Source organism: Diadema antillarum, unplaced genomic scaffold, assembly GCF_040938485.1.
Source record: "Diadema antillarum isolate AM-2024a unplaced genomic scaffold, OU_Dant_1.0 scf00000070, whole genome shotgun sequence".
Lineage (NCBI taxonomy): Eukaryota > Metazoa > Echinodermata > Echinoidea > Diadematoida > Diadematidae > Diadema > Diadema antillarum.
In genome coordinates, this window is record NW_027270959.1 from 3,661,483 (window position 1) to 3,715,691 (window position 54,209).

Sequence of the window (54,209 nt, forward strand, 5' to 3'; positions counted from 1 at the left end):
TTAATCTAATGTAAGAGCGGGCAGGAATACAAGTTAAATTGTAATTTTATATAACGTTACTAAATTTAGTAAGTACATGTAGAGTGTTACAGTAGTCAGCGATGCGAATATTATGTACCGGTACATGTACTGTAGTAACTGTTTCGTAACTGGGCCACAGAATACGAACTTTCACAAAACATCAAGCTTTAGTAATACAAGTACATGTATTAGTCATCACAACTTGCAATGAGATGGCATTATCAATTCTCGTTCTGATTTGCTAGGCTGCATACCTGCGTCAATGTACCATTTCATTTGTCTGATTTATTCTATCAGAACTGCCTGAAAACTCGTTGAGGAATTAGTGTGTCAGTGTGGGAGGAATGGAATGGAACTCAGAAGGGTAGGGCCAGTGCCGCATAAAAAGAGTCTGGCCAACTCATAAATTGAACGCCATGTCGTTGCCCAGCGTATTACGCGTTACAAAGTTAGCGTGTACGCTCAGACGTTAATAATGGAAACGAACCAAATAAGGGGTAGTGAACAATGGGCACTGCGTATGAGCGCACTTTGATAACGTCATGGCTCCGCAAAGATCACAGGACCACTTTTGACCAATCACAGGCTTCAAAACTCATAAGCCGAAAACCGAGTTGGCCAGACTCTCTTTATATACAGCACTGGGTAGGGCATGCTGTGACTAGCCTGGAATAGCTGGAACTAAGGAACTCATGTAGGGGAACATTTTTTTCTTTCTTATCATCATGGGTGGGATGGTAGTAAAAAGGGACAAGCCGTGACTAGCACGGCATAGCTGGACGTCCAAGGCTGATGTTGAACAAGCTTCTTCTTATTATGGGAGGTCTGATAGTACATGGGACGCATCGATATTTACGATGATGGCGGGATATCCAACGCTGTGACACGCAGAGATAACTACTATCTTGGACAGTGGGAGGGAGGGTAGTACAGTGGGACATGGCGAAAGAAGATCTTGCTCTGTTGCTAAAGCTGGTGTTGAGATGTGAAGTCGACTTAGGGGTAGTTTGAAGAGTAGGGTAGTACAGGATAAGAGTGGTCCATCGCTGGAGTCTGGTGGTGACTCTTCATCGTATTATCGGTTGAGAGGGGTTGGGGTGGTAGTACAGGGGGCAAAATGATAACTGCGTAAATTTGATGTCTTCTTTCAAAGCTGGTCGTTGGGCATGATGAACGTGGCTATACTCGCATCAGGTAGACTTCTTACACACTGGATTCATCCCCGATGCCAGTGCTTCTCTCCTCCTCAATGGCTCCTTTTCATCCAATGGCAGCTCTCCAAATGGATCATGTGACCAGGTCACACAGCACAATGTTGCCATTCGGCAAATGAGAGAGTAAACCTTTAGTCTCTTTCTGGGCTATTTTTTTTTTTTTTTTGTCTTCTCTTCTGTGAGAACTCATGGTAAGATGATTTATAGATGGAGCTTTGACAACCACATCTTTTGTAAGTCATTCTTTTTTTTCTCAATATCAGTTAAAATGTTGTTTTTCAGACATTGCTTGTTTCTTTTGATGATCTAGACATGGCAAAAAACAATCTCTTTTTTTTTTCAAAGATAAAAAGCACTGATCTTTTTTTCTAATTTTTCTATTCAAACTGTTCATTTTTTTTTCTCTAATTTTTGTATTCAAACTGTTCTTTTTTTCTCTCTTCTCTTTTGAATTTGAGTTCTCTTCTTGTTTTTTTTTCCATTCATTCAAAGTACAATATCATAAGATACACATTCAGAGAATGATACAAAACTTTTAGTACACACATCAGACACAATATGAGATCGTACATGTAAGATATTACAGGAAGTGAACCCTGAAATCCAAACCTATTAAGTAATATGATCCATATGGGATATTCATCATGCAATCCTCTGTGAACCTATCACCTATCACCAATTTAACTGGAACATGACATAAACAAGAAGCCTACAGCAATGAAGGCATTATAATCATAACCACAATCCTTGGTTACTATCTATGCAAGTGAACGGTTTATCAAATATCAATACATGTGCCCCCTTCTTTTACGTCATACAAATGTTTCTTCTATATTCTTTTCCTCTCCCTTTCAGATGAAGTTCTGTTTCAGGACACACAACTCTATCTTTCATCCATAATGGTAAAATAGAATCTTTAGACTCAAATCACCTAAACATTTCACATATTTCTTCAATTCTGGATGGGCATCGGGGTACTTGGGATATATTTTCTGTTTCCTTTAACCTACATTTTGAAATGCTCCAGAAAACGGGGCAAGGAAATTAAAAGAAACCTCTCTCTTTAATCAGCTGGGACCCTTCAATTAACTTATACTGTTTGGAAAAACATTCAAGGCATTTCTGAACATAAACATCCTTCATTGCTTTGAGAGAGGATCTCAAAAGTTCAACTCATTAAAAGAAAGAAAACAAAGGATATAGTATTTACAAAATTGAAGTAAATCTACAGTCAAGAAGATTACACAAATTTTACAATGTGCAGTCACTAAGTTGTCTGCATGTCTCCTGATCAAACTGCATTCCATCTACTTTAGTTGGCACTTTTCCCAAACACAGTACTTTCTTAAAACTCAAAAAGAATGGCTGAATTCTGCAGAACGTATTGCATGCATTGCTTATTTACAAGGTACACCTCAAGCCATCACTCTATAACATACATAATTGTCAAATTCTTTGCATCTTCTCGTGTTGACAGTGACTTGTTCTCATGGCTACTATCCCAATGTCATTTATCTTGCCTGGTTTGCCTTGCCACTTCCAACCTTTTTTCCATGTTGCCTGACAACACAGGAGAGCACCAATCCATTTTACAAAATGCAGACATTCTCAGGATCCCTTCTGAACGTGATTTACGCTAGACCCAAACTGCTCTTACATGGCATACTTCCGAAGAGAACACGGCATCTTCACAAAGACTACAATCATTTGATCATGGTCTCTGTGGCTAAATTTTCATAAAAAGTCAACATGCTGACACTTCAAGACAGGATTGTCAACAAAGAAGATGCATCAATACAATTCTACCACGAGTCATGCTTCTGCAAATATATCAAATTGCCATATGATAAGCAGGAAAAGAGATAACTAGGGCAAGCATCGCATTCGGATAATGTGCAAAAGACATGAAGAGGACGGGTTGTCCTACGTAATGTCAAACATACCCTTATCTCAAGGAAAAATCTCACAAAATCTCTTACGACACCCTGGTCATTACAGTATTGTAAATATTATCTGTGTAAGCCGACATTCAGCAATATGCAAAGGGAATGAGTGTAATGCACTCTACGAAGTATTACCAAGTAATTTTCATAAAAAGTTGCTCTCTTTCAAAATATCCTACTCAATATTCATCTACAGTCACCCTAACCTGTATATCCTTTCGAGGCACAAAACTCCAACGGACAGAAAAAAGAGATGTGTTCACTTTCGTCATCAAAAAATTTCAAGATATTGCAAGCCATTTTTGCATGTAACGCTATATAGACTTCTAGTGCTGGTAAGAAAATTGCTTCATTTCTTCTGCCCACCTATACACCAGAAAGTGAACATGGTAGCATCCAAACATGTTGACCCATTTCTTATTGATATAATCAGTATTACCATACTAAACTGTTTTGCATGTGAAAGACCTCCATACGGACAATATTGACGTGCTCTACTTCGGGTAAATGGCACCTAGGCAACATTAGAATCCGCCCCAGTACTCGATACATGCTGAAATCAACTGTATATGCAGTATACTAGTATTTTAGGGCACTTTTATTCCTACGAATTTTGAAAGTTAACCAACATTTCCAAACTGAACAACTGAAGAGCAAAAATTTTGCTTCCAGTGAGGCAACTGCTTTGCTTTCATCTCCGAGGTGGAGAAATTGCTAACTTTCCGTCTTAAAAAGGGAAAGTGCACCTTTCTCAGTTCATCAGTGTTTTTGACGACAACTTCAACCACTTGTGAACTGCCTTACAAATCCTAATTCACAAAATATCATTACTTGAAAAATATAATATATGGTGTATTCAGTACACTTTCATCTTCATGTTCACCCTCACTTTGTGGCGATAAAACATTACTCGCTTCATAAGCCCAGGAGTCACCAGCTCAAGAATGCAGATAACATCAGTGGCTATGCTAATTTCTCAACAAATGCCTAACATTTCAGCAACTACCCCTGTCCACACGACTGAACATAAGTGTTCATGACAATTAATGGGGAAATGCAGAATCATAATGATGTTTGCTATTTATTCTCAAACTTCACATATTTCCTTCTTGACACTGCAAGGTCACATCTTAATTTTTCCTGGCCAAGCTACCATGTGGTGAATATACCTAGTTTGTTGTGCATCAGACTCACTGTTTATCCTATCAATCAAAACTGAGAATATAATATTCCAGATAAACACATACTTTGGCCATGACAAAATCGAAATTAACAAATGATATTTTCAATGTGAAACATTACAATCATCAAAATGCTTAAGATATACATGTACATGTGATACTTCGCTCAAGTCATAAACATGTGATGCATATCCAGAGCTGCAAAGAATGCCATTAAATCAGCATGTAGCTTTGTTGCCGAGACTGAAGAAATCAACACCAAAATATATCTGATCTGAAAAGCACTGCATTAAATGGTTTCATTTTAAAATTAGAGTGTCATCACTCCTGTTTGTCATGCAGTTTTCTCAATTTTCAGGAAAATTTTCTAACAAGTCCTGGTGTCAGACAACGTCAAGGTCGATGTTTGAGGCAACATTGTCGAGCACTACATATGTATCACATGAGACTGAAGCCAAATGATTGCTGTCGGCGAGGGGCTTGCGTCATCGTTTCCACGATCTCCCCTCTTCCTCATCGTCATCGTCCTCATCATCACCCAGCAGGTCATTGTCGATGTCGTCCTCCACTTCATCCTCCAGCTCCTCTTCCTCCTAAGAGAGCGAGAGATCAGAAAAAGAAAGCAAAGAGCAACATCTTGTAAGAAATGCTGTTTATGACATTTTAAAAATTGTTTGCTATTACTCAATACATAAAATAGCACATCCAACAAGCCAGTTTGTAATTCCACTTTGTGCACGAGCATAAAAACAGTCATCTGATGTAACAAGCATTTTGGGATTTTAATTCTGCAGTGTTTTTCGAGCACACTTGCACATACTTAATGTACGGGGGGGGGGGGGGGGGACAAACTAAAAGACAGAGGGAAAAATGGATGAGCAAAAAAAGTCTAGAAAATACTCCTTGTATTCTAAATTCTATGCTTTTAGTCTTCACAGTCAAAGAGAAAAGGAACAATTTTGTCAGAAAACATCCAAAATGCAATACATGTTGAGCTGACCCTAAATGCTATTTTCAGCCCCACTGTAAAAGAAATCTATTCTAAGACTTTTTGTGGGCTCAGTGATGCGGGCTTACATACATGGGTATGAGAGTGACCTTTCAACTTGTGTGATATCATTCAAAAGAAACCAAGACCCAAAGAGAAATATGGATTAAGTGAAAGCAGGAGCATTAGTAGAACACATCAGTGAAAGTTTGAAGAAAATTGGACAATCGATGCAAAAGTTACAAATTCCTAAAGTTTTGGTGTTGGAACCACTGGATGAGGAGACTATCAAAGGTTATGGCATCATGTGTGGACAACAATATAAAGAAATTTAAGGGAATTCCACAAAAATTCACTTTTCTAGCATAATGAAAGAGCACTTGACTAACCGCTTTCAGAAAGCAGGGGGGAATAATTGCTACCCTTAACATATGTTAGTATCAAGTCCATGGATTGTGTAATTTTCATGAAAAATTAATTTTTGTGGAATTCCCTTAAATTTCTTTATATGGCTGTCCACACAGGACGTCATAACCTCTAGTGGTCTCCTCATCCAACCAAAACTTTACAAATTCATAACTTTTTCATCGATTGTCCTATTTTCCTCAAACTTACACTGATATGTTCTACTAATGTTGCTGCTTTTCACTCAATCCACATTTCTCTTTGGGTTTGTCTTGGTTTCCTTTAAATGACAGCAAGTAAGACAGTGAGCTAGGTGTCTCTCAAGTTTAAATTCCCCAGCCATACGACTTGCAACATACAGTCTGAATCAAAGACTAACCTCATTGTCGAGGAGGTCCCCATCAGGGTCAAGGCTGTCTTCTATGATGTCCACTGTCTGGTCAAGCTGTTTGTGCCAGGCCAGACTCAGCTGAACTCCCTTGAACAGGTTACCCTTGGCAACAGCCTGGAGAAAACGAAAACACGTCCAAAGTACGAAATACATTCCTGCACTTGCAGACAAGCAGCAAATATTGTATCTTAAAAAATAATCTTCCAACCAGATGTGATCTGAATCCGCCCTAAGTTTTGGAATCACCGTTGGGCTCCATTTAGTTTCCATGTTGGTGAAACAGAGCCCTGAGCTTGTAGAACTAACAGATAAACAATGAATTGTGACATACAAAATACCAATAAAACAGTGGACAGTACGGGGAGTTGGATATGTAATTTGTTTGAAAATCATCTACCACGTTTGACCTGGCCTCTCCAGAGACATAACCATTACCATAGCATAAAATCTACCATTTCTCCAAAAGATGAAGTAAACAGACTTCAAGTACAATGGACTGGTCATGAGAAAACTGTGCACAGTCACTGAATAAAATCATGTTCTTGAATTATGATTTCAATCATTGAATTAAAATTGTGCTGAGTGGCTGAAAAGGACATAATGAATGCTCTAAAGCAAGTAACCATATGACCGTTCAAGTCCCACCAAAGGACTAGGCAATGAAGATTGTGCTTTGCCAAAGGGCATTACCACTGCTGCCTGATACCACTCTCACTCTTACAGAGAAAAGAAAAGGAAAAAAACAAAAAACAAAACAAAACAGATGAGAAAGTTGAATTGAAAGTGAGACCATAGTCCTCAGTCTCTGCAGTTCCATAACATTGGCTCCTGTGACATCTGCTCCCAAGAAATATCTGCGTGCTATGCCAAACATGAATTCTACCCACAAACATAACCCTTACCCTAATCCTCAAATCAAACTAAACTGAAAACCCTATCACAGCCCTAACCTTAACCCTCAGTCCTCAGTGAATGTAAGACCAGCTGGCCGTTGCATAAAATTTACAATTATGGTAACTTCGCCATCCAATGGTAACTACCATGGTAACAATACTCAACAGCCAATCAAAATCAAGAATTCCACGGAAGTTACCATTGGATGGCAAAGTTACCATAGTTGTAACTTTTATGCAACGGGCCCCAGAGCAACTGTCACAGGAGCAAATGTCCTGTCACCATCTCCATATGACTCGACCTTAACCTGTTGAGGACAGTTTGATTTTGCTACAACATGCGTTTCCCATAGACGCTTGCCTGGGACGCTTGCTCGGGACTCGTCCTCAACGGGTTAAAGACAATTTCTCTCCCATCTACCTGTACTTTTCTCAACAACTAACTCCAACTTGCCATCATGATTGATAGCTGAACACAGAAGAACAAAGAGTACTGTTTCCACTTCCTTACCATCTCTGCCTCTTGTCGAGATTTGAAATCAAGGATGTAAGTTGCCGTGTCTTCATTGTACTCCACGCTGTCAAGGTCACCATAATTCTGAAACATCAGGGGAACCCAGAAAAAAAAAAGTTACTGAAGAGCAAAAACAGAATATACTAGAAATGTCGCTATGGCGACTGGTATGCCTCCGCCATAATGCATGATTTTCCTAATAGGTCTAGATAGTACATGTGGACAATGTGTGATTACATTTTCACAAAACTGGCAAAATATTGAAATGACAAGCTTGTCACAAATGTGTTGAATGTTCACCTTCCTTGACCTTGGTTTAATTGGATGAATAGGAGAGCATGTATTTGGGGATTTAAGGACTTTAACTTGACTTTGACCCATTCATACATTTATGCATTGAGTAATTTTCATGGTACCGGTATGGAGAAAAAGTGCAATTTCTGTACTGAATAGTAAATTGTTACCATGTTCATCTGGCCTTTGACCCTAAAATTCATAAGATACTAGTAATAACTTTCAGGTAGAACATGCATAAATATGCAGTAAGTTTCACGATAAATTGAGCCACTTCTGAGATATGGAGGAAAAGTTAGTTCAGCACTTTCACTTGATCTTTGACCTTTTGACCTTTGAGGCAAAAAAAAGAAAAAGAAAAAAAAAACTCTCCAGAGAATTTCTATTAGGTTACACATGCATACACCAAGTGTAAAAAAAAAAAATAATAATCCTGCTGGCATTGCATGAACATGAGGGAAATAGTAAAATTTTGAAGTGTTGCACTTGACCTTTGACCCCTGACCTTTGACCCCATGAACCCTACATTCTCTAGATAATCACTGCCAGTCAGATATACAATTTTCCAATTTACAGAGAGAAAAAAAAAAGTTTTAATACTTTTACTTGACCTTTTGACCTCCTGACCCAAACTTTCACCAGAGATTTGAAATTGGGTAATACATGTATACACTAAGTTTCAAGAAAATATCTTCTGGCATTGCATAGATATGGTGGAAATAGTGAAATTTTATGTATTTCACCTTGACCTTTTGACCTTTGACCTTGAGCATGTGCACCCAAAAGTTGATAGGCACAACTTCATCCCCTAATACACATACATGCCAAGTTTCATTAGGATACCTCAACAGGTTTTGATAGTTACCTTGTCCACAAAATTAATTACGGACGGACGGAAAGACGGACGGACGGACGGAAGGACGGACGGACGGACGGACGGACGGACAACCCGAAAACATAATGCCTCCGGCACCACTTTGTGGCGGAGGCATAAAAACAGCAAAACTCTGAATAAACTAATTTCTCCTCCTTGCATGAGACCTGATAGTGTGCAATACAGTAGACTCCTGTTATAACGAAGTCATCAGGACCGGCAATTTTCTTTCGTTATATCAACATTTCATTATAACCGAACAAATAAACAATAAAACTAGATATATCGCTACGGCTACTGATATGCCTCCGCCATAATGCATGGTTCTCCTAATAGGTCTATAGTACAATGTCTTGACAATGTGTGATGACAGTTTCACACAATTGGCAAAATATTAAAATGACAGGTTTGACACAAATGTGCTGAATGTTCACTTTCCTAGAACTAGGTTCAATTGGATGAATGATTAAAATGTCAGAGTGCAGGTATTTGGGGAACTGATGATTTTTACTTGACTTTTGACCCTTTTATAAGTTTATGCATTGAGTAATTTTAAAGGTATTGAGAAAAAGTATAATTTCATTATCAAATGGGAAAATAGCATTATCTAAACCTGGCCTTTGACCTTTGACCTCACAGTTCCAAAGAGAATCACTGTTAGGTTGAACATGCATAAATATGTAAGTTTCATGATGATACCTTGAGTTACTTTCGAGATATGGAGGAAAAAGTGCAATTTAGCACTTTCACTTGACCTTTTACCTTTTGACCTTTGACCTTTTGGCAAGAAACTTCCCCAAAAATATATATTGGGTAATACATGCCATACATCAAGTTTAAAAAAAAAACCTTCAGGCATATTGCATTTTAAGGAAAGTAGTGATATTTTGAGGAGTTGACCTTGACCTTTGACCCCCTGACCTTTGACCCATGACCCCCAACTTCCCTAGATAATCACTGCCCATCGGTACAAGCATATATACTAAGTTCCATGAAGATACCTTGAACCATTTGCGAGATATGGAGAAAAACATGAAATTTCAATTTTTTTCCACAAAATAACCTGTGACCTTTGACCTTTGACCCTGTGACCCTAAAATCCACACAAAGTATTATCCCCCAAGGATATACCCTCATACCAAGTTTGACGTAAAACCACCACACGGTTCTTGAGATATCGACAAAAACAAAACGGGACGGATGGACGTACGGACGGACGGACGGACGGACGACCCGAAAACATAATGCCTCCGGCCACTTCGTTGCGGAGGCATAAAAAAGCACAGAGTGAATAATGTTGCGGCCTGAATTTTTACTTCGTTGTAACTGGAATTTCGTTTTAACCATATTCGTTATAACAAGAGTACACTTTCGTTCTTTACACAATACATTGTATCATCACGGAATTTTACATTTTACTTCAATATAATAATCATGATATACAGCTGTATGTCAATGACTAACAATTACACCAGTTATTAATGATTCAGATCATCAAGAAACATAAATGCATTCTCTAATATATTACGATATTGCGGCTTTGAGATTTTTGCTCTCTCTGCTTTTACTGTGTACTCTTTATGTGGACGAGAAAATGGATAGCTAGGGTTGTACCTTTTAAAGGACAAGTCTGGACCAGTTAAAATTTACACTGAAAAGACAAGCAGAATTTTACAACAGTGAAAAGTTTGAACAAAATAGGATGGAAATTATCGAAAGTTATGAGACTGTGAAGTCTTGCTAATATTCACAAACAGTTCTTGAAAAGTTAATTAGGTAAATGAGCTGACGTCGTCTCACAATTTGCTGTATTTTGTATTTTTGTTCAAATACAATAATGCCCCAGTCTAAAATTATATCTGACTGACCATCGTTTTGAAGTTATCCAGCTATATGAATGACATTGTTATACTGGTACACTTTTACAGCAGAAGAAGATTTTTGGCGATTTTTGTCCATTATTGACGAAAAATTGCGGATTGATAACATGTCTACTCACAAAATTGCACACTCGTATCAACTGTTTGAGAACTGTTTTGCAAAATTAGCAAATTTTTAAAATTTGAAAACAGCTTTACATCTAAACCAATTTTGATAACATTTTCATTGTTATGCTTATTAATTGTTGCAAATTGTTCCAAAAAAACCAATCAAGTTAATGCTGGTCAAAAATATTCCTTTCATATATGTTGTGCTAAAGACAGGATCTTTGATGTGAATTCCTGAGAAACTTTCAAACTTACTGTGAAGTGAACAAGTACTTCATCTTTATCTTCTGGAGAAAACCCTCCCACAACGAGACCCTTGGGTCGGTTGTCCACGACGATGTTTGTGTTGGAGCTCCGCCTCCTGGCTGCCAGGAAGCCCCTCCCTCTGCCTCGGCCCCGCCCCCGTAGCGACCGGGGCTGGCCACGTCCTCTGCTGCCACTGGAGCTATCCAAAATTCCCAGCGACATCGCCTGCACACAGAAGAAAGGTTTTGAATACTTATTCACGTAATTCATACGAAGTACTAATTAAGCTGCTCTTTTAATCCAAGTCTTTGTCATCACTGGATGCGTATTTACTTTTCATGTAACCATGGACTACTGTAACTTTTGCAAATATCATTCTATGGCACTGTATTTCTTTTTTTTCTCTCTCTTTTGGTGTCTTGTGTGTATCATACATCACACCAATACACATGTATACACAATACGCATGAATATACTGGATATGTTCATGGATTCCTCACTTATTTTTCTTTAATACATCAATGAACACTCTATCAACACTTGTAACAATGCAAAAAGTATCAAAGCTGACATTTCATGAAGTTCTTAGATTTTAAATTACCTTTTGTCATTATCAAGCAAAAACAAGTAAGAAGTGTAACACATTGAGCAAACTCAACAAACTGATTTGCAATGTCAGATACAGTTATTCACTGATTGCACATAACACCCTACTTGACAGCTGTGTCCAAGTCAGTAGCTGTCAATCAAACACATAAATCTTACTATGCTCAAATGCAAGAGTATGATCAGGGCCCCGTTTCATAAAACTTGTTATCAATAACAAGTTACGTTAGTTGTTATTCTGAAATCCTTGCACCTGATTGGCTGAGAGCAAATTTGTCACAGAAATGTGGCAGTTGTTACCGATGACGTGCTTTATGAAGTGGGACCCAGGTGTGTATACATGCTGATTGCTGCAGTAAATATGAGGTCAAGCTAAGCTCAACCTTCTCAGTCTTATTTTGGAGGTCAAAATATCTATAGATCAGAAATGTTCATCTAGCATCATGCAAAGCTGAATTGGACAAGTATAGAACCTCACTGACCTAATATTACCAGAAAGTAAGAAGAAGAAAAAAACAAAAAACATACTTCGGAAAATTTAAGCACATGATCAAATTGCTTCACTCTAATGCTCTGCTTTGTTTCCCGATTTGCACAGATGACTGGAAACTACCTGTCAATGAATAAAGATTGCCTAACCTCCCTAATCCCTAATGTGTTCATTATGGCATTCCTGTTGGGCTGAGACACCATCCCTACACCCGAGTGGGCTTTCTCAATTTACAAGTAGATCAAGTTTGGATAGGTGACTGAATGCTCACGGGAAAGCTTCCCAAGTTCATCTATGAGCCCAGCCACACTCACACACGAAGGGTTGCATAAGACCAAAATTTACTCAACTAGCAAGGGAGCATGTTTCTAAACATATTGGCCTGACTTCACAAAGGTGGTTTAAATCTACCACAAAGGTTTATGCGAGTTTCTCCAGTGTAAATGCACACGACAGATTATGTACGCCGACAGATGTCCAACAACAATCGCGCCTTGATCAGTGCAAGTCATATGTACGCTTATTTCACGCTTTAATAGTCCATGGACAAAACTTAAACCATGGTCTAAATTTATACATCTTTAATGAATTCAGGCTTGTAAGAACAAGTTTTGTTTCTGATCTGAAAGGGCGCACTGATGCAGTCCAAAATGAAATGTGGAGTGGGTCACACCCTTACCTCTCTCCTGAGTTCAGCCACCCTCTTTCGGAGTTGTGTGGTGTCCCCGCCCTCAGACTGCTGATTGTACAAATCTAATTCAGTGTCCAACAGCTCCCTCTCAGTCTGTGTTGGGAAAAGATGCCAAAGGGGGTTGTTTCACATTAGTTAATATTCTATTTCACATATCACACCAATCTAACATAAACATTATCACATCATTATATCATCACAATCATCAGCTTCATCATTGCCATTTATCATCATTTTTATCATTATAATGGCTACAATATTGAGTAGTATTGTATCATGGTAGAATGATACTAAAATGCACAACTATTGTCAGTTTGTACTGCATAGTTTGCCATTTGGAGAAAGCAGTAGCCATGTTTCAAAAGACATATTAATGGTTTTAATTAGTTTCAGTACTTTTTATTACTCTCTGTTTTTATAGGTATGATCTTACTTTGACAAACACTCAATCCACATTTATATTTGGGGTTTGGACTTCTTTAAAGGGATGGTATAGAATTGGTGGAGATGAGGGTTTGGCTTTTAATTTTTTGTGAGATACCAAGAACCCACTTACAAAATAGTAAAGAGCATGCCATTCTAAAAGGAATTCAAAGTCTATTTGACGAAAATCGGTTTTGAAATAGCTGAGACATCCAAAAACAAAGTAAAGCAAAGCGATCGGTAATAAAAGGTGGGTCCCACCTCTTATTAGAATTGCTCTGTTTTGGATATTTCAGCCATTTCAAAACCAATTTTTATCAAATAAACCTTGAATTCCTCTTGGAATTACATCCTCTTTCATATTTCATAGGTTTCTAATTATCTCACCAAAAAATGCTAGAAACCAGAAGTTAGGTCTCAACTAAAACTATACCATCACTTTAAGAGCCAGTGTCTAGGTTGCAGTCCTTACCACCTGTCCTTTGGCCACACCCACCTGCTTCTTATCCTTGGAAACAGCCTTGACAACGAGCTCCTTCTTCGTCCTCTCAATACTCTCCGACAGCATCTTGATGGACTTCATGATTTCCGCCTTCTTCTCAGTCGTCAGGGTGGACTTGCCCTGCTCCAACTTGGAGATCAGGATCTGGGCAAGACATGACAAGGAAGCACTGTTGTATATCCATTTTTTTTTTTTCCTTCAAAAGCATGTTTCAAATTCTTGTCTGTAATTGTTTCATTCCCTTTTCTTTTTGTAAAATCACTTTAAGTATTCATGATCCTAGGATGAAAATTAGTAACAATTAGTACTTACAGAGATGATCAATTACATAGTTTGTTACGCTTGGAGCATAAAGAAAGGTTTGTTTTTATGATTTGACTAGATGAAGCAAATTACTCCTCGCATGTTAGGGTTATGGCAATAATCTTCAGTCTAACCACCAATAGGTCACAGTGCTTTGATAATTCATGGGGTGACCTACAAAAGACGGAATGAAATCAGCTTTATTAAGGACAAACAAACAAATATGATGCTACAGGTTGCCCATGCAACGCATTCCAATGAAATGGTTTTAATCACACGTACAGCTGTAAGTCTCTATGTGGTTAAAAGTAAGGGCTTTGCATGAATAACTATACCTGTGCATGAGTATCATTTCAAGGTATGGTAATGTCTGCATGACATATATGTCTCAGTGTGCACTAAACCCAGACTTTAGTCAAAGTTTACTACACACTAGTAAGTAAATAACTGTTTCAACCCCCTGTAAAATGAAGTTGAGATGTACAAAAGATCTTCATCCATTTGTTTGTCTTCTTTTCAGTTAAATTTAGTTTAAATTACCTGTATTTTACTAAAACAATTACTCAGCCCAGCATAAAGAAAAAAAAATGCTAAAAATAAGCATATAACTATGCCACATTTTATGGTTGTACACCAAGTAACACCTCTTCTCACCTTCTGCTGAGCAAGGAATTTGTCCATCAGGGCCTGCTTCTGTTTGCGAATCTCCTGCTGCTTCCTCGTCATCAGCCTTTTGGCCTCCTCCTGCTTCTTGCGCACCGCCTCCTGGGCGGCTGCCAGCTTCTTGGCCACGGTCAGCGAGTTCTGGGCGGCGGCCGCAGCCTGCTTGGCTGCCACGGCCGCCGGGGGCGCGGACCCAGGCCTGGAGTTCTGTACAGTGACAAGTCTTTCGTTTACACTCATGGCTTTCTGATTGTAGATGGTCTTGGTTAACGAGGTCTTGCCCGGGTTCGCTACCACCTGAGGCAGGGTTGCATGTTGGAGAAATGTGGAACCTTCAATCATGCATCTCCAAGAAAAATTCCCACATTTTCTTGCAAAGTTTTGCAATGCAAGAGTGAACACTTGAAAAGGCAAGTATCATTGTTACTGTCTTCATTATACTATATTTTTCACGGACTCAGTGAAGGATTGTGAGACTGTGACTTAACGAGAAAACTAAAAACACAAATGACATCTGGATAAATACCCTATCCTACAGATGAATAATTATGTTGCTGTTGCATGTAAACACTGTTAATACATTACGTACTTTCTTATCAACATTTAATATTGTGAGTGGCTTAAAATTTTGTGTGTTCTGAATATCTATACTATCAATTAGCATAATGCCAAAGTGCTGAAGTATTTATCAGGGAAATCACAAGATAACTGTCCAAAGCAGTACATGGCATGACTTGCTTTGCTGTGAGAGCGGTGAGGTAAATCTGTCCACCCCTACTTGGGGACAGACCCAGATTAAAACTGATATGACGACGATGATGATGATGCTTGCACACATATGAAAAATAAAAATATATTTTTAAATGCTTCTTATTGCTTGATTATAAAAGGGAATAACGAAAAGCAGTCTTACACATTATTCATCAAATTCCGAAACTGCTATTCACTTTAGTAGAAAGTAAATAGACGACCATTATGGGTTTTGTAACCTACTGATAAAAGTTAGACCACTTATAGTAATCATGGACATCTTCACATCTTGAAAGGAACGCTAAGGGCATAACTGGAGCTTTTCTCAATGTTGTACTCCATACACAGTCACAGATGTAGAAAATATGTCATACATTTCTTTCCAACTCTGCTCAGATTTTGTGAAATGGAAGTCATGTTTGTAGAATTCATGATAAAGATGGTATGGAAAACAAATTGGTGTTTGATCTTCAGAAAAATCTTTAGGGAAAACAGTACTGTTGGCTTCAGTGAAACTAAAGGTTAACAATTTGGCTCCAAGTGGAGGGTGGATAAAACCAAATACTGTAAACACGATATTTTCGCGGCATGAAATTTTCGCGAATTGGAGCTGATGGCCTTTTTCGCGGCATGAAATTTTCGTGAGTTGCCTCCAACATTCAATGCGTATAGTGTAGACAAGAACCTTCATGTGCATTTTAATTTCATGAATCTTGGCTCTCGCGAAATTCGCGAAATTAAGACGTACGCAAACATTCTTCGGTTTTACTGTAGGGGCAGGACATACCTTTTCTTGAGGTGCCGGGTGGTTGCGTATGACTGTGAGCTGATTCTTGGAGGGGAGTTTGATCCGTTGCTTGACAGGCTTCCTGGCTGCATGGGACTGCTCCCCTTCCCCGCTGGTGTTCTGTGACAGATATCAACATCTCATAACTCAATGGATTTTTGCGTTTACCATCAAGATATACACGCATTAACTGCATCATACTTCTTGTGGAAACACTAAGCAAGAAAGCAGGTAAGGTCAACACATTTTTTGGTCAGCCTCTTGTATGTATAATTCAAGCCAGCTATTGAATGGTGCTGCCAAGTCTGCTGATTAAATTTTCAATCCAGTTAGGCATATTTTCAGGCCAGTTTGACATAAATCGGGACCACTTTGGTGATACCAGGTGCATCCTGCACTTCTCACTAATGTTGTGTGGAGAGTGCATTACTTGTATCATAGAGAGAAATTAGCTCCTTTTATATTCGCAGATTTGAAACTCACAGCAACTCACTCTAGCTTGCTGTAGTGAGAAAGCTAGTGCTACACCATGATCACTTGCTGAATACATCCATATATGAGAGAGGAGAGACTTACTAACATCTTTATAATCTACACTGGCACATTTGACAAATTGGATACAATTTCACGGCTTGTTTCAATTTCGGTGTAGGATGGCCATGAACGACTTACACTGTATCAAGTCTATTTACTTTATATAAGTTTATTGGCTGTAATTGATTGGTTCTCGTGCAGTCATATCATGTGCTCAAACTATCATGAGCAGCAGATGTGTAGTTAAAGGTGCATGGTCCCGGTGTTTAGTCAAATGCGTACGCGGGCGCACGGCGCAAGTTTCCCATAGAGACCTACGCTATCGACTCCTCTTTAGCGTTTACGCTTTGGCCCACTTCCCCGAGTCCGAAGAAGTACGATTCACTGTAGTCAGTAGTCGGATCACAGTTCGGCTCATGATTCGGGTGAGGGGGAAGACAGCTTTAGCAAAGTTCTTGTGTGATGTCATAATAACAAGCACATATGCACGCACCATAGCATTACTACAGACTGCGCGATGCGCAGAGAAGACAACGCAGGCAACGTTACTTAGCAACAACTACGCACTTTACTCTTGATGACAGCTCAACTTCGGTAATCTTCGTATCAATGTTAACGGTGATCCGCAGTATCATCAACAGCGCCCTCTACACTACCGGGACTATGCCCCTTTAAGTACTTGAGTAATCTGCTGCACTATCATTGCCTTATTCATATCACTACAGCCCCCCTCCCCCCTCCATAAAAAAGAAAAAAAAAAAGATGAGAAGGAACAAAAGAAAGGAAGAACAAAAACAAGAAAAGACAAAGAAATACGAGAAATACTGGCAGTAGAACTAGCAGTGCTTAGTATTAGTAGCATAGACGTACCATAAGTAACAGTAGTAGGCAAGTAGTAGTAGCAGTACTAGTAGTAGTCGTAGTAGTAGTAGTAGTAGTAGTAGTAGTAGTAGTAGTAGTAGCAGTAGTAGTAGTAGTAGCAGTAGTAGTAGTAGTATTAGCAGCAGCAGTAGTAGTAGTAGTAGTAGCAGTAGTACTAGTAGTAGTAGCAGTAGTAGTAGTAGTATTAGCAGCAGCAGCAGTAGTAGTAGTAGTAGTAGGAGGAGGAGGAATATAGTAGCTGTAGGTAGTAGCAGTAATAGTACTGGCAGTAGCCATTACAGAAGTACACTGTAGTCGTAAACATGAACAGTACCTCAGGAGGGACGTGCCAAAAGACTTTAATGAAGCGGTTGTTGAAGACTGCCTCGGTGGACTGGTATGCTTTCTTGGCCTCAAAGTGGTTGGAGAAGGTCAGCAGGGCTGCTTCTGGATCCTGTCCATACGCAATCTGCAATGCAGGATTTAAAAATTGAAAAAAAAAAATCATCAGAAAGAGACAAGCAACAAGAGTGTAGACTGTTGAATGGATGTAAAAAAGATGTTCGATGCATTTCAGCGAATGTTTGAAAATTGAAAAAAAAAAATCCAACAAAAAACAAGTCAACCCTGAGAAACAATAGGCAGGAGTTTGGAAAAGCACTGTCTAATTCAAGACTGCACTGACTTCACAATGCATACACTCTGCTCTTTTGTTGAATCAAGTTTCAGGAGGATTAGTGTAAAAACAGAAGATGAACTTCATGTGCTGCTCTAAACTTACTCTTAGGATGAATAACTGGGTCATACTTCAGTAAATCCATGTGGTACTAAACCCCCCCCCCAAAAAAAAAAACACAACAACAACAACAAAACAAAACAAAACAAAACTAAAAAAACAAAACAAAAAAACAAAACAAAAACCTAAGTTCACCTGGCATCTATTTGATACCCTTTGGTAACAAGCAATGTTTACAATATAATAATTCCACTACTGATTAAAAGTTTTCTGAGGGACAAATATTGGCCGGGAGGACTGTAAGATTGTACATAGATGCTTTCTGCTTGAAGTCTACTTGTCCTTGAGGCAAGATAGCACAGTTTACGAGAAACCAAACATTTTATGTATGAATGCAGCTTGACTGTGCAGACTCAACAGGTTACTCTAGCACATAAATATGACAGATTGCATCAGATACTAACCGGTAGAACAAAAATGTAATCAAAATAGGCCATGCCCCCTATCTCTAACCACATGGCAAATCACCATTGGTAGTCCCACTGAAAAAAAAAAGTTCATCTGCAACACACAAAATAACATCAACCAAAAACTCCACTACAATATCTGACATATCAAAGCTGTTTGGCAACATAAATTCACAACCTACTCCACAACTGCACTGAGACTATGCCCACCTGCAAGTTGACAATGTTGCCAAACTTCTGGAAGTGCTCGTTCAGCTTGGCGATGTTGTTGCAATCCCTGGGTATCTTGCGGACCTCCAGGATGCGATTGTTGGGCACAAACCGCCCCCTCCCCTTCCCCCCTATCCTGGCCCTCAGATCCACAGCGCCCCCACTGGGGGCGACCGTTCGTGAATCCGGAGGGGCGCTGTTCCCCTGTTGCAGGTGTGCAGTTTCATCACTGGCTACATCATCCACCGGTCTCTTCTGGCCAGGAGCGTACTTTGGTATCGGCCTCCCGCTTCCACCGATGGTCACTGCTCTTCTCTCGTCCTGATCAGTCTGGGGCAAGCCCTGACCCCTCGTCAGGTCAACCACCTTCCTCTCGCTACTGTTCTCATCCGGCTTGTCTTCGGACAGTGCACCCAACTCCTCAAGCTCTGTAGAGTGTAAACAAACATGTGACGGTCACTAGAAACTTGCCTGTGTGACAGAGAGAATTACTTCCTAATGTGTGACATCACATATCTCAGTCCCCTCTACTTTGGCATAGTTTCTTGCATGATAAAAGTGCTTTCCTATTTATTAATTTTTTTTTGGTGTCAGAAAGTGCTTTTTATTTTCTGACAATGCCTTTGCTTTCTTCCAATTTTCAGGGGTTAGGTTTGAACGAAATAGCTCTTGACAAGCAAACTGAATGTAAATTCATGAACCACCATGTTTCTAAACTTTCCAAAGTGATGCGCTTTGTAACTGAAGTACATCTTTCACAGTGCACAGAAAGTATGGCCTAGTGTCCATTGGAGAAGCCACATACACCTGAAATAACCCCTTATAAAGCCTGAGTAGTTGAAGTATCACTATCACAGTGAAACATACACCAGAACCCTAATGCATAAAACTATGGTAACTTTACAATCACTGGTAACTCCACGATCAGTGTTAACTACTAGTGATTTCTTGGCTCTGATTGGCTATTGAACAGTATTGCTATGGTAGCACTTCTTGAAGAGCTACCGTTACAGTCTTATGCAGCGGGGGCCCTGGAGATTTAGAAAAGATACTTCATAATCTAATCTGAGAAAAACAAGGATGCCACACCTTTTCTTGATGTGGTTGGAACTGTCTGGATGCCCACTAGTGTTCTGAGGTTACTGGACGGCTGCCTTGGGGGACGGCCACTTCCGTAGTATGACCTTCGACCTTGGGATTCCATACTGGGGTCCTCTGGGTTGTAACCTTCCATCTGAAAATCTACAGAAATGGGATCAAAATCATTTCAATTCATGTTAACGCACAGATAGTATATTCTTGTATATCCAATAGAGAGAACCCCCGTAACAGAGCTCATTATTCAATCCATGCAAATACCTCATCATATCTTGTTCATTCAGGACAATTAGGAAAGACAGATTAAGCGTTATTTGTCATATGCGAGTCTTGCACGTAAACTTTAAGATGTGACCTTCACTGATCTTTGACCTAAACACACGACCCCGAACAGCATTTAGAGATAAAGATCTTCCAAATGCACCTCTGACCAAAGTGAGGCTGAAGAGTTGTTCGTCATATGAGTCTTGCACATACACTTAAAAATTTGAAATAGGGACATATGATAAATGATCATCGGACAGGTAGTCCCACCTCATCTTTCAGTAACGAGATAAAAAGAGTTCATTCCTAACTTATTAAAGGGATAGTACAGTATTGGTGGAGGTGAGAATTGGGCTTTTAACTTTTTGCGAGATACCAAGAAAACACTTATGGTATAGTATAGAGCATACCATTTTAAGAGGAATTCAAAGTTTACTTGATGAAAATCGGGTGTGGAATGAATGAAACATCCAAAAACAAAGTAAAACAAAGCGATCGTAATAAAGTGTGGGTCCCACACTTTATTAGAATCGCCCTTTTTTGGATATCTCAGCCATTTCAAAACCAATTTTCATCAAATAAACATTGAATTCCTCATAGAATTACATGCCCTTTCATATTTCATAAGAGGTTTCTCATTATCTCACCAAAAATGTTAGAAACCTGAAATTAGGTCTCAACCAAAACTGTACGATCCCTTTAACTCCTCCCCCCCCCCACCCCACCCCATGAAAAATGAAACAAAACATCAACACAAACAAAATTAGAACTACTTCACTACTGTAAACATTTCGTGAGGCAAAATGTGATTTTACAAGGAGAAAAAGTGGGAAATGTCCCCTTGTGCTTGACATGCAGACTGTGTGATGAGCACAGACACCTGTTGATTTCAAGGGGGGCTTTGTGTTCTCTCTAGCACCTTCATGACAGCCTAGGGTCCTATCACATAGGGACATGGCTTACTCACTATGGTGCACGAACTCACCCAGAGGGCAAAGTCAAGTGAAGACTTGACAAAGCTTTGGGTGAACTCTGAAAAGAAGAAGACTGCTCCACTGACAGTCTAGTAGCCTATTGCTCATCCAAGGAAAGTGTGGAGTAGAAAGTGTACCTCTACTTCAGAAATATTATACATATACATGTGTGTATGATGTTTCAACAGCAATACAGCCAGGGCAAAGTTCTGGATAGTGGGTAAAAAAAAAGAAAAAAAGAAGTAACTAGAAATGTCGCTATGGCGACTGGTATGCCTCCGCCATAATGCATGATTCTCCCATTAGGTCTATAGTAAATGTGGACAATGTGTGATTACATTTTCACAAAACTGGCAAAATATTAAAATGACATGTTTGTCACAAATGTATCGAATGTTCACCTTCCTTGACCTATGTTTAATTGGATGAATAGGAGAGCATGTATTTGGGGATTTAAGAACTTTAACTTCGACTTTAACCCTTTCATAAGTTTACGCACTTGAGTAATTTTCAAGGTATGGAGTAAAAGTGCAATTTCTGTATTGAACAGTAAATTGTTATCATTTTCATCTGGCCTTTGATTCATAAGAGAATCACTGTCAGGCAGAAAATACATAAATATGTACTAAGTTTAAAGATAACTTGAGCCACTTCCGAGATATGGAGAAAGAAGAAAGTTCAGCACTTCCACTTGATCTTTGACCTTTTGACCTTTGACCTTCTTGGCAAAAAAAAAATCCCAGAGAATATCTAGTGGGTTATACATGCATACATCAAGTTTAAAAAAAAATAATCCTGCTCGCATTGCATAAATACACTGTTTAAGGACAAAAATAATATTTTAAAGTATTGCCCTTGACCTTTGACCCCTGACCTTTGACCCCACGGACCCCAAGTTCTCTAGATAACCACTGCCAGTCAGTACATGCATATATACTTTGTTCCATAAAGATACCTTGAACAATTTCCAAGATAGAGAGAAAAAAGTGAAATTTTAACATTTTACTTGACCTTTTGACCTTTGACCTTTAGACCTCATGACCCCAAACTTTTACCAGAGAATCTTAATTGGGTAATACATGTATACACTAAGTTTCAAGAAAATATCTTCAGGCATTGCATAGATATGGGGGAAATAGTGAAATTTTAAGCATTTGACCTTGACCTTTTGACCTTTGACCTCGAGCATGTGCACCCAAAAGTTGATAGGCACAACTTCACCCCCTAATACACATACATGCCAAGTTTCATTAGGATACCTCAAAAGGTTTTGATAGTTACCCTGTCCACAAAATTCATTACGGACGGACGGAAGGACGGACGGACGGAAGGACGGACGGACGGACGGACGGAAGGACGGACGGACGGACAACCCGAAAACATAATGCCTCCGGCACCACTTCGTGGCGGAGGCATAAAAAATAAGATTCACTAGAAGCATCTCTCAAATTCTTGTCAGTTTTGTGTTTTTAAATGTTTTGCCCTAAACTCATCTACATTTTTTTTTTCAAAATCCAAGGTATCACATGAAATAACAAAAGGTGTTAGCTTGCTGAACTGCTGTCACAAAGATGTAGCATCATGTGTGCTACATTTCTAAGAAAGAAAGGAAGTGTTCTACAGAATGCTATCTTGGAAATGACATGTAACAATATCGCTGGGACTGCAGCATAAGATGCCAAAACTATAATATTGTCTTGCCGTATGTACAATGTCCATTACCTTCTGATGCACCGTAGGTGTCGTTGCCTGAAGCTTTCGAAGGAGGAGGGGGCGGACTACGTTCTCTGGGAGGAGACGCAGGCGGTTGAGGCACTGTGAAATAAACACAGGAGTAATACCATCCAATGTGAGGATTACATAACTCATGTCCTCCCAGCTTGAAGAGGGCACCTGTTTGCCACCAACTCTTGACATACATGTCATAGTAAAGTCGACTAGAATATGAAAATCACTGGGACCCTCTACAGATGTTTCTAGCACACTGCAATGTTGTATACAGTAAAAGCTGTGATTTTTTCTCAAGTTTCCTGAATTACTGTTAGTGCAGCTGTTAGTGCACTTACGATATTATAAACTCTGGATCAAATCGCGAAAACAACATCTCGCAAAAATGTCTGTGACCACCTCAACTGCGAATATGACTCCTTTTACAAGATTTTGAAATGGCTTTATTCATATTCTTCTTTTTGTCTGGATTGTATATTGCTTGACATGCAAAATTAACAACACATAGAAGTACATTGTATTATCTTCTGTGACACAAATAAAAGTTCCACTTTTATACTATGTGACATACGAAATCAATGTTTTGCACAGAAAATAAGGTCGGCATTATCAAACTCATACAGAAACTCCCATTCAAATTCAACCATTATACATTCATGAACATGCATCATGTAAAAAACACACACACCAACATACACACACACCAAAAAAAAACAAACACACACACCTTACATGTTAAGAAGCCTTAACATGTAAATAGCATGCCTCATGTCTTGTTGCTTTAAAAGCAGGAATGCCAATCTTGGCAGTATTTTGAGGGCTAAAAAGGCATTTTTTTTTTTTTTGTGGAAAAACAGTATTTTTACTTTTCCTGCAATAGACATGTGTAACAGTACACTTTGGGAAAACCAGAATTTTCCAAGAAGCCTGCAGAATTTTGGGCACAAAAACACTACAAAATATAACAGTTGGCATCATTGTAAAAGGATTGAGAAAGAGATTCTCACCTTGAGATGGAGCTGCAGCTATGGATGAAGGAGGCAAGGGGGGAGGAGGACCCCGAATCTCTGGAGGAAGGGGTGGAGGGTGGCCCCTCATGTGGGGAGGGGGTCCGGGAGGAGGGCCTGGAGGAGGGCCTGGAGGGGGCCCTGGTGGGGGTCCGGGTGGCCTGTGCGGGCCATGCAGGGGTGGACCCAAGTGAGAAACGGGCTGCTGGCCCGGGCCAATGAGATTGAGAGGTGGGCCACCGTGTGGGGGTGGCGGGCCCAGCGGAGGGAGGGGCAGGCGGTTACCCGGGCCAAAGGGCATGCGCATGCCGAATGGGGGCAGGATTGGGGGTGGCGGCTGGGCAGGGGGCAAGGGTGGAAGGGGAGGCTGGGGGGCGGGGGGTTGACTAGGCACAGGCGGTCGAGGTTCAACATTGGGGTTAGATCCACTGTATGGAGGTAACATGTTGATGTCTTCTACAACCACAGGATCAGCACCGTGGTCATACGGGCAGTATTCTCCCTTCATGCAAAATCCTTTCTCTGTGGAATATGAGTAGGACAAACACAACAATACTATTAGTTATGTTTATGTTAAGTTATGTTTATTTCCACATTAATCACTTTTGTATTCAGCATGTATCTTATTTCAGGCCCCTTTTGACTCATTTTACAGTTGTTCACAAAGTATTGAAACCATGTTAAAACTATATGAGATCAAGGAAGATTACTGTAAAAGTGGTTTCTTTCGCGTTGGTTTAATTTTTGCACTTTTCGCACTTTGAGGTTGAACTGCGAATTTAACATCACATGAAAATGTTTTGAAAAGTCGCGCGAAATTAACCACGCAAGGAAATGTTTTGAACTCGCCACTTGTTACAACGCTATTGCGCACATGCACACGAGGATTCCGCGCATTGAGTGTTTTGATGGGCAACACACACACAGCGATACCGCGCAATGTAGGTACAAGCGTGTTATAAAGTACTCGAGAAACAGGATTTCAGGTAAGCCTGCATTCAATTCTAATTTCTATTTAATAAATAAAAGAATAATTGGATTATAGTTTGGGTTTTCATGTGCAAAATAAAAGAGCTTTTGCCGACTGGGAATTGACAGATTTTACCAACCTCGAATTTAAACACACGCGGAAAAAGTCGGCACCGATGGAAACCGCGAAAGTATCTGTACGCGAAAGAAACCACTTTTACAGTATACAATTCATCTCTCAAATCATATCTTAAAAAAAACTTTTGAAATGTGTGCTAAAAATCTGAGCTTACTAGCACTGAGAGGTTGATTAGAAACTGACAAGTTTCATCCCATAGACAAAGAAAGCGAGGCATCACAAGCAACAGACTAAAGTTTATGAGGTTGCAAGGCACTGCCTATAGAAAATAGCTTTTGCAATCACAACAGGGAAAAAATTCTTCATTATAACTTATGATATTTCTCATTTTAAATAAACACTGGTATGTTGAGACATACTACGGTAGACTGTACTATATGGAAGAAAAAAAGAAACAAAACATTTTTCGCACCATCATAATCTCTACATCGCTGTCTCCTCCCACTGGGAATGTCGCCCTCTTTAGGTGGGGCCGGGCCAGACTCGGAACTGTCGGACGGCACCACGGTTATCACACTGCTGAGGGAGGATGGTTTGAGGGGCTGGCCGCTGTGGTTGGCCCGGTCGTCACGGTCACGGTCGGGTTCGCGATCTCGACCACGACCACCATCATCGTATCGGAGGCGATCTGTAAAAGGAAAACAGAAAATGTTCATCCAGGCCCAGTATAGGTTTTGCATACATCGCCAAATTTGTTCCGTTTCCATTTCTGCTGTTACACAGATATATTACATACCAAGAATATGTTCATAAATTACGGATGAAAAAAACCATCAAAACTTCATAAATGAGATCAGACTTGAGAAATCCTTTACTCTAAGGCCGCATGCAATGCAATCAGTTAACCCTCATTTGTTTTCCTTTCTACTTGTCAACTGTTCTATGTACATTAATGAAAATACAGACACACCGACAAAAGAAAGAAAGAAAGAAAGAAATCTACACACAAACCCAAATAAAGCACACTAGGGGAATCTGTCTGCCAAATTCTTTTGACAGGGTTGCCTCAGCATTTTTAGTATTATCATTGGCAAAAACAAGGAGGAGAAGCAGAGTATACTGTAAAAGTGGAAATTTTCATGATGTTGAAATTTTCGTGTATTTCGCGCAACCAGAAACTTGCGCGAAAATAAAGCATGCAAATATTTTTACTTGTCATAGGTGTATATTCCAGAAGTTGAAGTCTTGATTCTGCGGAATTAAAAAACACACAAAAGCCTTCTTGCCCGATGAGTGTAAAAAAATTAGTTGCATGAAAATACCCACTTTTACAGTAGTTAAAAATATCCTGTGCATTTGCTTTACGATGGAATTACACACGACTCAGAAAACTAAAGGATCCATGTTTTGTCCCCTTGTGCTTGACAAGCAGTCAGTGTTACAAGGCACCAACACCTGTTGATTTCAAGGGGGTGAAGATTGCATAATATAGCACCCCTAGCACCTCACAGCATTCACTTACGCAGAATACAGCATGGTGCAAAGTGTGCATACACTATAGATTGCATTACAGCCTGCAATTACTTGTACATACGTATACTGGATACTCAATTCTCAGAGAAAAGTCGGACCCGTAGATTCCTACATAACCAACTTGTGCTTTATGTGCCAACTTACACCTACAAGAGTAGATTTCTCAAAACTGTGAGAGTTGTATTCCAAATAAAAATTTATCTGAACTGACTATTTTATCACCCTTCAGCACATATTGGTGAGTCAATTAAGTGCACAAATTCACTTTATTGAACTTCTAATCTTGTCTGAAATGAGAAAAACATATTTCTGATTTTTCCATATTGAATGCTTGTAAGTCACAATGTCATTTTCATCAGTAACAGTGAGCTGTGGTGTGTACGCACTGCCCACTTCATCAGACATTTCATCATGCAGAAACATTTAGAAGACATTAAACGTTTGGCAACATACCTCTCAAGTCCCGGGGACGATTGCGATCTCTGTCTCTGTCCCGTTCCCTTTCCCTCTCTCTTTCTCGGTCCCGTTCCCGATCCCGGTACTGGTTGCCATAGCGACGTGGCTGTCCATACCGATCTAACCTGTCGTCCCGCCTCCTCCGGTCATCATCCCGCCGCCTTCTCCTTCAAAGTACAAAAGTGACATACAGCAGATAATAACTTCACAGATGATGAAAGGAAAATGGAAAGAATATCTCTTATTAACCCTAATCAGGCCGGGCTTTTTTGGCTATGCTAAAATCGGAGGGGGGCGGATTTGTCATGCTTGACAACCACGTCAAAATCTACAAGATTGTGTTAAAAGATTTTTTGAAACAACCAATTATCAATTTTAATTAATTACTTATGAAAATTAAGCAAAAGATCATATTTTAGCCTATTCAAAAGCATTGAGAGTCTCCTTTTGGTTTGTATATCTGTTAGAGCATATTCAACAATTGTACATCATAAAAACTTCCAAAAGTCATTTCAATTCTTATGTATTTTATTGTTTTCCGAATTTCTTATGTATTTCATTGTTTTTTCGACTTTTCTTTTTTCTTTGTTTTTTTATTGTAAATTGTCACTGACCACTTTTCTACCAAAATTAGCATAAAATTAATCAATAAAAGTGATCAATTGTAAAAATAATCAGGTTTTTATGACTTTCATGACAGAGCACAGTTTTCCACAGGAACTGTACACAAAATCACAAAATTGTGCCCGTTTTGGGGTGACATGTCGTTACAAAAATGGGCGTGGCTTCGAAAAAGTACACGTGTACATTGTAAATTTGGTCTCAAAAGTTGTGCAAGACTTGAAAAAAGCGTTACAGAATTATAGCGTGAAACGTCGAGGAGGGGGGGGGGGGGGGGGGGCTTCTGCCCCCCGGCCCCTTTAGGGTTAAGGTGTGGTCAGAAGGGAAAACATAATGCATGTTTTTGTGATTCCAAAAGATATCACTGACCAAAGCGTTTGGATGTTATGACTACTTGCAGAAGAGCACAGTGACTTATCACATTTCTGGGTAACTGCAAGTAGAAGAAAAGTAGGTAGATGCTACTCATCAAATTGTCAGGAAAACTCGTCAGGAGGCTGGGATAGCTATAAATGAAAGCCATCAGCTTTAATGCTGCTCAAGAGAAAACCATACACTCTGGATTTTCCTTTCACTATGAATGAGTGTCCACTAAAGAAGACTGATTCAGTGACACAACATTTGCTCCTGCTACAATTGGTCCGGTCTTATTTTCTCCAAGGACTTTGGCTTGGGTTTGGGATGTAATAAAGTTTTAGGTTTAGTTTGATGTTAGCATTAGGATGAGGGTTAGGGTTATATTACTGGGCAGAATTTATGTTTGGCCTAGCATGCAGATATTTCATCATAGCAATTGTAGCAGGAGCAAATGTCATGAAACTGGGTGGTTCATATGTCTCACCTTGGGCTGTAGCTTCGGCTGCGACTCCTGCCGCGAGGCGAGTGGCTCCGAGACTGACTCCTGGAGCGTGAGCGTGAATGCCTCCTACCTCGCCTGTAGTCCCTGTCCTCGGTGTCTAGTGTCTGGGAGATCTAGATGAGGTGGAAACAACATCATCATCAGTGTCATAGCATTAGCAGGGAACTTGTCCTATTTCATATCCTCACAGTCGCTAATGGTAAGATACCGAGGCTGTGCATAGGAACGGCATTACTGCTCATCCTGTGTATCAATCAATAGTTTGTTTTCCCTTTTGTTAGCCAGGTCATAAACCTTCCCATTCTTCATATGCTTCGTTCTGTGCAGCTTGTTCATATTACATGGTAAATAACAATGTCAGGTTTTGGTCGACTCTTGCTCTATCAGCATGTAAATCAACTGCATCAAGAGCACCTTGTGTATGCCTGTTCGAAGTATAAAACTACAATTGATAAAACAAATTTGAAATAATCTTTTATGTATCACCCTAGTACCACTTCAATGCAAAGTAGCGATCTACTTTGCCATCATTTTGCTACTTTGACACTACCTATTGCACCATTATGGTTCAATCTCTTCTAGTGCCAATAGAGAAATATGGTGCATCAGATCCATTGTGAGATAAATGTTCTGCAAGTTCTCAGGACACACATTGACAGCACACATCACATCACAATCACCTCTCTAGTAGATGGTGGCCTTATTCTAGCCTCCTGAGCAACATCTTTACTTGTGTCCCCTGGGGCTGGCTCTGAGATGACTGGTGTTGAGCTGACCGGTGCTACAGCTGTTGGCTGACCAACGGTGGCAATAGCACCCTCCGCCTCTCCCGCTGGAATGTACGACTTGGTTCTGAGAGCCTCAAAAAGCCCTTCGACGAAGGTCTTGGTTTCTGCAGAAAGAGAAGAGTATCCACTGTGTTCAAATGATCTATATTTACTAATACAAACGTGTAGCAATATTGATAGTACAGTAACCGATGATTATAATCCTCATTGCCACTATCATCATCATCATATTCATCATCAAACTAATCTGATGGTCTGGTATCTACTTCAATATCCAGTGCTTTACAATTCAGGAGCGTATAATCTGATCAAGTAGAGTCAATTGTGCTCTTATTCATAATGACAAAATTGTGTGAGTATGATCTTGCTGGGATTCTTTCATTACTGATTACAATGACATGCTAATCTGTTTCTACTATGTAAAATATCTGATTACATTTTGCTCTGCGATTAATTTGCTAGTTGGTGTTGTTTTGTTCACATTTTTATTTGACTGTGAAGCATGCTCATTCTCCATCTCTTAAGACGCACATTACATTTACAGAACTCCAACTTGACTTGGAATTTGAAATCTCATGAACTGGTTTTTTGTGAAATGCAACATAAACCAAATTTACCATCGACTAAAAAGACAGACAGCTGATCGATGCAGAGAGCTTTCAGTTCTTCCTCAGTCTTGTCCTTCTTCGCCAAGGCAACGACATACTTGGCCAAGGCAACGGGGTCAGCATCACAGCTGAAAGTGATCAGAGAAGACATACAAAACAAATAACTTGTATGCAGCACTGCTTATACAACATACACGTCACGTATACATTCAATTGTTGCATTGCTCTTTAGCTGCTTAACACTCGCTCGCTCACTCACTCTGATAACCCCACAACTTGCATGACTTGTGCACCGTCGACACTGGATGTAGCTGGACACCTACATGAAAGGCACTCAAAGGCTGGTGGATGGCAGAATTCACAAAGAAAGTGAACCCATCTTCATAGTACGGTACCTACTGTACATGGGCTACAAAGTGATCAGTTTGCTGACAAATTTGAGTACCCACCTACTCTATCAGTGTGGAATAGTTTTGGGATATGCACAAGATCAGGTTACATTGTGTACATGATGTAGTTCCTGAGTTCTGATTTTATTTTTCTCTATAATACGAATATTTGTAAAATGATGTGAGACTTCACTACATTGTGGCTTTCATGGGGCTGATTCCTGCATGGAGAGGCCAGAGCTAGAGCCACAGAAAAAAGAACCAAAGATTTTGAGATGGATCAGGCTGAGATAGGTGCGGCAGCCCTGCATTGACCGAGAGAACCCGCTGGCACCCATGTTTCAGTGGGTCACTGCAAATTGCATTGGTTGATTAAAACTTGATTTTTGTCAAAAAGCGAAGACATGGAGAGTGGACGTGCGTGTGTGTGTAACAAAAAATCACAGTGCGAACTTGTGACAATTCATATAATGTCAGATGTGAGATGGATGATACAAGTGAACTAACTACACGCAGCCGTGAAGCGACAGCGGCTGCACGTCTACACCCTATTCGTATACCAAGTACGTTGTCATTTTCAGCGGGGGGTGTACGTTTCCTTCATGAATATCTTTATTAATTGTAGAAAACTAAAATATAAGGAATCCCCATAGTCCATGATATTCATTCAATAATCGGTATGCGATTTTTTTTTTTTTAATTACGTCAAAAACCCACCGAAATCTGTGATTAAAATGGGCAAGTCCAAGATAACGCGCGCGTTACGTATGGGACATTCAGAGACTTTTATGATCTGAAAAATAGTGTTAATGGCCTTTGATCATATTGAACTTTATCATAGTGATTGATATCTAGGAGAGGTATAATCATATAAAAAATGGAGAAAAATGACCTTGACAATTATATTCTAGAAGAGAAAATATGTGCCGTTACGTATGGGACCAGAAAAATTTTGTTTTTTTGAACACTTTTTTTAACCGCAAAACTCTCTGAAAGTATTTCATTCTACAACTTGTAACTCACTGTGATGAAAGTCACAACACTCAAGATTATCAGAGGTAAGTTTCAAGTCATGAGGCAAAAAGCTCTAATTACAGGTTCTAATTAAAGACGGACATGACGTGTTACGTATGGGACACTTACGTATGGGACACTTTGTCCCCCATTTGTTTAGTGTGTGGAGAACCATGTTAATTGGTATTTTGCACAATTATTGAAGTAAAATCAGTTGAAACTACTCAATACTGATCCAGATTGTCAAGGGAACAATATTCCCCAGATATTTACCATCATAATCATATTTAATCATATTTTATAATTTTTATGACCAACCCGAGTATGCATGCCCTTTGTCCCCCATTCGTTTAGTGTGTGGAGAACCATATTTATGGGTATTTTGCATAATTTTTGAAGTAGAATTTGTTGAAATTACTCAAATAATGATCCAGATTGTCAAGGGAATCAATATTATCCAAATATTTACCATCATAATCATATTTAACCATATTCTATATTTTTATGACCAACCTGAGTATGCATGCCCTGTATTTTTTATCAGGATAGTTACTAGTAAAAATTGAATAGTTAAGTGTAAATACTTCCATTGATGAAGGGCAGTTTGCCATTCAGTTTCAATAAATAACAAGAAATATTAATTTTAATAAATGCAATACCTGCTGCGTGAAATCCTAGTGATGGAGTAGATAAACAATATGATGTCTGTCTAATTAGGTTGTTTATATGAGTCCCTCCTCAGTATGTATACCCATGATTTTTGTCGTGGCTACTACTAAAAACTGAATAACTGAGATATCCAGAAACATGGTGTCCTAATAAAATAATTTTTCATTAGGACCACTTCATTTTACTTTGTATTTGTTTGTTTTTTGATATCTCATCCATTGCAAATTGGATCTTCATCAAATAAACTTTGAATTTCTCTAGTCTTAGAATTGTATGCTCTTTGATAATTCATATAAGGGGCTCCCAATCATCTTGTAAAACATTGAAACTGAATCCCCATTTCTACGAAAACTATACTATCCCTTTAATGCTGATCTTCATTGTGTATTTTGGCATCTCCCCCTCCCCCATTCTGAAAATTGTTTAGTCAAGTACTAGTATTGTTTCAATTCAAAAGTAGCTGCAAAGTTGGGATGCTTTCTGCAGGATGATTGACGATTTGTGTACTGAGAGACCTTCCCAGCTAGCTACAGACATTCACATGCAATATGTATGAGGATGTCCCATACGTAACGCATTTTTCCCATACGTAACATTATTTAATTGCTTGATAAAAAATATATCTTTTACAATTTTTTCTTCTTTCTGTGGTATTTAACTTCTTTAAACAATAAATTAGAACTTCCCAGAAGGGCATTCAAATAACCTTAGAAATTTCAGAAAAAACCTTAAAAAAATGACCTCAATTTGTTACGTATGGGACATCTCATGATAGGACACGAGCTAATTTGCATAATCATTTGCATAATCCCTAAATTTTCATACCAAGTTAAACTATTTGATGAACTCCTTATGTCCACATATTAATCAAATATAATTTGCTTTCCTTTGAATAAATATGAATTTTTATAAATGTCCCATACGTAACGCTGTATTTCACATTTATGCAAATGAAGCCCTTGAAATTTGCATAAATTTGCATTATATCATATTTTCCTCCCTGGAAATCAAAACTTCAACTCATAAGCTTCAAAATGATACCAAACATGTCAATATTCAGCAAAGATGAAATTTTGCCTTCTGGGGGGACCTTATCTTGGACTTGCCCAAATCAGGTCTGTAAGCGTCCATATTGCTTCACTCCTCATCTTCTGCGTGTTATTTGAATGGCAATCACTCTCGTATACTACAACGTAGCGAGTCGGAAAAGTTCATGACCTTGTCGGAGCGGAAGTGACCCATGTAAGGTCAAATCATGAGAGCAGTACGCGCGGAAATACGTCGACAAGGTTTACGTAACACACAAAATGCACGGGCATACTGTACGTAAAATGCTACCACGGTACTTCCGGTTGTGCATGCTGGTGGTTCGTTGATTTTGTGAAGCTCTCGAAGAAAAAGATATCACCGCACAATCTACTCCAAAAAATTCAACAATAAGGTCTGGATACCAACAAAACACCAAATTCAACTCAACCATCAGCAAAACAAGATGTAGGTGAGTGGTAAAAATCATCTTATTGGTAGAATCAAACAAAATAAAAGACATTTTAATGTGATTTTGCTTTAAAAAGCGACGGTCGTATACAGCGTAAAACACTGTAGATGTCAGACTGCTGTGCTTCGCACAGCGGTCTTCGCACAGCGGTCTGGTCAGGCTACAAGTGAACATGCTATGCCCTATGGAGCCTCATGAGCATCTCGCCAAGAGGGCCTCATGTCATGAGCACCCTGGCCTGGCCTAGACAGAAAGATCCGTCTGTCCGGATGACTCTTTTTATATTTTGCCATTAGCGCTGTCCTCCGTAGACAGACGGAAGGTTGCAGTACCCATTGCTGTGTGGATGTTCTTAACCACTGTCTCTATGGAAAATTGGGTGAGGTACCTCACCCTTCTCGATTGCGTCTAATTCACAGCCCTAGGTCGGCAAATTTAAGCTTGTATAGTGAAATTAGCTTTTTAAGAATACATTACACTCACCAGATTAATGAATAATCCAACATTTTAGTATAATTTCCAACGTAAAACACAGCCTGTCGCGTCGTCACGTTCAAACTGCAGAAACATACACTATGAATCTATTAGCCAATCACATGCGAGGTAGCTTCTACGCGTTTGTTTTACTAAAACACGTACCTCGCATGTGATTGGCTTACAGATTCAAAATGGCGACTTACAGCTTGCGAACGGCGATGTTGCGATATCGAAAAAATTTCTGCGTTATAACCGAGTTTATGTGAGTATTTCGATTGCACAATTGAGAAATTTATCCCAAATATTGCTGCATAATGTGTCATGTCATGTCAAACTTGTTTGAATGTAAAAAAGCTGTCTGAAATTTGGTTTATCGTAACGTTTGATCTGTGCGCGACTGCTCCACACAGCCAGGAGCCGCAATCATTGACTTCGGTCTGTATACGGAGGGGATCCGTGAAGCCAGACGCAGTCTCCGCGGAACATTCCCCGACGGACAGATACAGACCGATCTTTCGGTCAAGGCCTGGCCATGCTCATGAGGAGGGATAAATTTACACTTGTACTTGTGAGCAGGAGCCCCCCTCATCACGGCCTCGTGCGTGAAAAGGGCTTCCCAGACAGAATAACCTGTCCCTGTACTGTAGAATCTACTGTAACATGTTAGACCTCTGGGACAGGTTAGTCTGACTCTACTGGGTACTGGTCCATACCATGGCCACGCTAGTGGTGGAAGAATCTAGAAAAATCAGAGTCTATTCAGTTCGGGAAACCCACTCACAAGGGGGGCCCCTCCTTATAAGTAACCCGTCCCCCTTATAAGTAACCCCGTCCCCCTTATAAGTAACCCCCGGGGCCCCCCTTATAAGGAGTCTCCACGCTTTTTTGCAATGCAACGCGAAAATGAAAGGACTGCGGCAATTCGCTTGATTATGTCCATAAAGCTTCACAAGTTTCCTAGTTACTCACGAAATTTGAGCAAAATCGGTTTGAGGCATCATATCTAAAATCATGGATTTAAATGCGATGTCAAACGACCTATGCGAATGCTGAAATGCGAGCGATACTGGCGTGAGTGTCGCCAGGCGCGGCGGCGCGGCAATGCTTGAGTGCAGACGTGGCGACTGAGTACGGTACTCAGTCGCCACGTCTGCACTCAAGCATTGCCGCGCCGCCGCGCCTGGCGACACTCACGCCAGTATCGCTCGCATTTCAGCATTCGCATGGGTCGTTTGACATCGCATTTAAATCCATGATTTTAGATATGATGCCTCAAACCGATTTTGCTCAAATTTCGTGAGTAACTAGGAAACTTGTGAAGCTTTACAGGGTTCGAAATTGGCGATGGTCCGCTGGCCATTGGCCACCCAAAATCACGTCGGACTAGCCAAAAATCATAAAATTCTGAAGTTACTAGTCCGTCTGGCTAGCCAAAATATTGCTACAGTGTCAAAATTGATTCTAAGTAGTCCGCCTGGCTAGTTCAAAAAAAAGTTAAGTGCGACCCCTGCTTTATGGACATAATCAAGCGAATTGCCGCAGTCCTTTCATTTTCGCGTTGCATTGCAAAAAAGCGTGGAGACTCCTTATAAGGGGTGCCCCGGGGGTTACTTATAAGGGGGACGGGGTTACTTATAAGGGGGACGGGTTACTTATAAGGAGGGGCCCCCCTTGTGAGTGGGTTTCCCGAACTGTATTGCATTGGATCATTGGGACATTGGACAGACTACAGCAACAAAGTCAGTGCCAAAGTGGTGATTGGCTCACAAACCATACTCACATGTTTTCCAACTTCTTAGACAACCAAACTTTTAAGTCCTCAACATTGGCAATAGCAGGCATAGCTTGCTGTCTTTGCAGTTGGTCATTTAGTTCTCGACTTGTGAAGGTGCGAAGCTAGCAAGGGAATTCCCTGCGTGTGCAGAATATCTTCAGCGTTGCCTTTCTTGTTGAGCGTATGGTGAGGGTAAAGTGTGTGAACCAAAGGCTTGCACTATACGCAGAGTGCGTGCAGTAAGTATCGGATGGCGATTTGTTCACAGCATCCTCAAGTTTGTAGACAGTGTTCGAACCTAAGCAAAATAGTCCTATCTGCACTGTATCTCTGTCAAATACACACAGTGAGCGATAGACAAAAGACGGAATGAAGGCTTCGTGAAATTCAGATGCAATGAAACTCGTTCTTCGTCGGATTTCTAATTCTCGTGTCCACGCTCAATTCCTTTTCAATCGGAATCGTACATGTACGTAGGCCCTACATTCATTTGTGAACGTACAGTGTGCGTTTTGGTAGTCTGGCTTCGAAGAGCTAGCTTCTCAAGATTTTCAACCTGCGGCGTGTTACCATCATGCGCACACTCCACACGTATACACATGGCATGGCATGAAACGCTCGCGCTGTGTAAGCTGACGCGATAACTTTTATACTAGTAGTCTTACTTCATACCCCAGCATGGCATAAGAAAAATCAAAACAGCAATTCAATTCAATTCAAGAAAATGAAAACAAAAACATAGTATTTAAAACATAGGGAAATCGAATTCATTCTTTTAAAACCAGAATAATGAATTATGTACACTGTAAATCATTATCCATGAAATTACAAAATGAATATCTTGTAACAAGAAACCTTTATGAATAAACAAATATGTGTACCCTATATAGAAACAGCCTGGTCAAACAATCTAAATTTCTTCTTCTTCTTCTTCTGATTAAGTCTGCCTCCTTCAATAGACTGAAGATTCTTGCAGACTGGTGCTATTTACATTATAATACAATTTATTTACAGATATTTACAAGCACATAGAAAATTTCTGATCAATGAAGTATCACCATCAAGTTTTCCACATTCAATCCCCCCCCCCCCTTTCTGTGAACATGTTGAAACATGCGTAACACACTCATCCTCCTATTCTGAACATTTGTGTGAATGATAATTGATATAAAGTAAACTTCAGGGCTGCCAACTCTCACTCATTGAGCGTAAGACTCACTCATTTTGGTCCTTTCTCACTCTAAAACTTTTCTATTGATCTCACTCATTTTGACTCCTAAATTATAGCATTGGCCTATGGGAGTCTCACTCTCAACTAGTTTCCAGTGTTGGCAGCCCTGAAACTTTTGTTAGTATTGTTGGTGCCCTGCATGTTGATGGCGAGTACAAAACGGGCATAGCAGACATAACAAATAATTATGAATAAAAAAGTAAAGAAGTTGGACTTTGATCGGTAGGCCCTATAATTTTTGAGTGTGTCCTGGATCAATCACATACATTAAAATAGTACGGTACCGGTACCTTGTATATCAATTTTACAGAGAGAAATGTTTTATATCAATATCCATGTAATTGTGGACATTGTCAAGTTTTATCTATTTATTTATTTTTTGGAATAGGCCCTTCCTTCCCCTTCCAAAGCCTCCCAGCATATGGATTAAATCATATAGGGCACAAGTCTATTTCTAGAGGTGAAAAAAGTCAGTGGGGAGATGTTTTATTGTCATTACTAAAATTATCAGTAGTAACTATTTATGTAAAATAGTAGGCCTAGTAGTAGTAGTAGTAGTAGTAATAGTAGTAATATTAATGATAACAAGGAAAAGTAGAAATTACGCAGTGCGTAATATATGTCCCCGCCGGAAGTAGCATTTTGTAGCAAAATGTACAATATAGGTCAAAAATCAAGGTCAAAGGTCAAAGAAGTCAAAGGTCAAAATTCTGTGTAGAAGTTTTGAAGCGCTCACCTAGTGCCATCACTTAAAGCAAACGGAATCGAAATCGGGTATAGAAATGGCAAAGGTAGCATTTTGTAGCAAAATGTACAAGAAAATGTAGGTCAAAAATTAAGGTCAAAGGTCAAAATTCTGTGTAGAAGTTTTGAAGCCCTCACCTAGTGCCATCACATAAAGCAAACAGAATCGAAATCGGGTAAGAAATGGCGAAGGAGTAGCATTTTGCAGCAAAATGTACAATAGAGGTCAAAAATCAAGGTCAAAGGTCAAAATTCTGTGTAGAAGTTTTGAAGCCCTCACCTAGTGCCATCACATAAAGCAAACAGAATCGAAATCGGGTAAGAAATGGCGAAGGAGTAGCATTTTGTAGCAAAATGTACAATACAGGTCAAAAATCAAGGTCAAAGGTCAAAGAAGTCAAAGGTCAAAATTCTGTGTAGAAGTTTTGAAGCCCTCACCTAGTGCCATCACGTAAAGCAAACGGAATCGAAATCGGGTTAGAAATGGCGAAGGAGTAGCATTTTGTAGCAAAATGTACAATATAGGTCAAAGGTCAAGGTCCAAGGTCACGACTGAAATTCTGTGTAGAAGTTTCAAAGCTCCCATGTAGTGCTATCATATAAAGCAAACAGAATCAAAATTGGCTCATAAATGACAGAAAAGTAGCAAATTGAAGATTTTGATCACACACGGACGCACACACGGACGCACACACGGACGGACGGACACACGGACACACGGACACACACACGTACGGAGCCCGTTTCATAGTCCCCTGCGCGAACTCGTTCGGCGGGGACAATAACGATGAATAATGACGATGTTGATGCTGCTGCTGCTGTATGATGATGATGATAATAATAATTATAATAATAATAATAATAATAGTAATAATGATAATAATAATAATAGTAATAATGATAATAATAATAATAATAATAATACAATTATTATTATCATTTTTATTGTTATTATTATTATTATTATCATCATCATTATCATTATTGATGTTGCTGTTATTTTCATCATCCCATTTTTCTTTTGCTGGTGGTTAAAAAAAAATAATGACTGAGGCTTAAGAAAATAACATAACTTCCTTTCATTCATTACAAATATTATTATTGTCCACATACAAATTGTGTCTCAAAATGCCATCAAAGAAAAAAAAAAAAAGGTGTAGTAGTGGTTTGAATGTCCTATCAGACATACTGTATGCAATGTTAGCAAGAGATTATTAAGCAAAGGAGTGAAGGTTGAGGTGTGAATTTTACTCTCTCCCTCTCAGGGAGAGACTGGCTGCAGTGTCGCTGCCAAGAAAGCAGCAGATGACAGATTTGAGTCCTGTAGTTCCTTTTTTTTCTGACATGTTTGTTAAAATTATAGATCAGCAATTGCGATCTTACAAATTTCATTTGTAGAGGGAGACAAATTGAAGAAAACGCACACCTCATATACAATGTTCTCCAACCCTATTGCAATATCTATACATTGTACAAACAAAACAGATAAACAAAAAACAAACAAACACAGGTAAACAAACAGAATTAAAAAACCATCATAAAAGCAAGAACAAAATTAAAGGAAGTCTAGTTATAAATCAAAAAAGAAACTTTGTCTCTCATTTTAATTCTTGTCTTATGGCATTCTGCCATCAATATCAAATTGTATATATTCTGTTTACAAATATCATCCACTCAATTGGTGTACACAATATAATTTCACACCACAACATAATAACATGCACCAAAAACACTTGTGAAATATCAGTCTGAAGTACCAAATAATTCATGTTTTCACTGAAAACGTACAAAGAAATACAGAAAAATGGAAGATGACTGAAATTAAACCATATCACATTCAGTAGATTATTACAGAATTATCAACAACTACTTACACTAACCTCATTATTTTTTCTACATGTTATTTTCTTTTTAATTCTAATCACACTAAAATTTTGTCATCCAATGGGCGGGATACTTGCATTTGCATCCTCAAAATCTTGTAATTGTATGAATGAAGGCTTCTTTTGTGAACTGTCACTCATATGATATTGCATTTGTGCTGCACAAAAAAAAAGGGGGGGGGGAGAAATGAGGATGGAAACCATAAGTCTCAATAGTATAATACAAATTCTCTTACACAGTTGAATCAGTGTGCACCATTCTATGTGTCATAACTGTGGAAACTTCGGCCACATTAATTTGAGTGGAAACTTCAGCCAGATTAATTTCTCTCACGTCACGTCAACATCAGTGAACACTGGTTCTTACAACTTCACAGATACAGTGCAATGCTATTCAATTTTTTCAAGATATCTCAGTATGTTCCTCAAACAATATCCAAATATAATAACCACATACATAGCATAGTCATCTTTTCTGCTAAATTAGCACCCCTTGAAACTGGTAAATGTTGCCTCATTGTGTAGTTATATTCCTTGTCAAAAGCTACCAGCACTATCAAAATGGAAAATTTAGAAGAAGAAAAAAAAATCAGAAGAACAGCATGAACTTTTTCAGGGCAAGGAGAAATATCAAAATATGACAGGCTCTGATAGACTCAGAGATTCCAACATGACTTATAAATTCATAGATACATAAAACTGACATGCTTGAAATACCCAGTGAATTTGTGATTATTGTTTGCTCTTTCAATTCAACAGCACATTTTTGGAGGACTTTGATATTTTACAGATATAACCAGGGCCAGCGGAGCATTTTCAGAAGTGTGTGTGTGGGGGGGTGGGAGGCACACTTCCGGGTTTCATGAGCTAACAAGCAAAAAAATAAAAAATAAGATTAAAAAAAGGTCCTCAGCTCATCTTTCTCCTTCCACTTCCGGGTTTCTTCAGCTGAAAGTGGAAAAAAAAGGTCTTCAGCGCAAAAACATAGCCTTACTGCCCTCACACTTCAAGATCTCTATCTATTTCTTTCTAGTGCCACTTACCCACTTCCGGGTTAAAAAAAGTAGGGGGGCCCAAAGTGCTGACACCTTGTGTATTCCTTTGTATGGTGAAAAAAAATGAGGGGGGGGGGGGGCCTGAGCCCCCCCCCCCCCCTCAGTTCTGCCAGCCATGATAACTGTCATAATTTCCCCTCCATCAACCACTGTCACTATCTATGTCTATCTCATCATGTCTGTCACAAAATCAAGACACAATAGCAAAACACAGCTGAAGGATTACCAGTACATGACTGAATACAAGGAGGAGTAGGTAAATCTCAAGCACAGCTGTAATTCATGTCCATTTGCACTGAAAGCGTCTAATACATAAACACATAAAAACAATGTATGCAAATACAATGATCAAAATGCTTATCTGAATATATAATTTGTGATAAATAATCATAGTTATCAATTCATACAGCATCAACATCTTACTCCTTACAATGAATGGAGACAAATTCCTTCATTTGATAATGCTTTTTTTCTTGAACATCAATATTTCACAAGACACAGCACACCAAATCACATCCAAAAGTATGACTCTGTCTATTGGATAATTATGTTATATTACATTTTGTATAATATACTGGCATAGATTGTACTTATCACTATCTCTGACATAATTTTATCACATGTTCTGCCCCTGCGATTTTTTTTTAAAATCACAAAATGTACAAGTATCTCCACTTGAAGTTGTAACTTCACATTTCCACCTAATGGAGAAATCACTACTTTTTTACACAAGCAAATGCACATACCCCAAACTCTTTAGTAAGACTCATCTATACTTAAAAATCCCCTAATGGTAATCTTCACAGGAACTGCTAATTCTGACAGACACAAACTCTGCTAACTGTAAACGAAAATCAAAACATTGCAGAGATTTAATGTAATATCTTTGGTTGATTTTCTTTTTCACATCACACACTCGGCCATTACGCACCAATGAAACATCTCAAATAAGGCGTGTCTTCATCAGCCCGAAGTTCAAACTAGCGGGACATTTTGCGGTCTTAGAAAATAGCCCGATACAGCGAATGTGCGTCTTCATCAGCTCGAACAGCCTGCTTCGGGAAATTAGTCTGAAAATTGACGCATGCGCACTTTGCAATATTACTCTGCCTGGCTCGCGGTTCGGAAGTGGATTTCCCCGCTCAAAATCTCCTATATCACCGTATGTACGATTCTACAACCAGGGAGGTGAGCAGTACAGCAAATTCTCTCCAAAGGGATATTAATAACGGTACTCTTTCTTCTGTCCAGTGAGGCATCTTATATGAAATTAATGAATTGCAATGTTTAAACAAATCCAAAATGCACACAATCTGCAAGAATCTTCAGCTAAGGTAGAGTGGACCAGAAGAAGAAGTTTACAAAAAACCAGCTAGCATGCACAGCACTGAGTTTTAATAGGGAGGTGAGAGAAATCACCTCCCTGGTTTTAAAGATGACAACAACAGTAGGCCTATAGTACACACATGTGAACCTTGAATACACCGTGCGTGTAATGTACTATACACAATCACTAGCTTGTACATGCGCTTTCCATTGCCAGCTGGCTAACCAGAAGCGTGGAGGGATCGAGAAAATTTCGGGCTGATGGAGACGCACCCAAAATAGCGCGTTATTTCACGAATTAGCGCTCTAGTTGACGAACTACCCTAGACCAAGATTTTTGGGGAAATTTTCCCGATCAAATAGCGCGCTATTTGCGTCTTCACTTCACAGATAGCGCGCTATTTTGACATCGGACTAGTTTGGTAACCGCAAGATAGCGCGCTATTTTGAAACTTCGGGCTGATGAAGACACGCCTATAGCTTCATCATCACTATCTGGTCTCACTCGTGACAGAATGATATGAATGAAAACAAAAAAATGAATTGAGCTTGCTATAAACAGCAAAGTGGAAAGTACACAATAGTGATGGAAATATACCAAATCCCATGGAAGTGATCCAGGGATAGAAAATCGACAACAATGATCATAAAGATGATGACAAATATGACAATGATGATAATGATACTGATGATAATAATAAAGATGATGATGAAAGAAAATGATGATAGTGATGATCATAAAGATGATGATGATGAAAGGTAATGATGATGGTAATAACAAGATACTGATGATGACAATGACATTAAAGGACAAGTTCACCTTCATAAACATAAGGATTGAGAGAATGCAACAATATTAGTAGAACACATCAGTGAAAGTTTGAGGAAAATTGGACAATCGATGCAAAAGTTATGAATTTTTAAAATTTTTGTGTTGGAACCGCTGGATGAGGAGACTACTACAGCTTGTGAGTCATATGCGTACAACAGTATAAAGAAAATGTAAAGAAAATTCAACATATTTTCACTTTTTTCGCATAATAAAAGAGCACTTGACTTGCCTCTTTCTAAAGGCAGGGGGAATAATATTACCCATAACATTTGTCGGTAACGAGTCGGGGGAATGTGTACTTTTTTCAAAAGATGAAATTTTGTGAAATTCTCTTTATATTTTCCTTATATTGTTGTACGCATGTGACATCTAAGTTATTCACACACTGCAGTAGTCTTCTCATCCAGCGGTTACTGCACAAAAACTTCAAAAATTCATAACTTTTGAACGGATTGTCTGATTTTCCTCAAATTTTCAATGATGTGTTCTACTAATATTGCTACATTCTCTCAATCCTTATGTTTATGAAGGTGAACTTGTCCTTTAATTGAATGAGGTTGGTAATGGTGATAATCACATTAAACACAGACGCACACATCCGGGCCCCGTATCATCAAGCAAAAGTTATCATCGATTTTCCAGAACTTATAATCGTTATGAGTTTTGATAAAAAACGGGGTCCTGGTATCTGAAGATACAAATCAAAGTGATTCTCAGCCGGAATAATTGATTTCTCAAAGACGTTGACATCGATGTTATGTATGTATGCATTCATCATTAACCCTTGTGAAAGATTTTAATCAACCTAACTTGAGTCAAAATTCATGTAAGACCCACTGATGTAGATGCCCCATTTCAAATATTCACAAACAATCATGACAGAGTGCTGTCAAAGAAAAAATAAAATGGCATCTACTGATGAATAGGCCGAAAGTGTGTACAGTGGGATCTAAATTCACATTCTGCATGTGGCTACACCAACAGCTCAGATGCTCATTCATAGACAATAATTCATGACCCAATAGATGTGAAAGGCATCTTTCACATTCCGTGGAATATTCATGATAAAACTCTTTGAATCAAGAATGAAAATTCCACTACTAGTATTCCACTACATTGTGCAATGAAAGTGTCATATGGTACATCACATCTCAGCTATTCTGCCCTACTTTGGCAAAAGGAAGCAAGTGACATCGAGTACGAATGCTACAAATGAAGAAAATATGTTTTTGGGTAGGCCCTTCAACATGGAAATTTGTGATGAGAAGTAATGTCGGTACTCGTGCAAGTCATACGGTGATGCATTTATGACAATTCGAAGAATTGTGATATTTCCATAGAAACTCATCATTATGTTACTTGCTTCCTTTTGCCAAAGTATTATAGATTTGTAGCAAACATGAACAATTTGGCAAAAGGAAGCATGTGACAATCATATCATGAGTATATTACTTGCTTCCTTTTGCCAGAGTATTATAGATTTGTAGAAAACATAAAAAATTTGCAAAAGGAAGCGAGTGACAATCATATCTTAAGGATGCCACTTGCTTCCTTGTCATGTGTTCATCAATAAGGCACCATGTAGATGAAAGCAAGATTGCTAATGTCAATGAAATTTGTTCTATTATCCAAAGCTGAAAGACAATTTTCAAAAAAAAAAAAAAAATCGCAGTTGCACAGTCCTGAGTTACTCCTTAATACAACATTCAGCAGGGGCCTCAGAACATTTGTTAGTGTTGGGGGTCACAGACTGGGAGGTCAATGGTTATTAAAATGAAAACTTCAGCACTCTGCTTTATGTGGTATCATGCACAGATGGTTGTTTCAAAGGGCACTTTCATCGGAATACTGAATTTGAAGTTTTGCTCGTAAGAACACTCATATGCAGGGATGCCAACCTTGTAAACCATACTGCAGTATTCTGAGGGTTGAAAATATATTTTTGGGTGGAAAAAAACAGTATTTATGCCTTTCCTGGAAGAGACACAATTTGGGAACACAGTATATTCCATGAACCTTACAGTATTTTTGGCAAAAACACAGTACAAAATACACTTGTACTGCAAAAAGAATTGGCATCTCTGTATATGAAATTCCGAAGATTTGTAGGAACTCCATGCAGGAGAGGTAGAAAGAACAGTTGATTGCAATTGATTGACAAATTCCCCTACATCGACGTAAACAAGAAGAATAGCTGACTGATCAATACAAGTGTACCTGAAACAGTTTGAGGTACTGGAAGGTATTTAGTGACAAGGCGAGGCTCGACTGGGCAGGATGCTAGAATACCTCATGGTGTTTATAGAAAATTGTACAACTCCTGTTCTTAGACAGGCTATATTCTAAGGAGGTTGCTCTTTCATATCATCCTCTTACCTGTTATGACTTCCTAAACATCCACTTTTCCTTTATGGAACAGTTCTTGCTAATCTGGTCTTTATCTTATTTTTCTTTTCCAGGCCGTATGACATAAATAAACATTCTACATGATATGGCTATTTCACAATAATCAAGTCTATTATCCCTAAATTTTGAAAATACACGTCGTAAACTTCCTCAAATTTCTTTACATCTTATACTTCTGTGACTAACATGATATTTTCTTGAGGTATTAGATGAAATTTTTTCTTTTCAGCAATGTCCAGTAATTGGCACTTTATAAAGAAAGCACTGAAGCATCAATTTCAGCCATAAATTTGGAGACAATAGTCATGACATCATGTTTCTAAAATAGAATAACAATGATATGCTGCTAATATTGCAGTTTCAATGGAAACAGCTTCATACTTGATTAAGACATGCATTATTCACATTTTCTTGATACCGAACTCCCTGATCACTGATGAAGAATACTATCAAATACAGCACACATTTTATTCAAAGATCAGCATGTCTTTAATTCATAATATTCTCAATCTCCATCATTTCCTTTGGACACTCTGCGGTCAGTACGTCCGGTGGACCATCTGTTATAAGGACGTCGTCCTCAATGCGGACTCCCATTCCCCGGAAATGCGGAGGGACATCTTTGTCGCTGGCCGGTAGATACAATCCTGGTCATCAACGAGAAAAGAAAAGAAAAATCACTCAATTATCAACTTATCACTGTGAGAAACAAATTGAAGGAAACATCTTGGACCTTATCTGTTGTCCAGATGTCACAACAGATAAAGCCACAATGATGCATGCCATCACATTTTCATGTAACCACTTAAAAAAAAAAGAAAAAGAAATAATGGACAAAATGTTTTTCAACTTAACCTTTGGCAAAGAAGAAGAAAAAAAAAAGGTATCATTAAAGTAGTTACAGCATATTTGGACATGATTACTGGAATCACCATCACCTTTTAAGAAAATATGGCAATCTGAATTGAAAAAATGAAATTGAAAGAACTGACCACCTTTTGGTTGTTGCAATAATGAAACTCTATTCTAGACATCCTTCGGGCTTGGAGAGTTTTTTTTTTTCTTTTTTTTTTTTTGACCCCAGGATTATGGACCAAAATATATCATGTGGCTGTTGTGAATCATATGCTCACAGTTTTGCTAAAGAGAATACTGATGATGTTGTTGGTGATGATGTTGGCGAAGATAATGATGATGATGATAATAATAAAATGGTGATGATGATGATCATCATCATTATCATCACCATAACCACCACCACAATCATCATCATCATAATCATCATCATCATCATCATCATCATAATGTCAGTGATAATGAATAAGCTAGTAACCCACTGAAGACAGAATTAATTTTCATTTATTCATTTTTTTTCTTTTTATAATCTATACACTTTGATGTTTGATAACTTGCATTTGTTGGTTGACTCTTCCTTTCATTTTGCAGCCTCTTCTTTGTACACCAGCCTGCTCACCCCCCCCCCCCCCCCAACTCTTGCTGTTGCTATTTCACTCTTTTCCTTTCTTTTAATATCCCTCTGTTGTTCCTCATTTTGTTTGATGTTGCCTCCCTAGTCAGCCTTATCCTTCAAAGGTTGCCCCCATGGTCCTCAGGATCATCACTGACCCTCATCTGCCTTTTGTCTGTCTGCCCTCCTTTAATCCCTCTCCCTTCACCTACTGGGCTCTTTACCATGACCTCCAACCTTCCCCTTTTGTTTTCTTTGTTCTGTGTCCCTAGCTCTCCCCTGACTGTTCTTGTTGTGTGTAGTCCTTATATGTGATTGCTGTCCCTGTCTGTTTGTCATTTTGCCTCTGACGAAGATTCTGCTCGGATCGAAAGCTCAGGCCCCTTTTGACTCCATTAATTTTTACTTTACACATCCATCATCATAATATTCCTTGTTTCTTCCTTTTACAAAAATAATTTGCATGACAAACATACATCCCATCAATGATGACTGAATGATCCTTTCCCCTACCTGGTTCCACAGTTATGACCATGCCAGCCTGAAGCTGGTTGCTACGGGATACTCGAGGCGTGTCATGTGTGTCCATCCCAAGGTAATGGCCGAGATGATGTGGACAGTACTTTTTGGTCACCTGTGACAAAAAACAACACAAAGATGTAAAATCACATATCCTCACATTTCTGAGGTTTAGGGGCTTCCATCATATGGGCACCAAAATGAGGGATATTCCAATGAGAAATCAGCATCTAGAATCTACTGACGGACAAATATAAAGAAAAGAAATAAAAACAGCTGTATACATGTAGATGCAGCTAAAAGAGCATAAGGTCTTGAAACAGATATAATCTGCCATCTAAATGTCTTCTGGATCCCAAGATAGGGACAAGTGTACCATGTCTGGATGCAATTCAAATGATCAGCAAACTGTACAAAATTTCTTGGGTAAACATACTGTAAAACGAGGAATTTTCGCGAGTATTTTAATTTCGCGAATTTCGCAAGCGCCAAAATTCGCGAAATTAAAATGCACGCGAAAGTTTTTGTCTACACTACATGCATTGAACGCCAGTGGCAATTCGCGAAAATTTCATGCCACGAAAAAGGCTGTCGGCTCCAATTTGCGAAAATTTCATGCCGCGAATATATCATGTTTTACAGTAGCCTTTTGGCAAGGCCTCATGGCTGAAAAAGAGACTAACTGCGAGGGAACGAGTGAACGCAAGGCCGAGTAGTACAGCCAGGAGGCCTTTTTAAACCCAACATGAATTTCTTATCTTGAACCTTGTTTCTCGTTGATTGTGCTCGCAAAATGGTAGCAGCAACTGCAGTGCTCTAAATGACCACGCATCTAATGAATATGTACAAAAGTATAATTAAGCATGTCAGCGGCTTGCTCATACGTATCCAGTCTGCGCTGCCTGCCTGCAGTAGCTGCCTGTATTGCCAGCACTGATGTCATCATTAGCAAACCAACTGCAGTTTGATTCATGAAACATGAATAATTCATACTCGCCTACGTCGCAAGGCGGCAGGGAAAAAAAAACCCAGTTTTCTCGCAGTGCTCGGTAAAGTGATATACTGTATACGCTATATATTTCGCGGGGGTTTTATTTTCGCGAATTTCGCGAGTCGGGAGCTATTCGCGAAATTAACAAGACGCGAAAATATTACCTTCCAAAATGAATCCCTTGCTTTGATGATACGAACATTTCAGTACTAGTATACCATGTCACGGCTTACCGAACAGACCATACTGGCTAAGCTTGTTTACGCTCGTCCACGTCTACTTACAAACACTGTAGAGAGCCAATCCATTATCGCAAGGGGACCACTCGTCAGAAATCTAGCGCAATGGACTTAACCACTTCAAAAATGTTGAATTCTAACATACTAGTTCGCAGAGTTTGGTAAGTTTTTTTTTTCATGCAGTGTATAACTAGTATCATTTTTATTTGCTAGTATCGTTGAAAATTCACACTTTCTTTGCCACTTCATATTTTCTCTGGTCCCCCAATCGCGAATTTAACCACTCGCGAAAATGTGTGACAGCGGCAATTCGCGAAAATTTATGTACGCGAAAATTACAGCGTATACAGTAGTCTCATTCCTCAGCCACGAGGCCTTGTCAAAAGGCTAGGGTAGACATCGAAGGGTTTCACCATCTCAACTCATATAGGTAATATGCATACAACAGTCTCCCTTCTATTTCTTACCTTGAGAAGGTCAAGGTCATTCAAATGTTTGGGCACGATGCCAAGGTGCTGTAGTCTCTGTCCCAGACCCTCCAGCATGCGGCGGTACATCTGATCCAGCGTGTTGCCCACCTCACACATCTCTAGACACTCCTTCTGAACGTCAAGGACAGCTTGGTAGAGACTAGCCTGTGACTCGCTGAATCTAAAGGAAATCAGAGAAAATCCAACCTTGGGCACTTCTGCTCCAGACTAAATCTCTATTATTAGCCAGGAAAGAATTGCAATAAATAAAAAATATATAATTATATATAAATCTAGTTATCCTTTCTAAAAGCATCTCACAGTCACCTTCGCCTACATCATCCTTGCACAAGTCAAAAAAATGTTTGAGTCAAAGAAAAATTCTATTTTGGATGGATTTGAACACGTGTGAATTCTACTGTGTAAATCAAAATGCACGTAAGTTGAAGGATTTTCTCCCATCTCTTTGGAATTGATTTAGGCAAGGTTGACTGTATGGTGCCAGAGACTCCAACTCTCCCGTTTTCGACGGGAGATCTCCAGCCGAAAGCCCATTTTTGTAAAATCTCCCGTTCTCCCGCTTGAGATTTGATTTCTCCCGCCCTGGCTCTGTGTCTCCCGGTGGAAAGGATTTCTTGCTTAATTGCTATCGTATGTTGAAAAAATAAGCCTTAGATAGCACCAGAGAACATCTAGAACCCTTGGAACTTCGCACACATCAACTTGGAGTCTCCCGTTTGCTAGGGGTTTCGAGTGGGAGAATCTCCAGATCAGAAGGTGCTTGGGGTTGGAGTCTCTGTGGTGCACATTTGGGAACCAAGGCAATGTTATCACAATGAGAGTATGCAGATACTTTAATCTGCTATCTTTCCAGGATATGATTTTTGCAGTACACATACTGTATACACTGTATGTATTCCAACACCTGTCTCATATTAACAAATTGTGACAATACATATGTATGATTGACAGGTTAAGAACATAATAAATTAATCTTTGAAGAGGGTTTTGAGCTTTGTATGGATTTTGGTTGGATACCAATGTTCAAATACACGTTTGTAATGTGACGTACAGTACTGTCCAGAGGATATGACGCATGCTAATATATTGCATATTTAGTGCACAATGGTGGCACATTCCCTGCAGAAACTTGAATTACCTGCCATTCACTGGCCAAGTCCGTGTAATATCACTTGCATAGCCATGATACTCGCAACCTGCATCCATGAGAATTAAGTCGCCATCTTCCACACTCTGGTTGTTTTTCACGTAGTGCAGGGTGTTGGCCCGATTGCCCCCAGCGACCACGGGTGGGTACGCCAGGAATTCGGCTCCTTTGAGCCTCACCTCGAAGTCAACCTTGGCATAGAGGTGAGCTTCGTTGATGCCCGGCTTGGTGAAGCGCATCACCTCCACGAAAGCCTCGGAGGCGACGCGGCACGACTCCCGCATGAGACACATCTCTGCCGGAGACTTGATGACTCGCATCGAGTGAAGTATTTGCTGGAGGATGTTGACCGTGTGACCCTTGTTCCGGCAAGGCATGACAAGATTGTTGACGACATCCTTGTGCAGGTGATCATTAACGTTTCTGAATACATCATACCACACCACCTGCTTTTCCCGGCTGGGAAACTGATGCAAGAATTCGCTGAGGTCACCGATTACGTGAGCCTCGTCGACTCCGATGAAATTCAAGGCACCATCAATACCAGCTCTGGGGCCATCCCACAGCTCCCTATCTGGGTCACGCTGGGGTACAAAGAGTGTTGCTTTGTGGTCTGGGAGCGCTCTATCCGGAAGACTCTCCAACACGAGGGCACTCATTGGTTCCTGGAAGCCGCACAAGTAGAGGAAGTCAGTGTTCTGGCGGAAAGGGTAAGGTATCTCATCAGTCATGTACTTGGTGTCAGCTGCCAGTATAACTGCGACGTGATGGGGACAACTACCGTACATGGAAGATTTGGAAATGGAGGACATGAGCTTTCGTCTCCGCCTCTTGAATTCCTCGGCGCTGATGCCTGGCGTGATTTCTCCATCTCGCAGAAGATGCTGGTGGGTGTACGGGGTGGGCTGCCCAATGTACCTCTGAGGAATGCTACCAGGCGATGTTGATTTCAATGCAGTACCTGGGTGGGATGAAAGAGAGTTTAGTCACTGGCAATGTCTCCTCAATATTCTTTAGACTTTGCCTTTTGGAGTAATGGAATCATTCTCTTTAAGACTGTGCAGTTAACTTGGCTTTCATACACATTGATTACTTTCCTTTTTCCCTGCCGAAAGTATAATTAAGAGGGAATTCTAGCTGGACCAGTTAGTCTTGTCTCTACTAGAGAAAGAGATCTGATCTTACTGTAACTTTTAAAATAACTACCGCATGACTGCCGGTTGGTTAAAACTCCGCTTTGTAAATGAAGGGCGGCCGGTGGCACTTATTCAATGGTATTGCTATTGGTAAATTGGGCTTGCAGATCTCAAGAAGAATAAATAAAGAGCGAGACAGATAAACATAGGACACTGAGCTGACCAGGATATTTCCCGAACTTGACTGTGCCTCATCCCCATCTCATTAAATTGCTCCTGTCTCTTCTTCTTCTTCTTCTTCTTCCATTAAAGTACATCCCTCTTTTAATAGTAGAGTATAGTCGTACTGAGTGCAGAGAGGTGCGCGGTCACGGGAACACGTGTAGTGCAGAATGCAGTGTGAACACACACAAATTAAAAGAGGAGGGCAAAATAAAAGTGCGAGACAGATAAACATAGGACACTGAGCTGACCAGGATATTTCCCGAATAGTATCAAAAAAGCACCATTACACACTTTCTTATTAATTTTGTTTAGACTTCAAACTTCAGACAAATCAGTGCATCCGCTTTATAACCACTCAAAAATTAACCTTGGAGTCTCAATCCCAGAGAAAAAACGCTAGCAACCTACATCTGCATCTCTCATGCTCTCTCGGACAACGGCGTAGCCAGGATTGGGCAAGTCCAAGATAAGGTCCCCTCAGAAGGCAAAATTTCATCTTTGCTTAATATTGACATGTTTGGTATCATTTTGAAGCTTATGAGTTGAAGTTTTGATTTCCATGGAGGAAAAAATTATATTACGTAAATTTATGCAAATTTCAAGGGCTTCCTTTGCATAAATGTGAAACACAGCGTTACGTATGGGACATTTATAAAAATTCATATTAATTCAAAGGAAAGCAAATGATATTTGATTAAAGGGACGCAGTCCTCACGAAATTTAAAAAAATATGTTGTTGTTGATACCTCCAATGAACTACTTTCATCAAAAACAAACTTTCAAATCACCAAATAAGCTCGTACATTTCGGTTACAAAAGTGTGACTCTGCAAATGAGCAAGTCTTGGCGGAGAGTCATACGTCATCGATGCACAACTCTTTCCAGCGGTGTTCTGCTCGTCATCCCTAGTTATTTATAAATACATGTTTACTATTTATTTTTATATTAATTGTATGTATAAATAAGCTTGAAATATTTTGTTTGAAATAATAAAACCACATATTGTCACATTTTATGAAAAAATCAGATACAGTGTGTATGATCATTTTGAACACTTAAATTGGTTTTCTGAGGCACGGCTGTCAACTTGAGAGTAGGGCATCAATGACGTTGCACCTTTTGGCAGGCTCTTACACGATCGCTTGCAGGAATTATTTTTTAAAAATCGCGTACGGAGACAATTTTTGATGTCCACGCGTATAAATTGGTGAAAGGTTATATTTTTTTCTCTTCTTAATTATCAGTACAGTGAAAATCTCAGGACTGCTTCCCTTTAATATGTGGACATAAGAAGTTCGTCAAATAGTTTAACTTGGTATGAAAATTTAGGGATTATGCAAATGATTATGCAAATTAGCTCGTGTCCTATCATGAGATGTCCCATACGTAACAAATTGAGGTCATTTTTTTAGGTTTTTTCTGAAATTGCTAAGGTTATATTAATGCCCTTTTGGAAAGTTCTAATTTATTGTTTAGAGAAATTAAATACCATAGAAAAAAAGAAAAAACAGTAAAAGAAATATTTTTTATTAGGCATTGAAATAATGTTACGTATGGGACAAATGCGTTACGTATGGGACATCCTCATACATATTGCATGTGAATGCATGTAGCTAGCTGGGAAGGTCTCTCAGTACACAAATGGTCAATCATCCTGAAGAAAGCATCCCAACATTGTAGCTACTTTTTGAGTTATAGACACTTTAAACAATACATGTACTTGACTGAACAATTTTCAGAAAGGGGGAGGGGAAAATGGCAAAATACACAATGAAAAATCAGCATTAAAGGGATGGTATAGTTTTTTGTAGAAATGGGGATTCAGTTTTCAACATTTAATGAGATGATTGGAAACCAATTATATGAATTACTAAAGAGCATACAATCTTAAGACTAGAGAAATTCAAAGTTTAGTGATGGAGATCCAATTTGAAATGGTTGTAAAAAATATAAAGTTAAAATGATTTTTTTTTTAAATTGCAAGTGATACACAAATTGTCCTTATTCAGTTTTCAATAATAGCCATGACAAAATTCATGGGTATACATACTGAGGTGTGACTCGAATCAATGACCTGACTGTTAGACAGACATCATATATCTACTCGATCACTGGGGTTCCACGCAGCAGGTATTGCTTATTTATAAAAATTAATATTTCTTGTGTCAAGTTGTTTTTTATTGAAACGAAATGGCAAACTGCCCTTCATCAATGAAAGTAAACACTTTAAACTATTCAATTTTTCAGTAGTAACTATCCTGATATAAATAGGGCATACATACTCAGGTTGGTCATAAAAATATCTGAGAATATGATTAAATATGATTATGATGGTAAATATTTGGGGAATATTGTTCCCCTTTCAATCTGGATCAGTATTTGAGTAATTTCAACTGATTCCATTTCAATAATTATGCAAAAATTTGTTTTATGGGTATTTTGCAAAATTATTTTGCAAAATACCCATTAACATGTCTCTCCACACACTAAACGAATGGGGGACAAAGGGCATGCATACTCAGGTTGGTCATAAAAATATAAAAATATGATTGAATATGATTAGGATAGTGAATATTTGGGGAATATTGTTTCCTTGACAATCTGGATCAGTATTTGAGTAGTTTCAACTGATTTTACTTCAATAATTATGCAAAATACCCATAAACATGGTTCTTCACACACTAAATGAATGGGGGACAAACTGTCCCATACGTAACTGTCCCATACGTAACACGT

The 54,209-nt window shown here is 39.2% G+C and overlaps 2 protein-coding genes across 2 annotated transcripts; both read right to left on the reverse strand.

Moving 5' to 3' along the window:
- Positions 1-4,702: 4,702 nt before the first annotated feature.
- On the reverse strand, positions 4,703-36,261 carry LOC139716857 (RNA-binding protein 26-like). The gene is made up of 19 exons (XM_071628387.1): positions 35,787-36,261; positions 29,969-30,087; positions 29,244-29,455; positions 28,546-28,676; positions 27,081-27,250; positions 25,567-25,782; positions 24,047-24,568; positions 23,034-23,126; positions 20,065-20,217; positions 18,976-19,403; positions 17,897-18,031; positions 16,168-16,287; positions 14,622-14,927; positions 13,659-13,808; positions 12,728-12,832; positions 10,962-11,177; positions 7,548-7,634; positions 6,132-6,257; positions 4,703-4,952 (listed from the first exon to the last, which is right to left on the reverse strand). Exons 1-19 carry the CDS (start codon positions 35,846-35,848, stop codon positions 4,845-4,847), a joined length of 3,459 nt encoding a protein of 1,152 aa, XP_071484488.1. The 5' UTR covers positions 35,849-36,261; the 3' UTR covers positions 4,703-4,844.
- A 9,428-nt stretch (positions 36,262-45,689) lies between these two features.
- On the reverse strand, positions 45,690-51,073 carry LOC139716844 (xaa-Pro aminopeptidase 3-like; the record flags this gene model as incomplete). The annotated part of the gene is made up of 4 exons (XM_071628377.1): positions 45,690-45,904; positions 47,239-47,359; positions 48,942-49,125; positions 50,104-51,073. Coding segments are annotated over 4 exons (1,433 nt in total), but the record flags the coding sequence as incomplete, so codon positions are not given.
- Positions 51,074-54,209: the final 3,136 nt, after the last annotated feature.

Bases quoted from the DNA above. Each gene is read 5' to 3' on its own strand.
- LOC139716857 (XM_071628387.1), bottom strand. From the start codon at position 35,848: ATGCCTGCTATTGCCAATGTTGAGGACTTAAAAGTTTGGTTGTCTAAG. The intron at 24,569-25,566 runs GTGCGAAAAATG...CATATTCCACAG, and splicing joins GCGATGTAGAGATTATGATG to AGAAAGGATTTTGCATGAAG. The intron at 19,404-20,064 runs GTGTGGCATCCT...TACACTCTACAG, and splicing joins TCCAACCACATCAAGAAAAG to AGCTTGAGGAGTTGGGTGCA.